We start from the raw sequence: 72,089 nt of genomic DNA on the forward strand, positions 1-72,089 counted from the left end.
TGTCCAAGGTGCATACATCTGTCTCCTTATCCCATGTTTCTCACAATAACTATTAAATTCATCGGATGTGAATTCACCACCTTGGCCAGATCTTAAGAATTTGATCTTCAATCACGTCTCTGTCTCAACCAAAGATTTAAAGTTCTTGAATTTTTCAGAGGCTTCAAATTTCTCCCTTTAAAAAGTAACCCACATCATTCTAGAATAGTCATCAATGATTAGCATGAAATATCTCTCACCCTCAAAATTCTTATTCTAGCAGTACCACATAAATCAGTATGAACAAGATCAACATCATCATTAGATTTATCATGAATTCTCTTAAAAGAAGTTCTGACTTGCTTTCCCATTTGACATTCCTTACATACTGGATTATGAGGCTTCACAATCTTAGGTATATCTCTAACTGCCTTAGTTGAACTGATCTTTACAATGCAATCAAAATTCACATGACACAACCTCTTATGCCATAGCCAACTCTCATCAATATGTGCAATCAAACATGTCTTCTAACCAGAGTTGAAATGAAAGATGTTACCTCTAGTCTGAGTACTAGTTGCAATCTCCAATCCAGATCTATTGATGATTTTGCATTTTCCATCCTTGAACTATAATTGAAATCCCTTATCCACCAACTGACCTACACTTAAAAGATTATGTCTTAAACCTTCAACATAGTAAACATTAACAGTGTTATGCTTACCATCCAATGATATAGTTCCTCTTCCTTTGATCATGCATGCTTTGTCATCTCCAAATCTGACCAGACCACCATCAAATTCTTGCAAAGATAAAAACTCCCTTTTATCTCTAGGCATTTGATGTGAACATCCATTATCTATCACTCATTCATCCTTGTCTTCAACTTTAGTAGCAAGGGCCTTCTCTTCATTATGAATGATAGGTTCTAGAGCAACTTCCTTGATATCTAAGAACACCCATTCCTTTCCATTTCCAGATCCACTAGTTGAATCTTTTGTCAGTTCTTCATCATAATCATCAGTTACACCTTCCTCGTCAACATAGTAGCATGATTTGTTTTTGTTCCTCCTGTACTTATGCTTGTTTTGATATTCATGGTTGGGCTTAAAATATCTTTTATCTTTCTCCTCAAATCTTGAATTCCTCTCAGGACATCTAGATGAAAAATGACCTATCTTATTACATGCAAAACATTTGAAAGGTGATTTTCCTTCATACTTACTTCCTGTTAGACCTTTAGGTACTCTTCTAGCAAATAGGGCTTCAAGTTCTTCAAGCTCTTCATCTTGTTTCCTCATATCCTCCAGTTCCTTTGCATATCATTCTTTCCAATCACTTTTGTTGGTTGATGGTGTAGATGCCTTGAATGCAAAATTTGTCTTTGTAGCTAGTTGAGGACCAAATTCTTCAAGCTCAAAAGAAGATAACTTTCCAACCAAAGTATCCCTATTAAAAAAAGTGTTAGACATTGTTCTCAGCTCATTAATTGTAGTAGCCTTCATCTTGTAAGCAGATGGTAAAGCTCTCAATACTTTAGAAACAATCCCATCTTCTCTCAGAGATCCACCACAACATTGAATTCCCAAAACAATTTCATCGACTCTTTCCATAAAAGTAGTAATTCTTTCATCTTCCTCCATTATCAGGTTTTCATACCTTATCCGGTAACCATCAAGTTTAGCAATTTTAACAGTAGGGTCACCTTCATTCAGAGTCTCCAACTTATCCCATATAGCTTTTGCAAATGATTTGTCTGTTAATCCTATTACTTGTTGTTCTGAAAGGGTGCTCAAAAAGGCTTCTCTAGCTCTACAGTCATTTTCAATGTTCTTATCCAAGTCTTCTAGAGGAGGGTTGCTAGATGCTAGATCATAAGGGGTATAGCCTTTCTTAGTGATCTCCCAAATCTCCTTGCTAAGGCATCTCAGATGAGTCTCCATTCGAAGCTTCCACACTCTGTAATTTGTTCCTTCAATCCTAGGGATGTCCTTCTGGTAAGCAATTGAAGTTGAATGATTACTCGCCATAGGATCTTCCTCAAGCGGTTTATCTTTTGCAGAGAGGACCAAGCTCTGATACCAATTGTTAGGATAATCGGTGAACAACTGAGAGGGGGGGTGAATCAGTTGTTAATAGATTATGAAACTTTAAGCACACAAAACCTTTTACCAGAATGCATAAACCAAATATCAGAATAGAAGATATATCAATTAAGCACAAACATAAATCATAAACCAATTACCATGCATCCACTACACACAACACCAATATTTGTACGTGGAAAACCTAATAAAGGGAAAAACCATGGTGGGAAGCCTATCCATAGTCAAATGATACTTCTGCAATAAGTATGTGATTACAATAAGGGGTCTGCACATGTGGGAAGGCCAATAGCCTAGAGCGCACTGCTCATTACAAAAGGAGCCTCACTGACTACAAAAAAAATCCAGACTACAATCCAGAAATAAGAATGAACTGCAAGAATAGCATCTCCTATGCTTGAGTACAGTTTTGGTTAAGCTCAATGTCGGAGGTCTTAAACCTCTTACACAAACCCAATTCGATCACCTATGATCGACCAAACCTCTGCATATGATTACAACTTTATTCGCACATAGATAATCCCATAACCCACAATCGATGCCATGATCTACAAAGAGATCTTACATCATATTTGTACCAACCCAGGACCTAAACAATTAGGTCGACCACCTAAAAAATAATACAATAAATCTATTACATAAACTCACAAACCAATGATAATCCAAGTCGGCCTAAGACTGAAACAACATTAACCAAACAAATCCAACCGGTAACGCATCAAGAGCATCCACCAACATGTTACATAAACTAGTCCATAAACTAGCAGAATAAGACTAGACCTAAAATAGGTCACCATAAGAAAAATGAAATACCATTAATCAACTGGAACACAAACATGATAACCATCAGCATCCTGAAAACCTTCTAGAAGCTAAACCAACACCACTTATCGAATCCATCAAAAGATCTTCAATAAAGCTCTGTCGGTAAAACCCTTACCGGTAACCAAAAGGCTTACTAGAACATATGATAGCTTCGAGATAACCAAATCCCAAACCAACCGAATGTGACATGCATCTGAATAACATGAATGACCGAACCAAACCAATTCCACCAATCGGAACATACTGGAGACAAATCTTATGATCATCATCAAAGTCCAACCACTCTACTGGAATCCGGTAGACAACCAAAGAAGCTAGTGTTGACATCAATGACAAACATAATCAATTCTTCCAAATTGCCAAATGCAGAACATATTGTTTTATTTCATGAAAATTGATTACATCAAACCGGTAACAACCGGGTTACAAAATATCAGCTCACAGGCCTAGTAGAACATACAAAATAGGTCACAACCAGGACCTTGAATCATGAGATCTATCTTCTATGCATAATATAGCTACTTGATTCTCTCCTTCATTATATTCTAATACACAATTAAAATTATATATATCGATGCAAAGGATCCAGTCGGCCAAAAAGGGATCCAAACCCGAATAACAAGATCTAACGTGAAAAATAAACAAGGTTGGCCTCTGCCAAGGGATTCCTCCTGAAAATCCAAATATTGAAAACGAAGATCTTGGGAAAAGTTTGGCCACACGACAAGGAACATAAGAATCAATGCCCAAGGCTCTGCAAGCTTTGGAAAGGGTTCTGGTAGATCACCAAAATAGGTCCAGGCAATCGGTAACAAGAAACTATCAAGGAAACCGATAGCGATATCTTGCCGAAAAATTATCCAAATGCGATGCGGTTTTGAAGCAAGAAAGATGATCAAGTCTTCAAGTAGAATCCAACTCCACAGGATCTGGTGAGCCAAAACTGGGACACACAAAGGAAAACTAAAACTGCAAACATAAAGCAAAATAAAAAGAAAATGTTTTTGGTTGATGCAAGATTCCTATGAACCGGGGATGCTCTTGCATTAGACATTCGGGGTTATTGAAAAAGTGAGCCTCTCACTTTGTCGGGGTCAAAGGAAAACCAAGGCGGTGTACCTCTTCCTAAGAAATCTAAGATGAATCTTCAACTGGTCTATCCCTCCACTTCACAATATTCTCCTTATACTATCGGCTCCGGGTACTACGCCCAATCCTATTGTGCAAAATGTCTTCAATCTGATTCGGTTCCTTTCGGGACAACTGTTGGCATGATTGGCATAACTAATGCTCATGGAGAATGTCGATGAACCGGTAAAGGACTGTTGGTAATGATATAGTGAAGAGATTGAGATTTATTGGCTTAATGACTTTGATCAGTTATTTGTGTTGTCATTGATGGAAAACTATGCGGCAACTATGTTTTTCATGTTTATTTTGTCATCTAAGTCTTTTTGGTCTACCAGAAATGCCTTACTGGTAATGAAGACAGTGAACTTGGAATTAGGACCTTAACCGATAAATGTGGAAATGTTTTGATTAGTTCTTGCGATTGTTGATGAGTCAAGTGTTGAGGTTTGGAACATGTATTTGTATCATTGTAATGTATCTTTGACCGGAACCACATCATACTTTGATTATCAAAAATCATGTTTATGATTTCTATTGTATTTTCTATAGGGTTTAAGATCCGGTATTCAATTCTTATAACCGGTAATGATTTTGAGTTTAGCAGTGTATTGCTACTGGAAAGTAGACTAGAGGTAATCTTTTTCATTTGAATACTAATGTAAATAGTTGTTTGGTGGCTAAGATTGAAGACAATTGGTTATGGCACAAGAGGTTTTGTCATGTGAACTTTGACAATTTGATAAAGGTTAGCAAATCAAGTATTGTGAGAGGTATGCCCCAGCTTGTGAAATTGGACAATGTGTTGTGTAAGGACTATCAGATGGGTAAGATGACTTCTGTATCTTTCAAGAGTAAAAATTTTTCTTCAGAACATATCCTTGATTTAGTTCACATAGATCTATATGGTCCTATGAGGACTAGAAGCTATTATGGTGATAAGTACTTTATGATTTTTACTGATGATTTTTCAAAGATGATGTGGGTAACTTTTCTGAGAGAAAAGTTTGAGGCTTTCAGTAAATTCAATTCATTTAAAGCTTTAGTTGAAAAGGAAACCAAGAGGAGTTTGAAATGTCTGAGATCTAACCAGGGAGGTGAGTTCACTTCTAATGAGTTTGTGAAGTTTTGTAATGAACAGGGAATTAAGAGGCAAATGTCAGCACCCAGAACTCCACAACAAAATGGAATTGTTGAGATCTAAGGAACATGACAATTGTGGAAGTTGCTAGAACAATGTTGATACAAGGTGTAGTACCTAAGATGTTTTGGAGGGAAGCAGTTAGTAAAGTTGTTTATACTTTAAATTGGGTGCTTGTCAAGAAAGGTAATGATAAAACACCTTATGAACTTTGGAATGGTAAGATTCCTAATGTCAGCTACTTTAAAATTTTTGGGAGTAAATGTTTTATTAAGAGAGATGATGTTACTAGAAAATTTGGTGCTAAGTGTGATGAAGGGATATTTCTTTGATACTCTACCAAGAGTAAAGTATTCAAATGTTATAACAAAAGAACTAAGAAGATAGTTGAAAGTGTAAATGTTAAGGTTGATGAATTCTCTGAGAAATTTGATGAGACCAGCAGATCTGGGCCTGAAAATGATGAAGAAAACCTTGTGTTTATAGAACTGAAAGTGCAGAAGAATGATGAACAAAACAATGTAGAAATAGGTGCTTAGCCAGTAAATGAAGAAAGCGATGAAGAAGATGATGAGCATGAAGCAGAAGGCACATCACCAGAATCGGTAATACCAAGGTATGTCAGATTAAATCATTCAAAAGACCAAATTATAGGAGATAAGAATGTTGGTGTACAAACTAGAAGGAAAATCAAAGAAAACTCTTGTCTGATTTCTACTATTGAGCCTAAAACGGTAAGAGAAGCATTTAAGGATGATGACTAGATTAGTGCTATGAATGAGGAATTGGATCTGATAGAGAAAAACAAGACCCAGACACTTGTTCCCAGAGCAGAAGACAAGAATGTTATAGGTTAAAAATGGGTTTTTAGAAACAAGTTAAATGAAGATGGCAAGGTTGTAAGGAATAAAGCAAGACTTGTATGCAAAGGCTATGCACAAGAAGAAGGAGAAGACTATGGTGAAACCTTTGCACCAGTTGTAAGATTGGAAGGTGTAAGAATGTTACTTGCCTTTGTTGCTTTTAAAGGATTTAAGGTATATCAAATGGACGTTAAATCAACTTTTCTGAATGGTATCCTGGAAGAAGAAGTATATATAGAACAACCAGATGGATTTGCATTGAGTGAAGATGAAAATATGGTTTGCAAGTTACACAAGGCACTATATGGTTTGAGGCAAGCATTGAGAGCATGGTTTGAAAGATTGCATACACATTTGATCAAGATAGGATTCCAGCGTACTAATGAGGATAGTAACATATATTTAAAGACTGATGGAGACAGAATGTTGATAGCTGAAGTTTTTGTTGATGATATAACTTTTGGTGGTGATGATGATTTATGTATGGCTTTTGTTGAGGAAATGAAGAAAGAATTTGAAATGTCTCTTATTGTTGAAATAAAAAATTTCATTGGGTTGTAGGTCCAACAACTAGATGGTGGAATATTTATCTGTCAGACTAAATATGTAAAAGAAGTATTGAAAACCTTTGGCATGGAAGATTGCAAACCAGTTGGTACTCTGATGGTGATAGGTTGTAAGTTGTCTAAACAAGATGATTCACCCTTTGTAGATGAAAAGGAATACATGTCCATGATTGTTAAGTTGCATTATGTTGTTCACAACAGACTCGATATTGCACATGTTGTTGGATCAGTTGCTAGATTTCAGAAAGATCCTAAGGAGACTCACTTGGTAGTGATGAAAAGCATATTCAGATATCTGAAAGGCACAATGGATTATGGATTATGGTATCCTTATAAAGCTGACTTATTTGAAAATGTTTACTGATGCAAATTGGGCAGGCAATGTTGATGATCGGAAAAGCACTACCGGTGGAGCTTTTCTTCTTGGAGGTAGATTGGTTGCTTGGACAAGTAAAAAACAAACTTGTGTATCACAGTCAACTGCTGAAGCAGAATATGTTGCAACATCTATGAATTGTACACAGGCAATTTGGATGAGACATGTGTTGGAAGGTTTCAAGCAAGATATGTTTGAACCGATGATTATTTATTGTGACAATACTAGTGCTATTAATATTTCAAAAAATCTCGTGTTACATGCAAGGAAAAAGCATATAGAACTAAAATATCACTTTTTGAAGGAAAGAGTACAAGAGAAGAAAGTCAAAATGGAATATGTGACAAGCAAAGAGCGGTTAGCAGACATCTTCACTAAACCTTTGCCGAAGACAACCTTTGAGTACCTCAGAGGTAAATTAGGGGTCATACCCCTACATAAGATCAAATAAGATGTAGGAGATGCATCAATCCAGTGGGCTTAATGAATACTTTTCACTGTGGATTGATGAAATGTTGGATACTCCGTAGGGGGAGCAACTTAGATGAGTTTTGCAGAGATGTTGGAGACAACAACAACAAAAATGAAGACCAGAGATGCATTTGTACCTTTGGCATTGTTGTCAGGGGGAGAAGATCTGTAATAGAAAGGGGGAGAAGTAGTATGATCCGAAGGAGAAGAATTAGAGCAGGTGAAGAAGTGCAACCGACAGATGAAGTGCATCAGAAGAAGAGCGAGTGAAGGCAACAAAGAAGTTCATAATTGACAGTTGAATATGTTGGTGTTGCCATCAATGCCAAAGGGGGAGATTGTTGGCATGATTGGCATAACTGATGCTAATGGAGAATGTTGATGAATCGGTAAAGGACTGTTGGTAATGATATAGTGATGAAGAGATTGAGATTATTGGCTTAATGACTTTGATCACTTATTTGTGTTGTCATTGATGACAAACTATGTGGCAACTATGTTTTTCATGTTTATTTTGTCATCTAAGTCTTTTTGGTCTACTAGAAATGCCTTACCGGTAATGAAGACAGTGAACTAGGAATTAGGACCTTAACAGGTAAACATGGAAATGTTTTGATTAGTTTTGGCGATTGGTGATGAGTCAAGTGTTGAGGTTTGGAACATGTATTTGTATCATTGTAATGTATCTTTGACCGGAACCACATCATGCTTTGATTATCGAAAATCATGTTTATGATTTCTGTTGTATTTTCTGTAGGGTTTAAGAAGGGTGTAAGAACCTGTATTCAATTCTTATAACCAGTAATGATTTTGAATTTGGTAGTGTATTACATCATGTTTATAAGTTGGTGATGACGTGGCTGAAACTGCATGGAGTGTTTGAATGATGTTTTGGCGCGATCAAAGAGTGAATTTCTAGGGAATGTGCGAAGTGCTTAGCGGAATAAGCTAAGGGTTTGAAAGTGTATCAGATCAAGGTGCGGTGATCATTCAATGATTGAAACTGATTTGTAATTGATTGTAATGATCCATTTGGATCTGTAATGAGTTGTAAAGATCTATGATGATCTATGTTGTAAATTCATTTGAATTTTGATGTATCTAGGGTTTTGTAACTAACTAAGATGTAAAAGTTACTTAGGTCGGTATAGTTGATGTTTTTGTGTCAGTGAATTGAGAAAAGTGTGTGAAATCGAACTAGTGTGGTGTATCCGCAAGAGTGAAGCTAAATTGGATCTGAACAAGCAAACAGTTAGTGCTATTTCCAGATCATTCATCTGTTGTTCCCTAACAGTTTCAACAGACAAAATCCCTTAATTGGGTAGGTTCTAACATGCCTTAAATTGTAAATCCCTTAATTGGGTAGCTCAGCATCTGAGTCTCAAATCCTCTTGCGAGGTTGCTTCTAACAAGGCAAAGCTCCTAATAGGGCTCATCATAGCATTCCCTTAACCGGGTGACTCCTAACAAGGTCTTCTCCTAACAGGGCATCACTGTAAGCTCCTAACTAGGCTAGGCTCCTAACAGGGCGCATTCCAAAAAGAGTGCACAATTTTTGTGGGTACCAATTCCCACTGTGGTTTTTCCCTATTTGGGTTTTCACGTGAAAAATCTGGTGTTCATGTGGTGAATATTTTTGATGTGTTGATTTGATTTACTTTCATTTTATGCATGTTGATGAACACTTAATGAGCAGTTCTGATAAATCAGTTTATCAGTTGGATATCAGTGATTACCAGTATTGGTAAATAGTTTATTATTGGTTTGTGATTGATTTGGTGAAGTTTTATAAGTTTAAGTTCAAGTTTTGAATTGTTGTTAATACTGATTCACCCCCCCTCTCAGTATTAACTGGATCCTCTCTGATTAACAACAATAGTTTCTCCAAGTCTGCAATACCGTCCTCACTAAATTTTGGTTCATGATACTTATGAAGATCTGCAATGTTAAACACAGGTGAAATACTCAGACAATCTGGTAACTCTACTTCATATGCATTTCCAAAACTGAACTTCCTCAAAATCCTGCAAGGTATAAACTTCTTCATTTGCAACTTGTTATAAGTTCCAACCGGGAATCTCTCTTTTCTCAAATATACAATCAATTCATCGCCAACTTCAAATTCCTTATGTCTTCTCTTCTCATCTGCCTTCTCCTTATACTTGTTGTTCATGTCTTCCAAATGTTGCTTAACCTGAATATGCAATGCTGCCATGTGATCTGCAAAGTCTTCTGCTTCTGAACTTCCCCGGTCTTCACTGCTAATGTCTCTCAATTCTAATATATCTCTGGGATGCACTCCGGTAACAATCTCAAAAGGTGTTCTTTTGGTACTTCTATTCACTAAATTGTTGTAGGCAAACTCTGCTTGTGCAAGGATCAAATCCCAACTTCCGGTTTTATCTCCCACTAAACATCTCAACAAGTTTCCCAAACTCCGATTAACAACTTCTGTTTGTCCATCAGTCTGTGGATGAAAAGTAGAACTAAACTTCAAACTGTCTTCATCTTCTTCCAAAGTGTTCTCTAAAAATAGCTAACAAACTTAGTGTCTCTGTTTGAAACTATGCTCTTAGGTAATCCATGCAACCTTACCACTTCCTTGAAAAATAGGTCTGCTACATGCAATGCATCTGATGTCTTCTTACAAGGTATGAAATGAGCCATCTTCGAGAATCTATCCACTACCACAAATATAAAATCATTCCCTCTTGATGTCTTAGGCAATCCAAGTACAAAATCCATGCTTATATCCTCCCAAGGTCTTACCGGTACTGTCAAAGGTTTATACAATCCCACATTCTGACTACTACCCTTTGCAACTTGACAAACTCTATAACTTTGCACATATCTCTTAACATCCTTATGAATTTGGGGCTAAAAGTACTGCTCACTCACTAGTGCTATTGTTTTGTCAATGCCAAAATGTCCAGCTAAACCTCCACTATGTTTCTCCTTTATTAGATTCTCCCTCATAGAAATCTTAGGTATGCATAACTAAACTCCTCTAAATAACATCCCATCCTGAAAAAAGTAATCCAACCACTTGCTTCTATCTATTGTTGGAATCCAAGAACACTAAGAGGGGGAAGGGGGGGGGGGGGGGTTGGGGTGAATCATTGTTCTTTTAGTAATTAAGAATTTAATTCCTTTAGATACTTTTCCAATTAACAACCGATAATCATATAAACAAGATATAATAAAGAACAAAGCAACCACAAAGATCCACACCATAACACCACAAATTTATACGTGGAAAACCTCAAAGAAGAAAAACCACAGTGGGATTCGTTACCCACAATATCTATCCATTGGCCAACTGAATAAATATTACATAAAAAGGGGGCTTGCACACTACTCATCACAAAGGAGCCTCACTGACTACAGGTAAAATATTGAATTACAAACAAAATTCTGAACTCTGAGTGTGCATCTGATATGCTGGATGAGTTCCGGTTTAAGTACTGACTGTACCAGTTATTACTATCTCATTTCTTACCGGTAACCTTGTTCGCTTCCCAATCCTCTTGACAAATTACCAAGACCGATTATAGATTATTACATTTGCATTCTACCGATCAATATATCACTCACACAATTGCATAAATCCTATCACATCTATATTCCAAAAATGACCTAGCCGGACTGACTTATATACCCTTTACATACATAAACATGAATGCCTTATGTCGGCTTACAATCATATTACAAAAGATAAATACATGTCGACCTAGACAAAAATATAAATATTAATCTTTGTGACCGTTGCTGCTAAAACCTTCGTCAGATCAATCTTCTATGTCGGCCTCCAAATACCGGTTCCTAGTTTGTCGGTTTCCCTTGCTTTCTGGTTTCCTTGAATGCCGGATGTTAAACCTTGAATATCGGAGGATACCAAATAAGTATCGAACCCAAAATGATGTGTGTTGCCATCAATGACAACACCATGATCTCGGATGAGTGTCAATTGCCAACAATCTCCCCCTTTGGCATTGATGGCAACACTCATGTGAAAAATGGATCATTAAAGTTCTGTTTCGGTTCCTGTCCAAAAACTGATCTCCGAAAGCTGCTCCCCCTGAGCTATACATTACTTCTTATGTCCCTTAACATTTTTCACATCCAACCTCTCCCCCTTTGACAACAATGCCAAAGTCAGGGCAAATAAATGAAAGAATGAAATCAAAATTGTGTTTACCAGATCTAGATGTACTTGAATATATCACGGTAAACACTCTTCAAAAATCCCAAGTAAGTGTCCGAGCTGGATTTCAATGTTCTCAAAATTGATACAAACCCATTAAGAATGTATGCATGTAATTCTTCTTCTATTAATGTTTCCAGTGTGGGCTTTCTCATCTATTCTATACATTCCCTTTTGTGAAGCAACAAAGTGTTTAGCCGGGGATTGACCAAACCTCTCAATTCTCTGGCCCGCCAGATTAACCTATCCATATCCTTCTCCAAAGCATAAATCTTCGATTCAAAAAGAAAAAAATGACCATCAACAGAGTTGGTCAATGACTGAGTACCATCAAAATTATTTGCAAGATGCTCCAACCAGACCTTAGCCGCCTTTATTTTAACATCCAGGTCTATTGTTAATTTGGTCGTGTTAGTGCAAGACCGGTATATACTGCTACATTGATGAAGGGCTTCATCAATCCTTATCAATTTTTCTGTCAACTTGGCCTTGTCTGATGTGACCATGTTGTCACAAGTGACCTTCCTAGCTACATTGTACCTCTCCACCAACTGCTGGTTTGATACTTACTGAAGAGTTTGAAACTCCTTGGCAATGTGCTCAGTCAAACCCTTAAGCTTGCCGAAAGGGCTAGCTACCTGCCTGATCTTATATTTTGGGGCAAGCTATTGTACGATTGGAATGGCTTGCTCTATAACATGCTTGTTCTCCGATCCTTCCTTCATAAGCTTTTGTGTTGCAACAAACATTAACTCATAACTGCTCAATTGCTCAATATTCTTCTTCTCAAAATGACTAAAATCTACTTGACCAGATGTGTTAAGTGCCAACAATGAGGGACCAACAACCAGTGATGGTGCCAGTACCCTAACTTCAATCTGTTCTTGTTCTTTCTCCTTTACCTTATGTCCATTTTCTTCCCAATCCTTCTCTTGAGCACCGGTGGCTTCGCCACTTGGTGCAGTTATTTCTTCTGCCACTACATCAATAACTGGATGAGAATTGTCCTCAATATCTGCCGGTTCATTTTCCTCTATATCCTCAGTTAATTTCTTATCCAAAACTGATGGATCTTCACCTAATATGCCTTTTCCCCTAGCATCAACCGGGATGTTTGGAATGTTTGATTGCAATCAAACATGTCTTATTTATCCTATCTTTGAGCATCTTGGGATTTATCACATCCCTCTTCTATCATTTATCATTTGTCATTTATCTTATCTTGCATTTATCTTTTATTCTATCAATCTATTTGATTGTCTGTGGAGGTGGAAACACCAAGATCGGGATTTGATTGAGGCAAGTCCCCAAGCAGCCCTAAACATTTTTCCTTTCTGGCTTGTGTGTAGGTTGCATTAGAGAAGATTTATTTGACTAGAGGCTTCATAGAGTGGACCTATTGTTCGTCTATTTTCTTCCCCTTTTCTCTTATTTCACTTTATTTCCTAGTTGTCTGTATTTTTATATTATCGTACTTCTTTCATTTATCTGTACGACTGTCAGTCCCTTCTCTGTATGGTTCTCTATCTCTATTTGTACAGGACGGTAGCGTGCTCTGCTAGAGTCCTAGTTCCACACATTTGTCCTCATCACAGAGAGCTACCTGAACTGTCTAGAAGGTCTGTTTGTCTTGTATTAGCTTAGTTCTATATCTCGTATCCCCTTGCTCACCCTTAGCACTGGTTTAAGTGAGGTAGTGACCGATAGTTTGTTCTTTGAGATTCATCATCTTAGAGGTAACAAATTCGCACCTCTACATCCACAAGTTGGAAGAACCATAAGATTGAATGATTCACCTTTAGACTACAAAAGGACATTAGAGTAGCCTTGGATGGAAGAATATTGGATACCTATTTAGATGTGGTAACCTTGGTGAATTGCATTAAGGAATAAATATGGAGGAAAGAAGACAAAGACAAAATAAAGAGAAAGAAGATAGAGAATAGTTTCATTTGGACCATTTATTGGTGTAGTGGTTGTTTTCTTTTGGGGGCTGCATAATACTTTAATGTTATCATTTTCATGGACTTAGTTTGGTTTGCATGAATTTTAGATTTAAGATATGATTCTATTCTAGCCTTTAGATATGTTGTAAATTATTAGTGCAATAATATATATAGATATTTTTGTCACTTTGATGCACGAGCATTCAAAAGTGTAAGTGCAATCTTGTATCAACCAAAAAAATGTTTTATTTAATTTTTTTTGTAGTGTTTGGAATAATGTTCTAATAAATAAATATAATGTTTTTGGGGCCTAAATATTTAATAAATATTTGCCCGTCCTTAAGGTGGCATCTTATAGGGGAAGTAGGACACATGTCGGTGGAGGTTACATGTTAGTGGTGGTTGAAAGGAAAAAAGAAAGAAAGAAAGAAATATTCTTGTATAGTCCATGATAATTGGTGGTCTATATACGAGTCTACGCTACACACGAGGCATACATACCTTATCCCCCAATGGGATTTGAACTTGTAACCTCTCTTTCAAGAGCACAAGTTCTCCACCACTAGGCCAACTCAAGTTGTACATTCTTCCAAGAGCATCTTGGAAGAATCTAAAACTTAGGCATCTATTTTGGAAGTTAATGACTTTTGTCTTACATGCCTATTCATGTTAACACATATCACTTGAATGCTTCCCAAATTGGGGCACCCAAGCTTGCATGTCTTTGCATTTCATTGCACGTGCTATTTTTGGGTCTTGAAGGAGTTATACTCTTTATGACAACCACTTGATTGGATAAGAAAGTGGTAGCCTTGTGGAGGTCATGCAAAGCAATTTACTATGTTTAGAGTTTGTCTACTTAGTTGGAGTCGTATGGATTTTTACCATAGTTTTTTTGGAACCTTGTTTTGACCCATGGCAATGCTATGGTGGTATTTTGAGCCCCCATGAGTACATGTATTGAGGGGTTGGGTTGGAGATATTAGTTTTTCAGTTTGCAAGTTGGAGATCTAAGTTAGAGGAGTAAACTAAGGCTCAATAGGTGAAGGAATATTTTTAGAGTTGATGGATGATTTCCTTGTAGTTCACTCTTGCATATGTATTGATTTTATATCAATTTTTTGATTTGTAACCAGATTTGAGATTATTGTATGTTGTCTTTAAAGCTAAATTTCAAAATAACATTGTAATTCATTTTAAGGAAGATTAATTAAAACAAGAAACATGTCTTGTACAATTCATTGTTATGTTGAGTTGTTTATGTTAGGGGAGTACCCTGTACATCAAATTTAAGTCAAGTCATTTGCTGACTTGCATGTACGTGGTTTGAAAAGGAGAGTGCTCCTAGAAGGTTTGAAGTGGAGAAAATGGGCAACTAAAGTGACAATTTTGCTCACTAGGCATAATGTCAAGAGTATCAATCACACACGTGAGAGAGAAAAATGTTTGTGAGATTTGTTGTTGAAGAAGGACGACTATCAATCGCACACATGTGAGAGAGAGAAAAAGGTTTGAGAGATTTGTTGTTGAAGATGGACGGCTATCAATCGCACATGTGTGAGAGAGAAAAAGGTTTGAGAGATTTGTTGTTGAAGATGGACGGTTATGAATTGCACAAATGTGAGAGAGAAAAAGATTTAAGAGATTTGTTATTGAAGATGGACAGCTATCAATCGCACACATGTGAAAGATAAAAGTTTAAGAGATTTATTGTTGAAGATGGACTTCTAGAACAAAAACTTTTGCACACTCTACATATTGTCCATGATTTGGCAAAGATACTTCTACAAATATGCTAATGACAGTGATTCATCCCATGTCCAGCATGCGACCATCAAAAACTGAAAAGGCCCATGCAATAGACGACTAAATCACTAGTCAACATCTCAAGAAATGCGGGAAGGTAAGCAGGGCATTGAAGATATTTTTATGAGGTAGCTTCCGAAAAATGAAGGGTTTGAAATTCCTGGAGGTCTGAAACCTCTCAACCATTCATTTGAAAATGATGACAGGGATCATGAAAGTGTTTTGGATCCAAATGGGTGTCTGTTCTTTTGTCTCTACGGATATGTCCAGTCCTGTTTTTCTCTTCTTTGTTTAGTTAGTTTATAAAAAAGTACATTTCTTTCTGTACATAATGAGATTTTAGGCAGTTCAGATGTGAGTAAAAGTTGTAGCTTTCCAGTTTTGTGAATGTAGAATGATAATTTATCACGCTGAATAGTAGATACATCTATATGGCTATGTTCTCATTCGTTGTTCTTTTGTTGCCATAACAGATGAGCCCTGCCCATTAAGTCAGCATGCAGATGGACAGGAGACAAAATTCCGAGGCCGTATATTTTTTTCACTGTCTTGTCTTGTTTTGAAAAATGAATAGCATAGTTTAAAACCCTTTCCATGTTAGATGGGCAGGCCCAGGGAGTTCTATAAATTGCGCCATTTTGATCTATCAGAAAAAGTTAAGTTGATTTTATAAGCTCAGCGAGGTTAGGGTTCTATTAAGAATAATCCAAATGATTTTTTTTAACAGATTTACACATTTTATATCCCTTGATTTTTTATATTTTTACTTGTTTTGAGGCTATGGTCAAATTCACAGCCAGCAAGCCCTTGACGGCTCTAAGCCCAGAAAAAGTTAAATATAGGCTTTGCTTATCAGAAGAATGGCAAGTTTAGAAATTCACTCAACAATGATGGAGTGGGTTTAAACTTTTACCATGTTAAGGTGGAGCTTTCAGAAACCCAAAACGCCTATTCGTTCCAATCAAAATCTTTTCCTTTTTTAATACCAGACTATTTGCTCCGTTGCTGCCAGTCCCAAACTGAAGAACCAACAAATCATATTACGTGCATCTTAAAACGGGGCAATCACGTTTGGTCTCAAACTGGCCAGAAAGTACTGTTTCATCTTGCTTCTTTTGCTTAGCAGCGATATTGATGATTGAAGAACCTGGGAATATCTAACTGATAACTCTTGCTACCCCCTTCAACCATTTTTTATTTTACCTTTCGAATTTTTATTCTCAGCATCAGATCACTTGGACATGCTTTCTCTAATTACAAAAAGAAAACAACCTGATTAGAAGCGATGCACAAGAGAATTCTTTGTGGGACTCTAAATCTCTATCTCAAAAAGTGTCAATAAGGTTGAGGGAAATTAGTTTTGTCTCGTTTTACTCCAATAGCATCTTTCCTCATTGTTTACCAGAACACGGATTTCATCATCTACTACAAGTGATTTCTTTATAATTATTACATATTAATTTACTGACGCCATTCCAAATTTGCCATCATTCTGTTGGGTAAATATCTTCTACAATTAGTTAAATCAAGGATCGTATTCTTGGACTATATGAAATGGCCAAAAAAAAAAAACATTACCAAACTCAAAAGGATCCCTATCTCCTGACACTCAAAGATGAGATATAGGAACTTGTAGCATATCTGTCATCTCCTTAGTCTTTCAGATTTTTCATGATAATGACTAGAGTTCTAGGATCAAGTAACTGCCATTGTAGTAAGTACTGTAGAGGGAAAATCTCCAATGGTTTATGCTTGTAATGAAATAGAGGTGGGGTGATGAAACAAATCCTATCACTGCTCAGAGCCAGAGGGTTTGAATGATGGAAACTATTTTGGTTTGTCAGCATACACCCCTATCAATTGAGACTAGGCTTTACTGTAATCTACATCTATGGTACAACAAATGGAATTTTCACTAATCTACTTACAATATTTCAAACTGCTATGCTATGGGAAGAAAATCAAAGCTAATAATTGTTGGAAAGTGATGCATGAGCCTCTCACCGCCATGCATAGAGTTCAGTACAAGTTTTGCCAATCAGATTTCTCATGTGCAAGACCATGCAGATTAACTTCATGTTCATTGCTATGCAGTAATTAGATAAGATTTAGTTTGCATTTATTTATATTTAGAACTGTAAGTTAATTGAGCTGTTTGAATAATGCCCAGCGAATGCATGGAATGTAATCAACCTAAATATAGAAGTGAACTATTTGTTCCAAGAGGCTGCAACCTCTATAAAAGACTGCCCTTTGTACCGGTTGAAATAGAGCTTGGAAAATGTAGTTAGTTTCTCAATTCTGAACGAATAAAAGTTTCTTGTGTGTGTAAAACAGTGCTCTTTGTTTTCCTCTGTTTTGTGTAGCATTCTGTCTTTCTAGTTTTATTCCCTGTTTTTAAAATTCACAATAATTAGGAATAAATATTTCCTTGATATAAATTATAAAACCCCAAAAAAATCTAATCTAGATTAGACTTAACAAAATAAAAAATCAAGTCTAATAACTAGGAATAGATATTTCCTTAAAATAAAACAAATAGAAATCTAATCTAGATTAGACTTCACAAAATAAAAATTTCTCCTTGCCACCAAGAAGCATAGATACTCCACCAAGAATAAGTGCAACAAGAACCTATTCCAGTCCAAGCAAATAGATCCTTCACAGATGAGCAGACGACAAGAAGAAAGAATGCACAATCCAAAAGATGAAGAAGCACTCCACAGGCCAAGAAAGAAGCCCAACTACAAGATTCCACTCAAAGGACACAGGTGAGCTGAAAAGGGAATATAAGGCAAAAGCACAGAACTGTGAGAGATTCTGGGCCAACCCAGTACCATAAGGGTGTAAAATCATGTTTTCTGTGTTTATCAATATATAGAAGACGAGGGTTAGGATGTGAAAGATTCTGGGTCCAACGATCATTATATGAAAACCTATGGTTAAGCTGTGGGTTTTTCAAAATACCTGATGGTTCTGCAATGGAGTAAACCCCAAGCTCGAAATGATCTGAAATGGAACAGAATGAGGATCAAGCTTGTTTAAAGCATGATGGGATGTTGCACCTGCACTTTTTGGTTGATTTTGACCCACTAGGGTCAGCAAGTAGGATAATATCATAATAATCATTGGGAGGTCTTCTGGTATTACAGGGACTAGGATTGAGATGGAAATTTGCAATTTGGAATATAAACCAATTCCCAGCACAAAGGAATATATATTTTACTATAAATTATATAGGCTTTTGAAGTTTAAAGCTAGATTTTAAAATTTCAAGGTGAATTGCTGAGATTTTAGAAGCCCTTTATTATTTTATATGAAATTTCAGGCCACAGTGCAAATTTTATCACTGTTTAAAACCTCTTTTTTTTTTTTTTTAAATTTCTAAAGAGGCTTTAGAGTGGAAGCAATTTCAGCCTTTATATGAAATTTCAGGCCACAATGCAAATTTTATCATTATTTAAAACCTCTTTTTTTTTTTCACTAAAGAGGCTTTAGAGAGGAAGCAATTTCAATAAATTGCAGCTAAGCTGAGAGAGAATGGGACCTGTACACGTGTTTTTAAAACTTTGTCCCATCTATCTTATAAGGCCTTCCTAGGAGCTAATAAAATCCCAATTACTTTTGTAATATGGCTTTAAAAAGTTGAGATAGAATGAGTTTAGATTTTCTGAGAATCTGGAGATGGCAGGCATTTAACAAATCTAAATAACTCCATATATCAAAACTTTCTGATAAATTATAGATAACACTTCAAACACTCTAGGGCAATGTCTGGTTATAAAGATTGAAGCAAATGGTTGAAAATAAAACAAATTTAGGTTGAGTTTAGAGTAAGAACTTATCTGGAAGTTGTTAAAAAGAGAGTTAGTCGAGTTCCTAGTTTCTGCAAATGCTTATACGCTGTAGTTTTATAGCATCTGAACTCAAATGTTTAAAGCTCCACGCTTATCACCATTTAAGATAATATGTATATCAGAAATAAATAATAATTAGTTTCACAACTGATTCCACTAAAATAGTCTGTTAAGTATCTGAAAGTAAATTCGAGAAAAGCTTTCTAGCTTGGATCTCACAGTTCTGAAGTATGTTAGGGTGTGAATTATTGTAACTCTCTTATAATCTTTTTAAGCAGAACAGTTTCCATCCTACTAACATGACATAATGCTTATTGGAACATAGAGGTCTGTTGGGTAAAAACTAGGGAAATGTATTAAGTTATTTTTTAGATGTCCAATTTTTTTATTCCATGCCAAGGTGGTTCAAGCATAGTTTTCACTAAAAATAAAAGAATGACAATTGTATTTTGACTGTAGGACAACATAGATTACAAACTCATGGTTGAAAGTTATTGCATATTTCTATAATTTTTCGTTCAAAGATAACATTCAGGTTAAGCACGCTTCAAAAGATTAAGGAATGACCACAAACATACACTTTAAAAGGAGTAAAATACACATCTTTAACCTAAATCTCCAACATACATTTTAGATGGCTCCATCAATTCTTAATCTTTGTATGTTATGGAGACTCTTCATCCAAGCTTTTCAAGGCTTAGTCCACAAGGTCTGAATATCAATTTTTGAGAGATGTTCATTATCTAATCGCTTCCAAGTAGTTATAGATTTAACACCTTCCCAGCCTCCATTGCTGTCTTTCTCTAGAGATGCAACAACGACTCTGCTTCTCCTTGCCCATCCTGCTTTCCCATAAGCATGGTATCCAAATCCACCAGAATAACACAGTTCAATTCCCTTTATCTTCCCACAGAAATCATTCAAATGATCATGACCTGTAAATGCAGCCTTAACATCCCCTGCTTCCACCATTGTTTTCATAAATCCAGAATTATATGAAGCACAGCCTACACCCTCTTGTTTTATGCCTGTGATGTTAGAACTGTCCAGTTCGTTTACTTCTGGAAGAGGTATGTGAAAATATGCCAGCCCTGGAGCAGGTTCAGATTGTGTCGGTGGGATACTTGTATAGTTTTCCTGCATTTATGCACTTGAAACATCATTAATACCCATTATTTTATGTCACACTAGTAGTTTCTTAGACAAAATTCCAATAATTTATTGCAATGGGTAAATGCATTAATGTTAGTTGCTTAATTTCTCTTTCACAACATCTAACTAGGCATTGCAATGGAAAAGAAAACAGTTCCCAATAAGCAGCCAAAAATGTTGGCATTTTAACTTCAATTGTTGAATTGACTTCCATCCTTCAAATTTTATTAAATTTTATTGTAATGCAAAAATGCATTATGTTTATTCCTTATTTTCTTTTCATAACATCTAATTAGGTATTGCAATAGAAAAGAAAACAGATCCCGACAATCAGCCCAAAATGCTGCCATTTGGCCTTTAATTGTTGACCTGACTTTCATTCTTTACAATTTAGTAAAAGACATCCCTAGTGATAATTTACAATCATTTGACCACACAACTTGAAGGCCATGCTGTGTGAGCGTAACCTGAACTTTATATGATGTTTTGAACTCTGATTCTATACATGTTTTTTTGAAATTACAGTATGTAGCATTTGATTAATCATATATATTTGCAACTGGTTTTATTTTTCTAGCTTCTTCATCAGGAGCAGGAATTCTTCAGCCTAGGGAGTACTTCTTGATTAACGCCAAGGATTGCTCACAAAGCACTACTAATTTGGGCAATTCCTACTGGTATTGATTTCACAATTCTTACTTCTCACAATAAATACTTCTATCAGTTATATGCTATAGGGTAAAACTTGGTTTGTATTAATTAAAATTTTAGTACTCTTGCACTTATATGTTGCTTCCTACTTTTTTTTTTCCACATAGTTGTCATGTTTTATTTGGTGCTCTCATAACTTGTTATGTTAAACCCGAACCTAAATCCCATTCATTTATTTTTATCACTAATAGGAATTCACAAAATTTTCAATTTCAATTTTGAAAGGTTTGCTACTAGAATTCAGGGAATGGCCATTGCAATTTGCTTATCATTATTGAATCTAAAAATCTGTTTATTATTCTCCCATTACAGGTTGGCGTGAAAAATTGGACTTGAGGAGAAACTCCAGGTGGTCTCCTCCCTCATGGAATTATTGGATTACTAATTATGATTAGGCAGCATGAGGCAATCCCGTCAAGGCAGGGATTGATTGTCCATTCCATAATGAAAAAGGCGACTTCGTATTATGGCATACAAAGTCACCTTCTTCATTATGGTTTAGACAACCAGTTGTTTTCTTGAGCAATGGCAAACTGGGTATATTCCACATATACACACAATACAAGGTGGTGCTGTTTCTGCATTGTTTTATGGGTCCTAACTGGTGGTTTATTGTGGCTGGTGCAATTTTAACTAATCAGGAGGTGATTACTAAATTGCTGTGAATTCCTCGTGTTGAAGGGTTTAAATTCGTCCCAAATAGTTGGAGTTGGACTGAATGTAATCAACTCCGTCTACCAGTTACGAGTGCTAATTCACAGGCAATTCCTTAATCCAAAGAGGCCCCATATCTGAGCATACGAGTTAAAGCTTGGCTGACTGGGTTCAATGGAAACATTAAGAGCCCCGGTTTCAACACACTAAATACCTAAGTCAGCAGTATGTATATATGATGCGGCTAAACCTATTCCAAGTATTCTTATTTGCTCTGAAAGAAGTGATTAGTCAGAAAATTAAGAGGGCCTAGTTTACGCATAGATGAAATTGAAGAATACTAAACCTCACTTTGTGGCTAGCCTTGAACATTAGCTGGTCCACAATGTTAATGCCAGGGAAAAGGAAATGCCCGGGATAAACTTTTTAAAGCCAGTATTCAGTAACACCACAAGTCTCAAATTCAAATTTTATAATAATGATTAGAAGCAACTGATACACCAAACTCCAAAATGCAGTAAATACAGACATTCTGGAGAAGATTACCTGTAATTTGGCTGAGGTTTCTTTGAACCAGGACTGTTGAGAGGGTTTGATCCAACCATAGCCAGCTATACTGGGATCGGTTGAGTAGTCTCCACTGTCCAGAAAATAAAGGTTGAGAACGCTTTTGCCCTCCAGAGATGAAGCTGCCGCTCCCATTACTTCCAAATTATAATTTCCAAAACCATCAATTTTTTTATGGGCATCAGGGTTGAGCTTGGAGAGAGTATAATCCATGGATACAATATGCTCCATCACTCCTTCCCGATTTAAAGTAGCTGATTCCTGGTCATGATTGCCCAAAACAGCTGCCCATGGAAGTTTGGCTGCTACTGCTGCTTCAAAAGCTGCCTTGATAGAAGCCGAAGCATTTGATGTATCCCGCCCATAGATATTATCCCCTACCCATCACATCACCAATACAAATTATAGCATCTTCCCCAAAATGGTGAAAAAAAACAAGTGGGTTGCAAGTTCATCTAAATACCTGTAAAGACTATAAGATCTGGCTTCTCTGCTTGAATCATTCGATTGACAAAGGCAGTGGTGTTGAGGTCAGAACAGGAGGGGTACTGAGAGGGCAACACATTTAAACACTTGGTGCTTTTGCCATTTGCATAATGCATGTCTGCTACCTGCAAGTGTAAACATTTCACATTTAATTCAATCTAAAAACTATTTGAACACACAAGGCAGGGGATAGGATGAAAATGATTTTGCCTGTAAAATTTTGAACTCCCCATTGCTTTTAAACCGGAGAGGCAATGGTGTTGCTTGTGACACCACCCAACCAATAAGGCAAATGAAAAAAATATTTCTCTGCATACATATAGCAGCCATTAATCATAAGCTCCCCGACCCACTCGTGATCATCTGTATGTGGTGAGGAATGGAACAGAGGCATTTATATGTACACAGGCGTACGCAAACTGTCAAAATGGAGAATAAAATGGCATGGCGATGGATTTGACAGGATATGACGGGTTTAATACGTTAGAGATTTGATTTGAATATTTAAACCACTGTACACGCGATTAATTAACATCTTTACTGGTAATCTTTGGGTATCGCCAATCATGATTATGTAGTGCTGGAACAAATGTAGCGAAATCTTCTGAGAGAACAAGAAAATGGGCAATGTCTTCTTGATGAGAAAGTGAAAGCGGCTTTGGTATGTCCGAAAATATAGGATTCCAATGTGAAAGGAAAAACTAAAATACAGACTTTCACACGGCAAGATCCACCGAAGTATTTTGGCCCGAGCAATTCGGTTGTTTTTGTATGTATCGATTAGGGAGTAAAATAATAATTTATTTATTTTTGTATGTATCGATTAGGATATTTTTTTCTTAAAATATTACTAGCATACTTAGAGATATCATATTTGTTCATTATTCTATTTCAAAAATTACTAGCATTTGCATATATAGAAGTTCAAGAGATATACCAATAGAAATTAAAAAATAAAATTTAAATGTATTTTAATAACATTAGATGAAGTATTATTACAAACATAAGAATAACATATATTTATATTAAATGAATTATTATACTACAATCTCAACTAAATAGGATAAATGGTTTTTTTAAGGTCCAAATTGAATAGAATCATGAAATATTGTGAACAAGTATATGTTTATTACTGACAAAATGAAATGAACAACTTTCAATATAAAATCTACTCTTATGCTTCAATTCCTTGTTACAATTCCAAAAGAATTTTTGAGCATATGCACCCATATACAGAGGGAAAATGTACATAAAGGGATGTAACATTATTTGATAAACACACCCAAATTTGTTTGGAGTGAACAAAGAAATGCATAAATTTAACCTTTCCGGACAGATTTTGAATCTAAGATTTATAATGATTTGAGTTGAAGTATAGGTCTACATGGCTTAGAGGAGAAAGGAGAATGCAAATTTGAAGACATACGTTGAAAGTAGATTTAATTGTGTCTAAAAGGACATTTGCCTTATCATTAGATATTATGTTACAAGAAGTGAGAAATGTGAAATGCAATGACAAATGATAATATAACGTGAAAAGAAATTTGAAAAGATCACATACAAATATATGACACAATTAATTATGTTAATTTTATTTACTATTAATATTGTAGAAATTATATTAAAAATATTTAAATTATTTCTAAAAGTATTAATAAATTAAAATATTTAAATTATTTCTAAAAGTATTAATTAACTTTATATTCAATAATAAATTATAATCAATTTAAATTAATACTAATTTTTATAAAAAATCAAAATATAAAAAATATTTTATTTAAAAATTTAAAAGAAATCTTTATAAAAATTATGTTTATTTTTTATTTATTAAATAATTAATATTTTAATATTTTTTAATAATATATTATTATTTAAAAAAATTATTTTATATTATTAACTAAGTCCAAAACAATTTTAAATATATCATTCATGTGAAAAGCAATTTAATCTTGACATCTTCTTTTGCCCACTTCACATTGCATGCATTACAAACTAAGAAGCAGTCTTGGAAGTCGGAAAGGGAAAAGGAGAAAATTTTACTCATATAAGGGAAGCATACTAGTAGCCATTATAGCTAACTTTGTGCAACCACAAATTTTAAATGGTACATCGAATTTTGATGATTTTTTTGGTCTCCACATGCGACTTAACTACTTATAGCTATTATTTTGACTTCTAGATGGTAATGATGCACTTTGTGTGATTCGTTATGCATGCAAGGGTCAAAAAGTACAAATTTAAAAGTGTTGCTTGATACTTGCTTAAAGATGCCTCAATAATCAAATGTCCCAATAATCATGTGCTATGGGTATCAATAGAGGTGCACAAATGGGCCAATTATGGTCCAAAAATGCTAAAAAATGAGCAACTATTGGTACACGTGATATTTATTAATGGGCTTTTAGTTATTTGTTTTTTGGTTTTTCTAAAGTTACTAATTGGGTGGTTGGGTGTGCAAGGAGTGAACGGTTATTGGAACATGAATAGTAACTTGTGTTCTTCCCCTAGGTACTTATGAAGACCAAGAAATTTTGTTTGTAAACTCATTTGCAACGGATTGAAACAATGCAATTGACTTAGAAATGATAGTTGTCAATGATAAACAAACTTCACTCACTACTCATAGATAGCAATTCAAAAATTGTTTAATGACAACTTGTTTCCAACATTGGCAAGAGGAAGAAGCATGAGACAATTTTTCGATAAATTGTGGACTTGCAAGTTCACTTAAGAAGCCTATTGGCTAATTAAATTATTGTATTGTAATTAATATTAAATTATTATTATATTATGATATTGTAATTTCTATTAAATTATTATTAAGATATTATTATATTATTATACTTTTATATTTCTATTAAATTATTGACTAAAGCAAAAAATCTATTAAAGCTAAATAAATAAAATCTATTATTTTTATATACATTAAGTGTTAGATGAAATTAAATGCTTCTACTTTTACTAACATATGTTTTTGCATCTATTATGCGAGTATATATGCCTTCGACAAAATGTAAAAATAAAGTTTAATATTTAATCATTTTATAATTTTTTTTTTCTAGATTTGTTATTTGTTTTAGTTCATAGAAGTAATCTAGATCATCTATGTGCTTAATTTTAATTCAAAAAGATTTATTTAAAATGTGAAAAAAAAATCATGATCAAACAATGTAAAAAGAAATAATTTTGCATTATTTGCTTGTGACATTATTTTAGAAACATACAATTTTTCTTATTCTAGACTTCGGTTCATCATTATTGAAATTACTTGGTTGAGATCCAATACTTAAGTTTTCTATTTTTTTATAAATATTAGTCGTATCTTATTTTATTATTTGAGTAGCTCCTTTTGCATAGTTCTCTAGTGTCCCTTCTCTTTTGGTCTTAACCTTATAGGTAGTTCTTTTTTTAATATTTTTTTACCTTTTTCCCCTTCCCTCTCTTCTAAGCCCTAGAATCTTTTCCTTTGCTTCTATTTAATCTCACCAGTCTGCAACTATCCTCTCATTTATGTTCTCTAACTATTTATTCCATCCTAATGATGAATCATATTGTAGGATTTGAAATGTTGATGATTTAAAGTATCACACAATTTAAACCAAAAGTATAAAATTGACATTATGAATTGTGGAAATTACATTACTCTAATAATTGATTATTTAAGGCTAAAACTAAAGAGAATTTGATCCTCACAATTTAACATATTTCTTAAAGTTTTTTTTATAAACTCCGCTAATTCGTTATCAAACCTAGAGCTTATACCTAAAAGTGGATAAGTTTCAAACTTCAAATTTCAAACAAAACATCTTCACAAATGGCAAGTTCAATTCTACACTAATTCAAGTATGCATGTCTACATTCATAAGAGTGAACAAAAGAAATATACAATCAAATTTATTAATCAACAACAATCATTTAAAAAAGCATGTCATCTTAATAAATAAAAGTTCCTAACATTTATATAATATCATTAAATTAGGGGATGACCCCACAACACAACGATTAGCTGTGAGCCTCCTACATGGGAGGTCTTGGGTTCAAGTCCGCTTGAGGTCCATGTGTCCCACACACAGACAATGAAGAGATAAGGTGATGCCTGAGCATGAAAGATAGGACGACACAAGGAGGTATAAGGGTGTTATTGCCGAGCAAATATGATTTGATGTAGACTAAGTAAAGTGTGTTGGCACAAGGGATGCAAGAGAGTGGCATAATCATTGTTTTGAGCATGTAAGATGCAACCTATTTATTACTACTTCACTCCCCCTATAACTCAAACAATGTCATCATTTAGGATGTAATAGAAGAAGTGATATGCGTCAAAGTGGCAATTGGGTTTTTATTGGTCTACCACTTTTTGGATGCTAGGTGTTGTTGAGTACTTTGATCATGTGTGAGGACACAAATAAGATTCATGCCTTCCTCCTTTGATAGTGTCAAGCGAAAGAAAAGAGAGGTAAATGACAATGGTGGTTTGAATGTTGGGGTTTAGAGGCCAAAGGAGCATGCAATTGATGACGAAGTGATAGGGTATTTCATTGACTATCTAGAAAGAGGCATTGTTAACTTCTCAAACTTTAGTTATGGGTGACACATATAAGGAGGTTGGTGAAGGAGGTGGGTGTGTCTCATCCTATTGGTGTAGTATCGTAAATTGTATCCCAATAGAATTTCATCCTCAACTAGGCCTCACTTCTACAGTTCGACCTTTCGTGCCTTAACCTTGTTTTTTTTTTCTCACACAAATTTATAATGCGCACTTTCAACACCTTTTTGGGACCATGTCCAAATTTTAGCCTTGATTGGTAGGACTAGGATGCCTTGGGTACCATGGTACTCCCAAAAAGGGCCCCAATTTGGACCCTACAATGGTCATATTTTGGAGGTGGGAAAAATTTCTATGTTGGCTTGCTTTGAAATTTTAAACACGTTTGGTGCAGTTAGGTATAAAAGAAAGCCTTACCTCCTCATTTTGACATCTCTCAATTTTGGAAACTCAATCATTATTAAGAAAATTCAAGTGAGCAAGCAATCAAGCATCATCAAGGCAGTGAAGGAGAGGTCAAGTTTAGATTTCAAGCATCCATGATTAAGACATTCTACATGACATCATTGACCTTTGCTTAAAGACTTCAAAGCAAGATTTATCAAGGTGTCAAGTTCTAATTCAAGCATTTCAATTACTATCTAGCCTTGCCCTCAAAAGGTAACCTTTCCAATTTAGTCAATTCCATTACAAATTCAATTTTAATTTCAATTCAAGGGTTAATTCCAAAATTAGGGTTTGACTTAGGCAAACCCCTATCAACAACACCATTTTTCCTTCTTTATGTGTGTAGGCGATAGATCTAGAAGCTATACAAAAAGAATCTGATAGGGGATACGATGCCATTCAAATATGACTTTTGCAGGAGCAAAAAGTGGGCAATTGGTTCGCCTTGGGCATCTTAGTCGCACGAATTTCTGATGAACTTCTGGAGAAGATTTTGAGTGACTTTTGGATTCTGAAAGTTTCCTATTTGTTCACATATGATAGCTGGAGGACCGGGTCACCCCAAGCATCATGGTCTTGTAATTTTGGGCCAAATTTTTTGACATAGGTGTCTCTTTGTTCTTCTTCTCAAATCTAGCTTTGTGTTTGCATTTCTGCATCTATGTTATTTTATGTCAATTTTCTATCATTTGCCCTAGATCTAGCATTGGAATTCAATAATATACATTCAACCTCAATTTCCAAAAAAAGGGGTGGTGAATCTGATCTGCATTCAATCCATTTTATACTTGAGGAGGAGATTGCACCACTCAAATTATTTCACCTCTTAATGTAATTTTTTTATACAAAATAGAGAGTTCCTTATTTATATAGCTAAAATTGTGAAACCCTATTTTCCACCATTACATTTTGGTGAACTTGAAATAGTTTTACTTCTGATTTTCATTTTCAGATCTGTTTTGTATGCATTTAATCAATTCACATTTATGATTATACATATTTAGAGGTTCAAAGCACAAAAACCCTAGATATTTTTGTTAAGAATTGACTTGTGGGTTGCATAATTTATTGTTTGTTTTCTTAGATCTGATTTACATTGCATATTAGTTTTCAGATTTAGAAACATCTATTTGCTTAATTCATGGGCTAATCAATCATTTTATAAAGAAATTACAAATTTTAATTTGTCCATCCAAATTTTCCTTCTTTGTGCATGAGTTTTACTATCCTTTCACATTTGTCTGAGATCTCAGTGAGAAGAAGTTATAGACTTATGGCTTCCCAAAGTTTAAATACTAAGGGGTGTGAGTCTATGTTGAATAATATATTCCATTTGAGCTTGGGTGAATCCTCAATCCCTACACAAGACATACCTAACATTATGGAGAACAATTACCATCGTGCTTGTCATGATGAGGATTGTTAGATAGTTCAAATAACATGAAGACAACTGAGAGGGGGAGGGGGGAGGGGCGAGGGGAGGGTGAAGCAGTTATCATAGATTGCCGAAACAATTAGCAATTTAAACTTTAATACCGAAACCAAAAACATTAATACTCGAATGCTTAAACCAAATATTGGAATAACAGTTAAACCAATTAAGCATAAACAATAATCACAAAATAAGAGCCATCTACATGACACCAAGATTTATACATGGAAATCCCAGTAAAGGGAAAAACCACGATGGGAAGCCTACCCACAGTCAGATAATACTTTTGCAGTAAGTATGTGAATTAGAATTGAGGGGCCCGCACTTGCAGAAAGGCCAACAACCTAGAGCACATTTCTCATTACAAAAGGAGCCTCACTGACTACATATAAATCTAGACTACAATCCAGAGAAGTGTTGAACTGCAAAAGATAGCATCTCCTATGCCTGAGTACAATTCTAGTTAAGCTCAATACCGGAGGACTAAGTCCTTTTGCACAAACTCAATTTGATCTCCAATGATCGACCAAATCCTCTGCCTGAATGATATTACATTATTCACACATTACATTCCTTGACCATGACCTCTACCATAACCATGATGATCTACAATGAGATCTTACATCTATATATACAAACCCTCGACCATAAACAATTAGGTCGGCCACCAGATAATAAACAAATTACATAATTACAAACCATGTCGGCCTTACACAAGATGAATAATATCCAACACACAAGATGTCCCATAAATACATCGAGAGGTCCAATCCACACGTTACATTAAAGCCGGTCCATAACCTAGATCAACCAGGAACTAGTATAGGTCCACACGCTACAACAATGATCTCCATCTGCCAAGTCTCGAACATGATCACCAACAACATCCTCGAACTCCACCAGAAGCTACACCAACACCACTTATGCAATTTATCAAAGATCTTTATCAAAAGCTCTACCGGTGAAACCCTCGTCGGAACCGGAAACCAAGCTTCTAAGCAAGCAGGATAGCATCCGATCACCAGACCAAAACCAACTGACCAAATATGAGCATGAGTATCATGAACAAGCCAATTCCATCACCAAACTATATCGAAGCCTATCAGATCATGCCACATCCAAATCAACCAAAAACCACTCAAGCTATCGAGACTACAAGGGTGCCGGTAGAGCAACCAAACAACTAGTGTTGGCATCAATGATAAAACATCAATGCCACACATAATCAATTCCACCAAATGGACAACAATCTCCCCCTTTGACATTGATGGCAACACTTGTTCATAAAAAATGTTTAACCCAAGTACACCTGCAATTGATCTATGAAGTAGCCAATTCAATCTATGAAGAACCTCAGGGCTTGGACAACATGACAAGGATATGAATCCTTCTACTCTTCAAGCTCTGCAAAACCTAGGCGGGTATACCTTTGATGCTTAAAATTCAGACTCATTACCCACATATGACAACATCAATAAAGCAGATAGATCTCATAAACGGTTCAAAAACAAGGAGGGTACTGTAGATAGGCTAAATCTACATTGACAACTCAACAATGTTTGAATCATGAGATGAGGGACACTACCATAGAACATAAAACAAAAGATATTCTGATTTTGGATTTTTAAATGATGTTCTGACAACCCTTCAATGTTACAAAAGACCAGTGCCTTATCTAGGCCACAGAGTCATGCATAAAACTGGAAGAGAAATCTCAGATGCAAGTTCCTTTCAACATTAAATTTTCATGTATCAATGCCTTACATTAATACAATTTTCTGCTCTATCATAAAATCATGCTTACACATCCAATATATATATTCAACGTCATTAATGTTGGGTTTTAGGATTTAAATTCTTCCTTGAAGAATACCCAAAAGACAAACATTACACTCTTAGAGAAGGCTAAAAGAGACAAATCCAAATTATCCTTGACGATATGAAATTGTATGAATCTGAATACATTTTGGAGACAATTTCATGGAAAATCACACATGCCTTGCATATGTGTGAACCTGCAAACTGAAACAAGACCTATAGCAAAGACAATACTGAAAACCCTGAAGAACACACTATCAATTGCAAAAATAAAAAGATGTCATCACTGGAACCTGCAATTTTGGATTCCTCCCTTGGAGAAAATCTCTCAAAAACTAGAACCCCTACAATTGAGAAGAATTGGGAATAAGAAGGAGAGGGAAAAATATCAGAATCCATCAGAACATGCCAAGTGTCTCCTTTGTCCGTAACTGCAAAAATATCTTCTTAATTCCCGTGGAAACTTCTCTCAAAATATCCCATATCTGTTGAAACTAACTCCATAACTGTATTCCTCATCTTGAGAGCTTTCCGACAATATATAATACTTCATATTTTGGCCAAAAATAGACCTCTGGGCGAATTAATCACTCGTGGCTTTGTCATTTAAAATTTTGAATTCTTTATATAGTTGAAACTATATATTTAATTTGAATTTAACTTTGATTTTTGGCTCTCCTTTTGCCCTGATGTTCTGCCACGTGGTAATCTCTGATTGGTCGTTGGGATCTACTGGGCACCACCTCGGATGACACCTCATCACCGCCACGTGCATGCTTTGTCACTGCCACTTGGCCGCCACGTGTACACCACCTCATCACCACCTATGTGCTAGCTGTCTGCCACCTGTGCGCCACTGGACAGGACCTGCGAGTTGGACTGCCATGTCACACTGCCACTTGTCTTTTGCTATTTCACGACGGGTAAGTTCTGAGCAACTTCAGGTCACAAAATCATGCGCATCGTTGGATCATTTCGAACATGCAAGGTCTTTAACTCCTTTCGCTGAGCCTGGGTTTTTCACCATTTCGCTGCCCTTAACTGGTTTGCATCTCTCCTTCGCGAAGTCGCGACAGCCGTTGATCCTCTCTGAACTTGCTCACCGGTTAAGCCGTCAGTTTCCTGCAAAAATCGTCTGCCTTGGGATCCATGCCTACGTGGGGTCCTCTTTGGTCATCGCTCAGCCTTCTCGGTCACCTTGGGATCCATGCCCACGTGCGTGGGGTCTGCCTTGGGTGCCTATAGCACCTTGCATCAAAAGCCCTTAATGCTTTGACACTATAGTTATGTGGAGCTTTTAATATAAATATAAAAAAAGTTCATTTCTCGGCCAATGTGGGATAAATGACTTTGCCTGTAACTGCATTTTTTGAAGCTTTCCTCCTGGGTTTTAATGGTGTTTTCTTCTGAGACTTGAATGCACCTTCCTCACGTGGTAGCCTGGATCTTTGGCATTTACCTTGCAGAATGCACTTTGCTTGCATTTGTTTAAATTTGAAAGTTCCTTTACCAGTCACGTGGGAGGAGAGAATGACAATTTGCATTTGCTGAAAGTTTAAAATGGTAACCATTAATCACCACTCCAGCAAGCTTTCAAACACCACGTAGGGAGGAGATGGGTTTGATTTGGTACAAATTTCAAAACTGCCTTTACCACCAATGCCACACAAAGGATTTGGCATTGAACTTGTTTGCATTTGGTCTGCTCCTGCCAGCTGCCATTTCAATGCCAGAATGGGGGTTTATCTCTTAGCATTACACCATGGTGAAGGAAGGGGTGTTGATTTCATTTTAATGGAAGTTTCTATAGCCTTAAACTATGCCACACTGCCTTCACATTTGCCATTCTCATTTGCTCTATGTCTTAAACACTTTGAAGGTTTCCATACTCCTTCTCCTCCACCATCCACGCAGTGACTTAAACTCTATTAATTGCATTTTTTAAAGCTTAAAAAAAAACCACATTGGACAAGAGAGGAAGCACTAGCTGCTGGCGTTTTCATTTGAAAATTTAATGCTTTGCCATCCAGACAACCACGCAGGGTAGAGGTAATGGATTTGCATTAAACATGCTAATTTATAATTTGCTTGAAAACTTCCAATGCTGTTTTTAATATCCATTTATTTGCTATACTTTTCTTTTTATCTGCTGAAGGTTTTCTGTTGTTTCAATTTGTATTTGCTAACAGCAGCAAGCTATATTCTAAATTCATTCTTTCTATGTAGCTCCAAGATTATAATCACTAGGGGACATTGCTGGCATTGCACTTGCCAAAGGATTAGCATGAAATCCTTCTTTGAATGTGTTATCCTCTACAACAGAATTGGCATCAAATACTAAGGTGGACTGGCAATTCTTTTCAACAAGCCAAGTGTATGGTTTAGTAGACTTCGAATCGTTTTGGTAAGATGGACATTCACAATACTGATAAACCGTTCCTCCGAATAATCTCCATTATTACCAAATTCAACCTTTCTCAGGAAGAAATACCCAACATCATCAGATCCAAACCTCTCCACTGGATCCTTTGGCTCAAGCACACTACCCATGGATTTTCCAACTTTTAAACAATAATGGCCCATACAATAACCTCTCAGTTATATGCCCACATAATGAAACGAAATCATCCCTTAATAAACCAATTTGCCAATAAAATTAATGCACGAGCATGAGCTAGGTCGGGCCCCAAAGTGGGTCCGACTAATTTTTTTTTTTGTTTTCACACAACTGACCTCTGGAATACCTTAGGAACCTTAAACTTATCTCTGGAATCGATCGACACCATTTCCGGATCATTAAATTGAATTTTGCAACTTTCAGGCACTTACGCCACATTTTCACATTTAATCGCGAAGACGTAATTTTCAAAGTGGTCAAAACACCTTTCTGGACCTCGCCATCTGACAGGTGTGTACTCTGATATACAAGGATGAACTCTACCAAACGATTTTTCAAGACGAGTCCCAAGTGAAGAGATATTAATTTTCAAAAATGCCCAACTGACTTTGTCGACACTACGGACCTGAAGAAGTCAATGTTCTGGCAACACATGATGCCTTTCTCAAAAATACCAAACGACCTCCGTAGACCCTCAAATTTGAAACACAGGTACCTTGAAGTACATATCAAATATTTGAATTCTCAGTTCGACCAAAAGTTTGACTAGGTGCAAATGGTGTGCTCATGAAAACGGCTACATTAACTGATATAACACTGAAAGTACGGATCACTGAAAACGATGACTCAATGAACCCTTTTGAAAACCGATCAAATGGATTGGTAGGATCCTGAAACTGAAAAAATAGCTTGTCATCTATACCAATAATAACCCGGAGAAAACGTTCTGACATGACACTCACTGAGGCAACTTTTACACTTGTGAAAAACAGGGCTCCGACTAGCAGCTGAAACAGGGACTTGCCAAAACATACAAATTGCAAACAGTTTGAGCTTGGAAAACTGAGCAAATGGATTCATAAGAACTTGAAATTTTGCAAGCTAATTCACATTTATGCATACAATTCAATCCATTTTGAAATTCTTCATGACGATCAACGAGGCAAAACATGTAATCACTCAAATTAGGCTACTCAATAAAATCTGCATTTGTGCCTAAAATGCACTTTCAGCTCATGCCTCGAAATGGGTACCTGGTAAACTTATCCAAACTGAATTTTGAAAGTTCCACATCACTGAATAGGCCAAATGAAAGGTGTAGGACATGTTTCTCAAGCCTTACCCTTTGAAAAACAACCGACTCCATTTTGCCCTCTCTCTAACTAGGCCATTCAAACTGACTCATTTGGAAATGCAAAGCAAAAATTTGTATTGGGCCTCAAAACTTGACTCAATTTTAATGAGTCCCAACAACACTAGATGTGAAAAACATCTAAGTACCAAGAAATGCCAAACAAGTCTCCCCCAATGGAAGACAACCAACAAACTCTCACATACAACTTTGAATGTCAATATCTCTCCTCTTTATTTTTCTTATTCATATCCCTCCCCTTTTGAATTTTTCTTTTTCTTTCTTTGTCTTTTTCACATTAATATCACTCCCCCTTCGACATTAATGCTAGAAATATGACAAAGATATCAAAGCAAGAACGTAAACCACTGAATCACAAAGCTGACTACTCCCCCTGAGCAGTAGCATCCCACATCAATGCCGAAATGAATGGTATCTCTGATAATGCATGCTGAACTAATACCAAACCACATCAATCAAGTCTCTACCGGAGGGGCAAAAACTCCCAATTCGTCTCTCAGGTACTCAAATGATTCCTTGGGCAAAGGTTTAGTGAAAATATCTGCAATATGCTCTTTAGTGCTCACATAAACCAATCTAACTTCATTTGCTTCCACCTTTTCCTTCAAAAAGTTATACTTTTTATATATGTGCTTTGTTTTAGAATGAAATACCAGATTCTTTGATATATCAATAGCAGTAGAGTTATCACAGTGAATAACTACCGGTGCATCACAATCCACCTTTATATTCTTCAACATTTGCTTCATCCATAAAACTTATGTATAGTTAGTAGCAACAACAACATACTCAACTTCAGCAGTAGATAAAGAAGTACATGACTATTTCTTGCTGATCCATGAAACCAAGTTCTTTCCAAGAAAGAAAGCTCCACCAGAAGTGCTTTTCCGGTCATCAACCTCACCAGGCCAATCAACATCTGTATATGCACATAAAGTAAAGTTATCATCCTTAGGGTACCACAAGCCATATTCTAATGTGCCTTGCAAGTATCTAAAAATCCTTTTCACCACAATCTCATGATTTTCTCTAGGATTACTCTAAAATCTTGAAACAATACAAACACCATTCATAATGTGAGGCCTAGTTCGAGTCAAATAAAGCAGACCTCCAATCATAGATTTGTATCTTGTAGGATTTACCGGTGCATAAACATCTTTGCTTGTCAATTTCTCACTTGTAACCATAGGAGTACTTACCAATTTAGAATCTCCCATACCAAATTTCTTCAGCAATTCCTTAGCATATTTAGTTTGACAAATGAAAATACCTTTGTTAGTCTGAGTAATATGCAAACCTAAGAAAAATTTCATCTCACCAATCATAGACATCTCAAATTCTTTCTCTACATTCTTAGAAAATTCTATGTATAACTTATCTTCACCTCCAAAAATAATGTCATCAAAAAATACTTCAATAATCAGTATATCATCATCAATGATCTTATAATATAAAATTACTGTCAGCACTGCCCTTAGTAAAACCAAGCTTCAAAAGATATTTATCCAACCTTGCATACCAAGCTCTAGGTGCTTGTTTCAATCCATATAAAGCTTTCCTTAACCTAGAAACCATGTTTGTATTATCTGATAGTGAAAAACCATTAGGTTGCTCAATATAAACTTCCTCATCAAGATCCCCATTAAAAAATGCACATTTAACATCCATCTGATAAACCTTGTAGTTTGAATAAGCAACATATGCAAGAAAATAATCTTACAACTTCAATCCTAGCTACAAGTGCAAAAGTCTCTCCATAACCAATTCCTTCCTTTTGAGAATATCCTTTACAAACCAATCTAGCCTTATTCCTTATAACTTGACCATCCTCATTCAATGTATTCCTAAAAACCCATTTAGTTCCAATAACATTTTTATTTTTAGGCTGGGGAATCAAGGTCCATGTGTTATTTTTCTCAATCTGATCTAATTGTTCTTCCATAGCTTTCAACAATTATTCATCTTTACATGTCTCAATTACTGATACCGGTTCAGCTTGTGAAATTAAACATACCTCATTAGTTGCCATTTTTCTTCTTGTCATCACCCCATTGCTCTTATCCCCAATGATTTGATCTTCTGAATGATTCAATCTCACATACCTAGGAGTCTTCTGACTTTCTGTTCCTCTTCCTTGTTTTTCAGTTACTGTAGAATTATTTGATACTGCCGAAGTAACTGGTTCAACACTCTGTTCTGGTAAAGGTGCTACCGGTTCAGATATAATCATTTGCACTGCCGGTTCCTTCTCATAAACTCTTATTTGACTTCTATTCAACTCATCTACTTTGACATTAACACTCTCCACAATTCTCTGCAATCTCTTGTTATAACATCTATATGCTTTTCTTTCATTAGAATAACCAAGAAATATGCCTTCATTACATCTAGGATCAAATTTCCCAATGATATTATCTCTCTTGATATAACATTTACTACAAAAAATTCTGAAATACTTAACTGTAGGTGTATTGCCAAACCATAATTCATAAGGTGTCTTACCGGTTTCTCCTTTGATATGTACTCTGTTTAATGTATAAACTGTTGTGCTCACTGTTTCTCTCTAGTATATATGAGGTAGACTAGCTTTCATCATCATTGTTCTAGCAACATCCAAGATAGTTCTATTCTTCCTTTCCACAACTCCATTCTGTTGAGGTGTTCAGGGAACAAAAAATTGTCTGCTTATACCTTGCTTCTCACAAAAGTTATTAAACTCACCGGATGTGAATTATCCACCATGATTTGACCTCAAACATTTAATCTTCAATCCTGTCCCAATTTCCACTTTAGCCTTAAAGATTTTAAACTTTTCAAATGCTTCAGATTTTTCTTTTAGAAAAGTAACCCACATCATTCTAGAATAATTATCAATGATCAACATGAAATATCTATCACCTTGAAAACTTTTAACTCTAGCAGGGCCACACAAATCAATATGAATAAAATCAAAAACATCATTTGATTTATCTTGTATACTCCTAAAAGAGGTTCTGACCTATTTACCCATTTGACATTCTTTACATACCAGATTATAGGGCTTCATGATCTTCGGTATATCCCTAACTTCCTTAGTTGAACTGATCTTCACAATGTAATCAAAATTCACATGACACAACCTTTTGTGCCATAGCCAACTCTCATCAATCTGTGTAATCAAACATGTCTTCTCACCGAAGTTCAAATAAAATATATTATCTGTATGCGGGAAAAGTGGGTGAATAAAACTAAATATGTGAAAATATTTCAAATAACTAGTCCACACACACACACAGGACTTCTTGGTGCAAGCTATGGAGTAACACAGTATTACTCAGCTTCCCAAGGAGGGTCCCATGGTTCTCTATCTCACAATGTCCCTCAAACCAATGTTTTGCTCTCAGATCACTGAGCAAAATGGTTTAGGGATGGCAAATATGAGAACGAGAGATGCTCTGATAGATTTTTAGTATGAGATGTGTTATGAGTTATGTATGATTCTAGAATGCTATAAACTAAATGATAAGATGACAAGATTAGTATGAATACTATCCTAGCATACTATATTTAGTCTATGATTGAACTAAGATGATAAAGAAATTATTCTAGCATGCATATTTAGTCTAATTCCTGATCTAAAAGAGGCTAAATGATGAGCATATATAAAATGAGAAAGCTTGAAAGAATTTGAGCATAAGTGTAATGCTTCAAATTTGAAAGATGATTGTTAAGAATGGAGGACTGAGAGCTCTATTTATAGCACAAACAGGGCAATGGATGGTCAAGATTGAATGGTTTAATCAAGGGCCAGGTTTGAAAGTTGGGGATCCATGTGCACAATTGGCACCAATGAAATGGTGACAAGTGTCAACATAAGATTGGGTTGAGAGATGAGGTTGGAGGCATTAAAGGCCTGAGAAGACCTCATGGTTATCTAAAGGCTAAGGGTCAAGTCTAAGTTAGGATTACCCAATGGATTAAGAGTTAATCCAAGGATAAACCTTTGTGCAAATGATTAAGAGATAATCATGGTCAAAGCATTAATGGTCTGATGAGACCCTTGGGTTGGATAGAGGTTGAGTCAAAACAAATGTTTTAACCATGTGGGAGGGTTTGAATTAACCATTAATGGTTATTGGAGACTTTAGGGATTAAGTGGTTGAAGGTTGGAAGCCTTCAATGGTTTTCAAAGACTTGAAGGGTTTTGGTGGTTGAAGGTTGAAAACCTTTAATGGTTATCAAAGACTTTAAGCCATTTGAGAAGTGACTTCCCTTTGCTTAGGGATGTGACAAAGTTTAGAGGAGGGGTTAGGTTAATTAGAAGCGATTAGATGATTCTAGAAGGGATTAGAAAGGGGTTTGGGATTTTGCAAGTGGATGGAGGGATAATAGGATTTAATTGAATTAAATAATTTCATTCAATTTGGTTGAAATTTGGGGAAATTAAATAAATTAGATTTATTCAATTTAGGATAACTATTTAATTAAATTTAAATTTAATTAAAAATGGATAGGGGGATTTAATTGAATAAAATGATTTATTCATTAAATGGTATAGTGAATTTATTTAAATAAATTGAGTAATTTACTTAATTAAATAGAGGAATGTGGATAATTTAATTAAATTGGATTTAATTAAATAGAGAAATGAATATAAAATATTCATTTAGGAATATGGTCATTTTTATACGTCTACATTTTGCCCCTCTTTGAAGTGACGTGTGTGCACATGTTATTTCAAAGAAAATGATGTGTTTTTGTGATTTTATGATCAAATGCAATTTTTGTGTCGCTCTTTTGATTTGCAAGTCGTGCCCCAGATTCGATGTGTGATGTCCCCTCGGGAGATGAATCAATTTTGAAATTTTTTGATTTAATTTGATGAAGTTCGTATGATGTGTATGATTTGGTGCATGTAAAAAGTGTGCAGATTGATTCATCTCCTGATAAGTTACAACTGTTTTGGTATAGGGGAGACCGCGACCATATTACAGGTCCCTACAGCTAACGCTAATTTCATTTTCCTCCTATAAAAGGGGAAAAGGGCTTGATTTAGGTTCATTTGTGCTTTGTTAAGTTTGAAGAAAGAGAATTGGCTCTGGAGAGAAAATGCCTATTCCCTATCACAGACACCGTTTCGAGCGCGTTCGGAGGTACCGGAGACCTGTAGCGCGTGGACCACCAGTAAGTCAACATTTTTGACCCCTTTTTGATTTTTTGTTTTGTCGTTTTTAGGCATTTTTCGAATTTCAAAGTTTGGGTTTTTCGTTTTAGCATGTCTAGGGTCCACAGTAGCGCATACGAAGTGTGAAGTAGCGCATCAAGTTTAAATTTAGGGGTTGCGTCCGAAAACTGTAGGTTAGCGCATAAAATTTTTAGGTTAGCGCGTGCATGGATAATAGTGCATGTAAGGTATTGGGTAGCGTGTCGCGTCAATAGGTTAGTGCATAGGTTTGACCTAGCGCATAGGGGCCACCGAGGTTCGCATAAGGAAGGGGGTTTAGGGCGTAGGACTAACCTAGCGCATAGGGCTAAAAGGGTAGCGCTTAGGAAGGGTAGATTAGCGCGTAAGCAGAGCCTAGCGCATGGGGTGGGTTCGGTAGCGCATTGGGTGAAAAGTTTAGCGCGTAGATAGAGTCTAGCGCATAGAACAGGTAGATTAGCGCGTAGGAGAGACAACCTAGCGCATGGGGGTGATTTAGCGCATTGAAGATCTGTTTTAGCGCATCTGAAAATTTTTGCAGTTTTGCCCGAGTTGAAAATTTGTTCTGCCTGTCGTGTTTTGATGAATTTAACCAATATGAGTGTTTGTATAACTTGTTTGGATTTGCGAGTTTTCAAGTTATATATAGATATCAATCTGTTGTTTTGATAAAAAATGATGTAGTTGCGTGTTCTATTTCAAGTTCAATGTATGTGAAAGCCTGAGTTGTATTACAAGCCGATATGAGTTGGAAACTTGAGTTGTGTTACAAGCTGATATGGGTGGGAAACTTGAGTTGTTTTACAAGTTTATGTGATTTTGGTACTTGAGTTGTGTTACAAGTTTTGATATGGTTTTTGAGAACTTGAGTTGTGTTACAAGTTGATATAAAATGATAGGTTTTTGAACGTGATGTAGATGAGCAAATTGTTTCATGTTGTTGATGTAAGTTTGATTTTGATATCTTTGTGTTGATGTGGAAACTGATATGGGATTTGTTTTGTTTTTTGACAGGAGCGATTGGGTGTTGTACAGTCGAGGTAGAGATTCCTGAGACCGTGGATGTTGATACCGAGATTGTCACAAGCAGACTTGGATATTATAGAGAGATGTGGATTGACCTCTCTTTTGGATATGCGTCGGTTCACTGTGAACCGGGGGCTTTTGATAGCATTGGCAGAGAGGTGGCATAGCGACACGAACACCTTTCATTTTGCCACTAGAGAGATGACAGTGACACCGGAGGATTGCTACCGGATTTTGCGGATTCCTGTTGTAGGGGCACTACTTCCTTATGAGCAGTCAGAGGAGGGTGGCACAGAGGCACTGCACCGGATTTTCCAGGATGACACAGTTTGTGGCTACGAGATCCCCTGGCAGGAGTTTTTGGATTTGGGTTATGCACCGCTGCCATCTGTACTGGCAGGATTCATTGGGGGATTCTTTTGTCCTGATCGTAGGTCAAAGGGATTCTCGGTGGGATGGGGATTGGTTTTGGAGGAGATGGTTACACAGGGCAGGAGGTTTGCATGGGGGTCAGCGATGCTGGCTCACTTATACAAGAGTTTACACTAGGTAGTATACCTCGGTTATGGTAGCTTGTCAGCGGGAGTGACCCTATTATAGGTATGGTGCTAGGAGCACATTCCAGCAGCGAGGCCACTAGCAGACAGAGACAGGCCCGTAGGTGCAGCATATGCCTACGGATACAGAGGCCTAGTTGTCCAGCGTAAGCTGGGCAAACTAGAGCATTAGAGGAGGATTTTTGATGATATAGATACGGTCATGTGGAGGCCATATACACGTTGCGAGGTATGGGCGGAGGATGGGCTGGAGATGCCCTTTGTATTTATGACACGGTATATGATTGGGAGGACCCCGTTCGTCATTGAGCGGTTTGTGGTGACCCGAGTTTTGCGATAGTTCGGGCGCTAGTAGGGGGTTCCACAGGGAGCATGTTTGTATGCACGGAGGCAGCAGGATGTGGTCGATTGGGGGCTGACTATTGATAGTGCGGTGGCGATTGAGGAGTTTACGGGGTTGGCCGGGCAGATCTGGGACTATGCCCCAGAGATTCAGGATGCAGGTATGACAGATGAGTTCGCTTGTTTGTTTGCTGCGCGGGCAGTGGCTAGGATCTCAGATCTAGAGGAGATGAGGCCAACATTTGACTCAGATGGGGAGGAGGGAGACGTGGGAGATGATGGAGATGATGGGGAGGATGGAGGAGGGAGAGGAGCCAGAGGGAGGCGGGGAGGTAGAGGTGTGGAGAGAGCGGTACGACAGGGGAGGATTGAGAGGGGGAGAGGAGGATTGGCTATCGGAGCCGGGAGAGAGGGGAGAGTGACGAAGGTGCTGGCTGCAGTGGGGGGTGAGGAGGAGATGAGTAGACCAGCACAGAGGAGGAGGGTAGATATACTCCCACCTCCAGTACCGAGGACAGGGCGAGTGGGAGGGGTTCCTCCAGCACAGGTACCGTTGCGGGTTCGAGTGCCAGGTCATGTGGAGGATGCACAGATCTGGACCTTGCAGATTACCGTGCAGCAGCTGCAGGCGCAGATTTTGACCTATCAGCGGCAGATTTCTTAGTTGACCACTGAGAGAGATATTGAGATAGAGTGGCGAGGACGAGCGGAGGAGGCGTTGGCGAGTGTGTAGAGAGCAGCGATGGGTGGTCCATTGAGCGAAACCCTTAGAGAGCTAACATGGAGAGTGCAGGAGGTAGAGTATTATAGGCGGCATTACGAGGCTGCAGTACCCAGAGATCGGCGAGTGGAGAGCTTTGCACAGTCGAGATCAAGTCGATCTCAAACCACTGGGACACGATCTGAGAGCCGAGGTGTGATGGGGCCGATCCCTCCTGGAGATCCAGGGGCGAGTGTATCTGGAGCGAGACAGGACCCTCCTGGAGATCCAGGGGCGAGTGCATCTGGAACGAGACCATCTCCGTTAGGAGATAGTCATACTTGAGAGATAGGGTCTCTGTTGTATTTTTGAACAGTTTGTTATTTGTTGTACTGGACACAGTGTTTGGACAGATTTTGTACATTTTGATCAGTTTTGAGATATATATATATATATATATATATATACGACACCATTTTTGATCATGTGATGTGTTGATATGGATGCATTTATTTTATGTGATGATGTAATGCTTAAATATATGATGTAAGATGTATGATGTAGGGGGTATGCCTTTTATATGCTGTATCTTGAAAATGAGATGTATGTTTTATTTATGTTGCTAAATGTATCGTGATATGTAAATGATGTTTAAAGGATATGGAATGATGTGTATGCAACTAATTGTAAAATGATGTGCAACTAATTGTAAAATGATATGCAACTAATTGTTTTTGGAGCATCCCTCATTCTGTATTTGCCATCCGATATAACCATATTTTTGCTTTCGTTGTAAATATCATCACTAAGCATTGATTTGTTTAGGATATGTTGAAAATTTATACAAGCATAATGGTATAATTTAACCATAATGACCTGAGAAAAATTTACATGATATTTGATTTTGCAAGATAGCACAAGCGTCAAGGTATAATTGAACCAGGATGACCTGAGTGCGTATTGCGTAAACAGACAAGATTTGATCATTTGTATGCGTGAAGTGGAATCAAGCCTTCAGTGATATTGGACGTATCACGTCTCGAGGCGTGTATTCACACAGTACAAGTGATCGCCTCCCAGACAGAAGACTAAGAAAATATTGGAAGTTCCCCATGATCTCTAGCTGTGAAGCATTTAGTGAGACAAGGAAGAGAATCTAATAATGCACAAAGTTCAAAATGCAAAACTAGTTAAGATTTTATGCTATAGTGCAACATTCAGTACTTCAGAAAATCATCCATCCTTGATATTTGTGTGAATTGTCTTTGTTTTGGTTTTTGCGATGAAGCGTAGTGTTGTTTGTTGGATGTCATGCTGTTGAGTTTTGCATCTAGTCTTGATGTCTTGAATGTTTTTAAGATTGATATGATTTACATACCCGTAGCGGAGTGTGCCTCTTGATGTGAATATATATAGTGATTCCAAGCCATGGTGTTTTAGTGGTAGGAGGATATTTATAGATAAATCAGGATAGTGACTACGCTAAGTATGTACTGAATGGATATTTGCTAAGTGTCGGGCGATGGCCGATAGTGTTTTATATGGACAACAAGGTATGGAAATAGATAGAGGAGCCGTTCTTTCACAAGGTCGCCTGTTTACCAGGTTTTCACCCTTGGTTTTTATTGTACTTTGCTTTTTTTGCTTTTTCTTGATTTTTTTGATTTTTTTTGTTTGTTTGTTTTGGGCTTTAACCGTGCACTAGGCTACTTTAAGTATAGTACCTTTTCAGGGGGATGTTGTTAGTTGGTCCCTCGAGCACATCTCCTTCAGAATTTGTTAGCTAATAAGCACCTGATCCATAAACGGATATGATAACATAGGGACCCAACCAGTTAGGTTCAAATTTCCCTTTCTTTTCTCGATCTTGCTGATTTCTTGGATTTTCTTTAAGGACTAGGTCACCAACCTTGAAGTTGTGGGGAATGACCTTGTGATTGTAGCTCCTGCACATGCGTTGCTGATATGCTTTGAGATGAGTATAAGCATGTTGCCGTCTTTCATCTAATAACTCAAGTTCTTGTAGACGATTAACTCGATACTCTTCATCTGGGATTAAGCCTTTCAAAGAGACTCTCAGAGATGGGATCTCTACCTCCAGGGGTAAAATAGCCTCTGATCCATATACCAATGAGTATGGTGTTTCTCTTGTAGGTGTGCAGATGCTGGTCCTGTATGCCCAAAGTGCTGGATTGAGTTGTACATGCCAATCTTTGCCTGCATCATTCACTATTTTCTTGAGGATTTTCAGTATTGTCTTGTTAGATGCTTCTGCTTGACCATTTCCCTGTGGGTAATATGGTGTAGAGAACCTATGTTGGATTTTGAATTTTTCACATAGTTCTTGGACATTTTGATTTTTGAAGGGCCGTCCATTATCTGTGATGATTGAACTTGGAATACCATATCGGCAGGTCAGATAATTTAGGATAAAAGAGGCAATTTGTTTCCCGGTCACCGTGGTCATGGGAACTGCTTCTATCCATTTGGTAAAGTATTTTGTTGCTGTTATAATGAACTTGTGTCCATTTGAAGATGAAGGATGAATTTTGCCAACTAGGTCTAGTCCCCACTGACAAAAGGGCCATGATGTTGTAAAGGGCTGCAGTTCTTGTGCTAGTGCATGTATTAGATTTCCATGGATTTGGCATTTAGGACATTTCTTGGAAAAGTGATATGAATCTTTCTCCATTGTAGGCCAGTAGCATCCCATCCTTAGAAGCTTTTTAGTAAGAGTAGTGCCACTTGAATGTGTGCCACAAATACCTTCATGAAGCTCGTGTAAAGCCAAATTGGAATCATTACGATCAAGACAATGAAGAAGAGTACCATCGAGACCTCGACGATATAAAGTATCAGTGGTAAGGGTATAACGGGCAGCTTGTCGGATAAAGTTACGTTTTTGGTTACGGGATTGATCAATGGGTAAGATATTATGCTTGAGGTAGTCGTATATTGGTCCATATAACGGAGAATCTGAACCAGTCAAGGCATAGATAACATGGGATTCAGAGTGGTCATAGGCGGGGGAGAACAGTTGCTCTACCAGGAACTCATAACGACTCTGTTGCTCAGGAATTTGTAGTAGCGAAGCGATTGTAGCCATTGCATTGGCTTCTTTGTTGTTCAACCTTGGTATTTGCTCGAAAGTGATGTGCACAAAATACTATTTGAAGTCATCCACCATTCATCTGTAGGGTAGTAGCTTGTCGTCCTTTGTCTGATAGTTGTTATTGATTTGATTAATGACCAGTTGTGAGTCTCCATAGACTTTTAACTCTGTGATTTTCCATTCTACGACCATTTTGATGCCTATGACCAGTGCTTCATATTTAGCCACATTATTTGTGCATGGAAACATAAGTCTGTATGATTTTGGCATGGTGTGTCCTTCAGGAGTGATGAACAGAATGCCGACCCCTGAACCATGTTGAGTGTAGGATCCATCAAAGTATAGGGTCCATTGTTTAGTAGAAAGAGCAAGAACGTCCTTGTCTGGAAATTCGATCTCCATGGTTTGTTTGCCTGGTAGCGGTGTTTCGGCCAACTGATCTGCAATTGCTTATCCTTTGATGGCTCGTCTTTCTGTGTATTGGATGTCGAATTCACTGAGAATCATGACCCATTTAGCCAATCGGCCTGTAAGAGCTGCCTTGCTGAGTAGATATTTGAGAGGATCAATTTTCGCAACTAGCTTGATGGTGTGTGCTAGCATGTAATGTCAGAACTTCTGAGATGCAAAGACCACTGTTAGACAAGCCTTTTCAATAAATGTATAGTTGAGCTCATAGCCATTCAATGTTCTACTGATGTAGTATATGGCGCGTTCCGTTCCTTGTTGATCTTCTTGTGCCAATAATGCCCCTAGTGAAATATCTGTTGTTGAGATATATAGAATAAGTGGCTTTCCGGCGACTGGTGGTACTAGAACTGGTGGATTCATTAGGTACTATTTGATTTGATAAAAAGATTCTGCACACTTAGCCTCCCATTTGAATGGTACATTTTTGTGTAGCAAATGGTTAAATGGTAGACTTTTATCTGCTAGCTGAGCGATGAATCACCGGATTGATTGAAGTCGTCCCTATAGAGATCTGAGTTGACTGATATTCTATGGTGGTGGCATTTCCATAATGGCTTGTACCTTTGCTGGATCAACTTCAATACCCTTAGCTGAGACTATGTATCCTAGTAACTTGCCTGATGTAACCCCGAAGACACACTTCTTAGGGTTAAGCCTGACTTGGAATTTCTCCAATCGATTAAATTTTTTTGTTAGGATGCCAAGATGTTCTGCTCTGGTGAAGGATTTAGCTAGTAAGTCATCCACATAGTCTTCCATAAATGTGTGCATCATGTCATGGAATATTGTGGTAATTGCTCTTTGATAAGTGGCCCCTGCATTCTTTAAGCCGAAAGGCATAACATTCCAACAGTACGTTCCCCAAGGACATGTGAATGCTGTTTTATCTTGATCTTCAGGAGCTATCTTGATTTGGTTATAGCCTGAGAAACCATCCATTAGTGAGAGCATTGCATGGCCTGCTGTGAGATCTACAATTATGTCGATACTTGGCAGAGGAAAGTCATCTTTTGGACAAGCTTTGTTGATGTCTCTGAAGTCAGTGCATATTCTGATACTACCATTTGGTTTCGTTACTAGAACGATATTGGATATCCACTCTGCATAGTCAATGGGTCGGATGAATCCGACGTCTAATAATTTCTTTAGTTTAGTTTTGACCATGAGTGCCACCTGTGGATTCATCTTTCGTAGCTTTTGCTTGACTGGCTTAACTCCTGTAGAGATGGATAGATGATGCATAATTAAGTGTGGATCTACTCCGGGCATATCAGCATATGACCAAGCAAAGTTGATTTGCTATTTTTTAAAGAAGATGATGAATGCTGATCTTTCTTCCTCTGTTAGAGATTCTGCAAGATGTATATTTCTGGCTACTTCTGTGGTACCAATGTTGATTGATTGAGTGGGCTCAATCAATATGGGCGATCGCTCATGAAAGTGCTCAGGAAGAGTGTCAAGTCTCCCATCGTTAGGTGCCTTAAAAAGGTTTTCACCCTCCGATGCGTCCTTTATTTTTACTTTTTTATGATCTAGAGCCACCATTGACTGGTTTTCAGCATTAGATTCGTTATTTGGTTCATTTTTGCGACTGAGAGACTTGGCACTCCTTGATTGACATATATCATTATTTTGTTCACTAGTAGAGCTTGTTTCCGGATTTATGGTATATAGGTAATGGACAATAGATGCATCATCTGAGAAAATTGGTATATCATTTGGTTCAGGTTTGTCCCAGTCGATGAGGTCAGGAAAGACAAGGGGTAAGGAATCGTTGGGTGGATCAAGTTCGGCTATCGTAAGTGTTAGGATAGAGTTTTCATCGTGCTGGGTTTTGGGTTTAAAGAAATTTAGGATTTCGTCGAGGTCCTCGATGGTATCATCTTCCACATAGACTTGTTCATAATGTTTCTGTTCACTTTTCTGAGCGTTATAGATATTTTGCGGTCCAAATTCAAGAGGTCTATCTTCTGTGTTATGTTCTTCCTGAGAAAGGGATATAGAATCAGTATCATCCAGGATATCAGTAGTAGCATTGGAGCAGGTACCCCATTCATATTCATTGGAATCTGTCTCATAGGCATCATCCCAGATTCTATCTGTGCTGTAAACAGGTGTGTTGTATGGTGAAAACAAATCTTTGATGATGGATACCATTTTGATGGTTTTTGTAGGTTCTGTATCAGATCCATCTTCTACTTGCTCGATTTGTTCATAGACTGTGCTTCCTCGGGGAGGAATAACAGTATTTGGAGATGACCTGATTTGTTCTTGAGATATTGGTGTTTGAATATGAGCTACTGCTGCAGATAGGGCCTTCTTATGACTTAGAAGTTTTTCCTGATGTAACTTCTGATCTTGACGTTCCCGTGCCTTGTGGATTGTTTCTGCTGATTCAAAAAGTGCTTCCTGCCAGGATTCTTCTTTGTACGGTGTCTTTACTTTCCATTGAGGTTTGATAGCTAGGTGAGGCGGTCGCTTCAATAGGAACGTGAGTTTAGAACCCAATCCTGCTTTGTTTCTGCTAGGTTGTGAAGGAAGATCTATAGGTTCAGTGACTCCTTTGCGTTTGCCAATAGATCCTTTACCGCCATATCCCATTTGCTTCATGATTAAGTAGCCTTTTCCATACATGTGTGTTGGTAGAACAATGTCCAGAGCAGCTGCTCTATGATTTTCTTCTTCATCTTTGTATAACCAGCTAAGAATATCTTTGTCTTCTAATTCATGTGCTAGAGTACCCAATTGGATGAAGGTACCATCAAATTTAGTGATGGGCTGAGTAGCCAGTTGTGTTGATGTAGTAGGCAAACCATGTGATCTAGGTGAGGTCGGCAATTTTGCCAAACATAAAGGCTCCAAAGTGTATTCTCCTATACCTTGGTCTTTGATTTGCATTTTCTGCTTGAAGTCTCCCCATAAGGAGGTGGATTTTGCTGTGTGCGGATCTGACGTTGAAGATTGCTGCTCTTCTCTATTATGAGGAACCAAACTTTCCTAGGCTGCCCCCATTGTATTGCAATGTTGAAATGGATTGTGATCAGGAGATATGGAGATTTCTTGTCCATCATAGGGAAACTTGACACACTAGTGATATGTAGAAGGTACTGCTTGCATTTCATGTATCCAGGGTCGTCCTAACAAAATATTGTAGGTTAGATCAATATCTAAGACTTGACAAATAGTATCCTTTTGTACTGGGCCTACTTGAATAGGTAATATCACTGTGCCTTTAGAGGACCTCTCTTCATCATCATATGCTTTTATTGTAATTTTCTTGCAAGGGTCAAGAGATTCTGCTGAGAAGCCTAATGCACGGATAAGCTTTAAAGTACATATATTAAGACCGACTCCTCCATCTATTAGGACTCTTTTGACTCGGTGTTTGCAAACAATGACTTCAATATGGAGAGGGGTATTATGCAGATGACTCAATGAGGTATCGTCATGCTCTGAGAATGTGAGGTTATGAGGTCCTGTCATATGGGCAACCATGGCTTGAAATTTTTCTGTATCCAGATTTTGAGGTACATTTGTTTCCAATAATGCTTTCCCCAATATGTCTTTGTGCTTGGGTGATAGTTTCAATAATTCTAGGATAGATATCTGAGCTGGAGTCTTGCGTAGTTGGCTAACCAAGTCATATTGGATTTTTGGTGTGGTAGTTGTAGGTGCAGTATGTCCTTTCAAGATATATTCTTGAGTTCGGGTCGTTACATTGACAGATTCATGATCACGTTGATCTCGGATGGTGATGACATTTACTTGATGATCTTCAGCTGATATATGGTTGATGGTGTTGTTGTAGATGTGATTAATACGAGCTCCGCGTGCATCATCTGAAGTAGATGCTCCATCTTTGTTGTAATTTGGGAGAGGATTTTTAAAGGCTCCGTGATCACCATTTGTTTTGAGACCATTGACCGTTAAGTCACCTCGATCAATCATGTCTTGTATTATATGTTTCAATCTCATGCATTCGTTTGTTCTATGACCCTTGTTGCGATGGAAATCACAATAGTGTGAATCATTCCACCAAGGTGGTTTGATTGGGGGTTCATAATTGTTGAGTGGCGGTAAAGAAAGAATCTTGTTTGCCAAAAGTTCTCTGAATGCGGATTCTAGTGATTGTCCCAGTGGTGTGAAGATACGCTTTTGGAAATTGTTCGTGTTGTTAGGTCCTGGATTCATGTTTTTGTCTTGATTATCGTTGGTGTTGTTTGTGTTGAATTGTCCTTGATCAGTGTTTTGCGCATATGTGTTAGCACTGGGAGTAGCATTTTTAGGATTTTTCATGTTCTGAGGATTTCCAGATAATGCAAGCACTGGTTGTTTCGAGTGCAAAATCGAGATTTGTCAAAGTTGGCGTTGTTTTGGTTATTGTAGTTTGATGAGTTTGTTCCTTCCTTGTAGAATTTGAGTGTTCCCTTTTTGACACATGCTTCCTCTACTTGAATGCCATTTTCAATCAATTTAGCGAAAGATGGTATGCATTGAAGTTTTAGTCTATAACTCATTTCACCATTCAAGTTACCAATGAAGATTTCCATTTTCTCTTTTTTAGGAATATCTCGAGGATATCTGGAGACCATGCGTCGCCAACGTTGAAGGAACGCCATGAATGTTTCATTGTTCTTTTGTTTGGTGTTGCAAACATCTAGCATGGTTATGGCATGTTGGATGTTGTAGGAATAGTGGGTTATGAATTTGTTAACCAATTCATCAAATGATCTAACAAGTGGTCAAATTTTGGATAACCATTCCATAGATTGCCCACCCAAGCTTCTGGGGAATAACCTCATCAAATAGGTGTCATCATGAGCGAATTCAAGGCTTGGTGTGCAAAATTCCCGTACATGATCTCTGGGATCACTTTTCCCATCATATTTATCAAATTTGGGAACGTCCGAGTTTGGAGGAAAAGGCACCATGTTCAAGCTTCTATCAAATGGATAAGGACAGATTTCGTTTAAAGAGTACTGCACTGTTGTCCCTTGTTGCATATCCTGTATTTGCCTTTGCAACATTTGCATTTTTTGAGTAAGAGCAATCAAAGGTGCATTGTCTCTCTGAGGAAAAAGTTCTTTCCTTGTATCGGTTCTTAGTTGAAAAGGCGTGGTAAATGGTATATGTTGCTCTGGTGTTTCTAGCTCAGGTATACACATTTCTGGTATGCGTTGTTCTGGAATGTGTTGTTCAAAGTTATGTTGTTCAGGTATGCGAGTTTCTTCTTCTCTGTTTTGTTCTTGATATGCATATTGCTGAGATCCGGTTTGAAAAATGTTTGGGTCAAAATCTTCAGGAAGTTTAACGCCCTTGCTTGTGAGCATCAACAGATATTTTTCCTTGTCATTTTCCATGAGCTTTTTGACAAGTTTTTGGAAGGAGGGATTTACTTGACATTCTCGAAGAAGGGCTTCAGTAATTTCAGGTTCTTCTACGAGTGGAACTTCAAAAGGATTTGATAATCTTCGATTCATACTGGACTCAGCGGGTGTCTCGCTTCGTTTGTTACTTTGAGAGCGAGTAATAGGCATTTTAGTAGAAGCTTTCAGTGATGAAAGGTACAAAAGCCTCCTCGATGTGTTGCTCGGGCGTTGGTGGTTCTGGTCGAGATGTGTTATATGTGATGCACTCGTCGGGCAAGAATGCTGGATTGATTTTTCTGCCACGGTTTGTGGTTTGATTAAAATCAGACTTTTGACAGTATGCTCTTGTCTTCAAGGGTTTTTTGTCAAATTCGCTAGATTTGTTTTGGATATAACGTTTGACGTGATGAAGGAATACCCAATGAGATTTGAAGAGTTGACGATTGATGTATAAAAACTTATTTCGCTTGATGAATTTGGAAAAACTAGGTTGTTGTTTCTTTAACGTGATGTTACGATAGAGGTTCTTTCTTCTCAGAATAAGGGGATTAGTCATGCAAGAGTGATCAATGATTTCCTTTGATTGGTTTGGATTCAGTTGATTCTTGTTTTGAAAATTTCAAATCTTACTTTATCAGAGTGAAGGCTGCCCCTTCACGATAAAGTGTGTCAAATGATATGGATAAAAGCTTCCCGATCTGGAAACTAGATTTGACGATTTGAAAATTTTAAACAAGTGTTTTGAGATAGAAATCTGTAAGATGGTAAAGGATTTTGATGACACTGATGATGAAATTTTTTCGGATTATGATAGGAGAGACATCCTCTATTGTGCGATTTGTTTAGGATTCGGACAACTTTGTTTAACACAAATTTAGCTTGAGAAAAGTTTTTAATAGTTTGTTTTTGTCACTCTGGTTTGATAAAAGATGATTTTTGATAAAAAATTCTTCTAAAATGTTTTTGAAATTTTCAAATTTTTTTAGTTTTGGACTCTTTGTTTTTCGGCCTTGGATCACGTGCTAAAACAGAGTTTACATGCACTACTGAATTTACCTGATGCGCTAAAGGAATGAGCACACGCGCTAATCTGCCCCTAGATACGCGCTGAAGTTTGGATTTTGGAAATTTTTTGTTTAATTGGTGAAAAATCTATGCGCTATACTGGGCTTTACATGCGCTAACTGTTGGAGTATATGCGCTAAAATATGGTTCTGACGCACTAAGCTGTTTCTTCCACGCACTAAAGTTAGGACTGTTGAAATTTGTTGTTGAATTTTTTTGAAAAAATTACGCGGTACACTGGGCTTGTGAAGCGCTAACTATTGAAGTATATGCGCTAAAATATGGTTTCTACGTGCTAAGAGGTTGCTGCCACGTGCTAGACTGTATTGTGGATGCGCTAAAGGATTATTACAGTTTTTGCCTGAAGATAAAACGCTACTGTTTTAATTTCATGCGCTAATGTGAGGTTTGGATGCGCTAACAAAAGTCTTCCACGTGCTAAGATGTTGTTCTTATGCGCTAGACTGCCCTGATTTTTCTTTGGGTGATTTTTTTTGAGGTCTTTGATTTTTGCTGAGAATTTTTCAAGTGCGATGGATGATTTTCTGAAGTAATAAATGCAAGCACGACACAAAAAGTACAACCATTTTGCCTAATCTAACAAAAAGTGTATGTTCTGTGAGGATGTGTTCAAATCCCCAATGTTTTAACAGGTTTGGATACAAGTAATACACTTTTAGAAAGACTCTTTATTCAAAGGTCATAAATAACATCATAGCCCACTAGTCTCGATACTCCGTTAGCTCAAACAGCCATGTCACCCCCTAGGGGGCGCCCATTTTTTTGCCTTTTGCCAGAAGTTAACTCAAAGTGAATTGCTTCACAGTTGAGTAGTTATCTTGGGAGATATATGGTGAGTAATCTTGGGGGCGGATTCTTCCCCACCCTTGCACTATGATGTTACAAATGTTTGGTTACTGACTCGGTTCAAAGTTTCTAATTTTATGGTTCTTAATCAGGCTTCCTGTTCGGCCGTCAGTGATAAACTCCCTCAAGAGGCTTCCCAACTTTTAGAACAAAGACTTTACGTATCTCAAGGATACTGGGGGAAGGCTAATCACTGCGCGCAACCGTTGAAAAGGACTTCGTCACTTTCCACATTTGATTATAGTGGGTTGGAATTCTTGGCGTCAAAGCTGTTCCCCACTTAGGTCGTTCCCTTCACACCAGCCATAAACGGCTTTAAGAGTTGATTGCAACTCCTCGGGAAGACAGACCTGCTAAAGGATTTATTGCTTGAATGAAATAAAGCTGTAAGAATGGTCTGGATTTTTGATCACCCAGTTAAGGGGAGAGCATATTCCTACAACTTTCGAGACAAAGCAATCAATTTTATTTTAGTCTTTCAAATCAATGATTTTGCTAAAATTTATGTGGAGATGTTGCTCCACAAAACATGATGTTCATTTTTATCCTGTCAAAGCAATGATTTGCTGATCTATGAAAGAAATTTTGTCAACAAAGCAAAATTTTTGATGTGTTGGTCAAAAAAAGAAATCGATTACAAAGGAAAAGTGTCTGCTCCACCTGCAAGAAATTATCAGAGTCCTGCAAGTAAACCAAAAAAAAAAGAAAATTGTTAGCGAATATGGGGGACTTCCACAAGTCTAATATTCCAGTTCGGTTACAATAAAAAAAAAAAATTGTTTTTGTTTTTCTCTGATTGTGATGCTCTACAGAACAAATTGTATACGCTACAGTATAGGATCTATGCGCTAAAATTTATACTAAACACGCTACTCTGTTCTCTGGATGCGCTACTGTGGGTTTTGGAAGTGCTATTCTGTGTTTTTTCGACGCTGCAGGTAATTTCAAATATGAGGTGCTAATGTATGAGTTGGACGCGCTATTATATGGATTAGAAGCGCTGGAATTGGGATCTTATGCGCTATTCTGGTTGTTGAATGTGCTGCTTTGTGTTTCGCCCGCGTCAAGACCTACAGGAAAATGTTAGAGGGAGTCATGCGCTGCAAAAATGTTTCCACACGCTAGTTTTCTGACCACACGCGCTAAACAGGGAGTTGGATGCGCTACTCTGTTGATTGGATGCACTAAACAGTGAACTGAAAGTGCTACTTCAATTTTCCCATGTGCCTCCAAAAATGGTTAGTTTCAAAAATCGATTTGTTATTTGGGGTCGGGCCCCACAGTGGGCGCCAGAAATGTATGCGGGAAAAGTGGGCGAATAAAACTAAATATGTGAAAATATTTCAAATAACTAGTCCACACACATACAGGACTTCTTGGTGCAAGCTATGGAGTAACGCAGTATTACTCAGCTTCCCAAGGAGGGTCCCATGGTTCTCTATCTCACAATGTCCCTCAAATCAATGTTTTGCTCTCAGATCACTGAGCAAAATGGTTTAGGGATGGCAAATATGAGAACGAGAGATGCTCTGATAGATTTTTAGTATGAGATGTGTTATGAGTTATGTATGATTCTAGAATGCTATAAAATAAATGATAAGATGACAAGATTAGTATGAATACTATCCTAGCATACTATATTTAGTCTATGATTGAACTAAGATGATAAATAAATTATTCTAGCATGCATATTTAGTCTAATTCCTGATCTAAAAGAGGCTAAATGATGAGCATATATAAAATGAGAAAGCTTGAAAGAATTTGAGCATAAGTGTAATGCTTCAAATTTGAAAGATGATTGTTAAGAATGGAGGAATGAGAGCTCTATTTATAGCACAAATAGGGCAATGGATGGTCAAGATTGAATGGTTTAATCAAGGGCCAGCTTTGAAAGTTGGGGATCCATGTGCACAATTGGCGCCAATGAAATGGTGACAAGTGTCAACATAGGATTGAGTTGAGAGAAGAGGTTGGAGGCATTAAAGGCCTGAGAAGACCTCATGGTTATCTAAAGGCTAAGGGTCAAGTCTAAGTTAGGATTACCCAATGGATTAAGAGTTAATCCAAGGATAAACCTTTGTGCAAATGATTAAGAGATAATCATGGTCAAAGCATTAATGGTCTGATGAGACCCTTGGGTTGGATAGAGGTTGAGTCAAAACAAATGTTTTAACCATGTGGGAGGGTTTGAATTAACCATTAATGGTTATTGGAGACTTTAGGGATTAAGTGGTTGAAGGTTGGAAGCCTTCAATGGTTTTCAAAGACTTGAAGGGTTTTGGTGGTTGAAGGTTGAAAACCTTTAATGGTTATCAAAGACTTTAAGCCATTTGAGAAGTGACTTCCCTTTGCTTAGGGATGTGACAAAGTTTAGAGGAGGGGTTAGGTTAATTAGAAGCAATTAGATGATTCTAGAAGGGATTAGAAAGGGGTTTGGGATTTTGCAAGTGGATGGAGGGATAATAGGATTTAATTGAATTAAATAATTTCATTCAATTTGGTTGAAATTTGGGGAAATTAAATAAATTAGATTTATTCAATTTAGGATAACTATTTAATTAAATTTAAATTTAATTAAAAATGGATAGGGGGATTTAATTGAATAAAATGATTTATTCATTAAATGGTATAGTGAATTTATTTAAATAAATTGAGTAATTTACTTAATTAAATAGAGGAATGTGGATAATTTAATTAAATTGGATTTAATTAAATAGAGAAATGAACATAAAATATTCATTTAGGAATATGGTCATTTTTATACGTCTACATTACCTTTTGTCTATGTACCGGTTGCAATCTCCAATCTAGATCTATTAATGATTTTGCATTTTCTATCCTTGAACTGTAATTGAAATCCCTTATCTACCAATTGTCCTACGCTCAAGAGATTATGCCTTAAACCTTCAACATAATAAAAATTGTCAGTATTGTTCTTACCATCCAATGATATAGTTTCTTTTCCTTTGATCATACATGCTTTATCATCTCCAAATCTAACTAGACCACCATCAAATTCTTGCAAAGATAGAAACTTCATTTTATCTCTAGTCATATGATGTGAACAACCACTGTCAATTACCCATTCATCCTGGTCTTCAATTTTAGCAGCAAGTGCCTTCTCTTTAGGTACATTTTCTTCCAGTGCCGGATCATCTTCTTTGATAGCCGGAACACCCATTTCTTCCCATTGTTGGAACCACTAGCAGAGTCTTGTGCCGGTTCATCGTCAAAATCAGTAATGCCTTCTTCATCTGCTATGTAGCATGTTCTGTCTCTATTTTTCTTGTACTTATACTTGTTCTGATATCCAGGGTTAGGCTTAAATGATCTTCTAACTCTTTCTTCAAATATTGAAATATTTTTCAGGACATCTAGATGCAAAATGACCAATCTTATTACATGCAAAACATTTAAAAGGTGCTTTTCCTTCATACTTACTTCCTACCGTTCTTTTAGATACTCTTCTAGAAAATAGTGCTTAAAGTTGCTCAAACTCATCATCTTCTCTCTTCATATCATCTAATTCCTTTGCATACAAACCTTTCCAGTCTTGCTTACCGGTTGTAGATGTAGATGCATGAAAAGCAAGTTCAGACTTCACAGCTCCAAAAGGTCCAAATTCTTCAAGCTCAAAAGTAGATAGTTTCCCAACCAAAGTATCTTTGTTGATAGATGTATTAGCTATTGTTCTCAACTTATTGATAGCAGTAGCCTTCATTTTGTAATCTAGTGGTAGGGATCTCATAACTTTAGAAACAATTTCATCTTCGCTCAGAGTTCCACCACAACATTGAATTCCTATAACAATCTCATTTACCCTTTCCATGAATGCAGTAATCCTTTCATCTTCTTCCATCTTTAGGTTTTCATATCTCACCCGGTAACCATCAAGTTTAGCAATCTTCACTATAGGGTCACCTTCATTAAGAGTCTCCAACTTATCCCATATAGCCTTTCTAGATGATTTGTCAGTTAATCCCATTATTTGTTGATCAGAAAGTGCACACAAGAGGGCTTCTCTTGCTCTACAATCATTCTCAAGCTCCTTGTCCACATTTTCCGGAGGAGGATTGCCAAATCCTGGATTATAAGGTGTGACACCATTCTGTGTGATCTCCCAAATATCCTTGCCAAGACATCTCAGACGAGTCTCCATCTGAATCTTCCATACTGTGTAATTTGTTCCATCAAGCCTCAAAATATCCCTTTGAAAGATAGCTCCTAGAAAGAACTATATGAACTTGAATTGTTAGTTGCCATAGGATCTTTCTCAAGTAGTTAAGCTTTTTGCAGAGAGGACCAAAGCTCTGATACCAATTGTTAGACAGTTCAAATAACCAGAAGACAACAGAGAAGGGGGGGGGGGTGTGAATCAGTTGTCACAAATTACCAGAACAATTAGCAATTTAAACTTTAATACTGAAACCAAAAACATTAATACCAAAATGCTTAAACCAAATACCAGAATAATAGTTAAACCAATTAAACATAAATGATAATCATAGAATAAGAGCCATCCACGACACTAAGATTTATACATGGAAAACCCGGTAAAGGGAAAAACCACGGTGGCAAGCCTACCCACAGTCAGATAATACTTTTGCAGTAAGTATGCGAATTACAATTGAGGGGTCTGCACTTGCAATAAGGCCAATAACCTAGAGCGCACTACTCATCACAAAAGGAGCCTCACTGACTACATATAAATCCAAACTAAAATCCAGAGAAGTGTTGAACTGCAAAAGATAGCATCTCCTATGCCTGAGTACAGTTCCGGTTAAGCTCAATACTGGAGGACGAAGTCCTCTTACACAATACCAATTTGATCTCCAATGATCAACCAAATCCTCTGCCTGAATGATATTACATTATTCACACATTACATTCCTTGACCATGACCTCTACCATAACCATGATTATCTAGAATGAGATCTTACATCTATATATACAAACCCTTGATCATAAACAATTAGGTTGACCACCAGATAATAAATAACTTACATAATTACAAATCATGTCGGCCTTACACAAGACAAATAATATCCAACACATAAGACATCCCGAAAATACATCGAGAGGTCCAATCCACATGTTACATTAAAGCTGATCCATAACGTAGATCAACTGGGACCTAGTATAGGTCCACACACTACAACAATGATCTCCATCCGCCAAGTCTCAAACATGATCACCAACATCTTAGAACTCCACCAGAAGCTGCACCAACACCACTTATGTAATTTATCAAAGATCTTCATCAAAAGCTCTGCTGGTGAAACCCTCATCGGATCCAGAAACCAAGCTTCTAAGAAAACATGATAGCATCCGATCACCACACCAAAACCAATTGACCAAATATGAGCACGAGTATCATGAACAAGCCAATTCCATCACCAAACTATATCGGAGCCTACCGAATCATGTCGTATCCAAATCAACCAGAAACCACTCAACCTACCGAGACCAGAAGAGTGTCGGTAAAGAATCCAAACAAATAGTGTTGGCATCAATGCAACACATAATAAATTTCACCAAATGGCCAACAGAGGATGAATTATTAAATATAGTTAATATTGACCAACTGGGAAATATTGACCATGAGTTGGATAATTTTCAACAATGGATGGGTCAAGAACACTCGAATAGTGTGGCAAATCCCCTTGATTGAAGGCTTGAGGAGAATGGTCCAAAGTGATGAAATTGATGTGGAAGTGTTGTGTGGCATTGCTCATATTGTTGATACTAATATTATGTCAATAAAAATTGTGCTAAAGCTCTTGGTTACTCTATCTTGCAAATCAAGTTGAGCATTGAATTCCTATACCTACATCTTTGCCTAATTTTCCTACATATACATCTTCTATCTTGGCTACATCTACACAAAATTCTAATCCTACACATGCTAGTCATGGAGGAAATCCTATTAATCAATACTCCTACATACCTCCTTTTGTTAGCCTTCCATTTATTTCCCAAGCATCTCCTTTACCTACATATCATAAAGTTCCACCTCCTTATTCTCAACCTCCGCCTACCTATCACAATATTACACCTCCATTTCAATCCAACATGTCAAACAACAACTCATCCACTGAAGTCACTATTAGGGCCTCTGACCTTGCTTCCTCAACTAGGCCAGATGCTCTTCTTGTGAAACCAATCTAAGTTCAATGTCCCCACATATGATGTAGGTATCCCACTATTTGATTATGTGGTTCATGTAGTTGTTCCTCATAATGTGGAAACTCCCCAATTGGAGTTATATAATGGAAAATATGACCCCTTGACTCATGTGAAAACATTTCAAATTTTGTGTACATATATATAAATATGCTATTCTGTGACTATTCACTGCGATTATCAACATATTTTGAAAACAAATCATACAAAGATCATATACATAACAAAGATAAATGAATAAGAACTGTAGTCACATAAATCTGTCCACTTAATTAAATGAATATTTAATATTTATTTGATTATTTAACCATCAGAAATCAGTTATTAAAATTAATATTTAATTAATTCATCCTCAACCTCTTCTCCTATTAATTAAATAAATTATTTAATTTATTTAAATTAATTCACTAAGCCACACTCTAAATCAATTAAATGAATAAAATACAATTAGTTAATTTAACCCCCTTTCCTCTTTTAAATAAATAATAAAACATTCATTTAAATCCCTAAACTACCCCCCCACTTGCATTCTCCTACAAATGCAAGTTGCACCTATTTTGTTGAAATAAAGTAATTTTATTTTAATTAAAATCCTATTTTCTCTCACCCACCAAACCCACTTGCATCCTAAACCCATTCTAGATTCTTCTAAACCATTCCTAATTAGCCTAATCACCCTCCTAATTATTGTCACATTCCTAAGCAACTTGAAGTCACTTCTCAAAGCCTCCAAAGTCTTTGGAAAGCATTAAATGATTTATGTCTCCAACAAGCTAACCCCTAAAGTCTTCCAAACCATTAATGGTTCTTACATGACCATTTATGGCTCTTACATAACCATTAATGGTTAAACTCAACCCACCCACATGGTTAGAGACTTTCCTTCTAACTCAACCTCCATTTAACTCATGGGTCTCTTCAAGCATTCATTGCTTTGACCATGGTTATCCCCACTAACTCTTGCACATGAGTATGTCAATTGGATAAAGGCATTATTTATTGGATAAAGGCTTTATTCATTCAACTCAAGCCTAACCTTACCTCCCAAGCTAACCTTCATGTCATCTCAAACATTTAATGATTCTTCCCTTTCCTCTCAAGACATCTCATGGTGACATTTTTCATCCTGGGATTGGGTTGAAAGCCCTCATATGGATCATAAACCCATTAATTCCGACCCTTGTTGAGATTATTCAATCTCAACCATCCATTGCCCTGTTTTTGCTATAAATAGATCCCATTTCCTTCATATCCAGATCCATAAATCTTGTATGCATCTAATCTATAGTAAAATTGAGAGAGTATTTAGGAGCAAAATCATATCTAGTTTGTTATTTTGGCTAAAATCAATATAGATTAATTAGGTATTTTTCTCATATCTAGTTTGTTTGCATTTGCATAGTCTTTTTTCTTCATTATTCATAAATCTTGAATCTCCATAAGACATCCATAGTAGTGCAAAAGCTAAGGGCTACACTCATGTGGAACTTGGAGAGGAGAGGAACAAGGGAGAAACAACTATGAGCATGTTTGAGAGCATTTGGGAGGGTTTAGTGTCTTTTCTCCGTGCTTTCTATAATATGTTTGATATCTCTCTTGATATGCATGCTTAGGATTGTAGTTTCATTTGTATTTCGTTTAATACTACTAACACTAACGTATGACTTGTGTTGTGTTCCTAGCATCCTTTTTGTAGTGCATCATTTGGTGAACCCAACGTGAATCGAACACGCAACCTTCTGATTTAAAACTACTAACCTTTTTTTGAAAATTGCCAAATTGCCACACAGGTTGCGCTTTAGCGCTATTGAACACATTTTAGCGCTTTCGACAACTGAGGAGTTAGTGCTTTTGTGAGAGTTCTGGCGCTTCCGTCAGAGAAGTAGCGCCTTTGTCTGCGTTATAGCACCATTTAAACAACAATAACACTTTTGTCACTATTTTAGCGCATTTGTGCTCTTTGTTTGACAAAGATCAGTTTGTTTGACAATTTTAATTAGAGTGTCCGTTCATATAGTAGTGTCGTTGTTGTTATTCTAGTGCATTTGTCAATCTTTCAGCGTGTCTGTGTGTACATAGAGTTGAAAAAAAATATCATGTAACCGAAAAATCAAAATTTTAGGCTTGTAGAAGCCCACCAAAAACTTTCTTTTTCACTAATTGTTTTGTTTTTTGTGCAGGTTTTTGCTAACTTCTTGTTTTGTAGGATTCGAGGAGTTAGGGAGTTTTTTTTCTTTCTTTCTTTCTAAGCTTTGCTTTTAAAAGTTGGATTAAAAAGAACTCACTTTATTTTTTGGTTTAAAATCAACTTCATTTTTTCATTTGGACTAAAATAAACAAAATTTTCAATTTGGGGCTTAAAATAAATTTCATTGTGCAAACATTAAAAAGAACCACATAACAAACAAACAAAATTTGCTTTATTTTGCAAGTTAGGAACAAATTTTTTCATTTTGGTGCTTAAAACAAACAAAACAAATTTCATTTCTTGCAAAGTTAAAACTTCACATTCAATTTTTTTTTATTTTGCAAGTTAAAAAGAACAAACAACTTGTCCCTTTTTGTTACAAACTCACTTTTACTTTGAACAACGTGCTTTCAATTTGGTTGACCAGGGTTTTTCAATTTTCTAGTTAGCAAACAAATTGCCTTGAAGTTAAAAAGAACACCATGGTTGTTGGAGCAAAATCTCCAAATAGCATATAAATCACATTGCAATAAACCAGTTAAAAAGAACAAGCGTTTTCAGTGTTTGGCATACTTGTGCAAAAATTTGTAGAGTGGTCCCACTTCTAACACACACTATCCTCTCCCTTGACTCTCGTGGTCCTAGGTACAAGAGAAAAGTTTTAGTAACACTCAAAATTTTTATTTTTAAGAGAGACCTTCCAAGAGACACATCACTCTTGGGAATGACCTTGCACGGTAAATCCTTCGAGCCGCTATAGAAATCAGGTGAGAGCAAAAGTTGTAGCCTTGGGTGTAGTTGTTCCTATAGTGTAACTTGCCGAAAGGACATATGGCCCCCACCACAAGTTACAAGGCTCTTGAGTGAGTCACTACAGAATGAACATATGTCCAAATACATCAAACATTACTAAACACCTTTTATTATAGAAGCCTACCCATTCTATTGATTGAGGATATTTGTGAAAAGTTCAGTGCACGAGCATAGATGGTTTTGCTCCCAAGATACTCACCATACATATTTTCTTTGAGTAGAAACAAGGCTTTTTGAAAGGCTACTTGTAGCTTGATAAAAGTGGTGACTCCCCCATCATAGGGATCATCTATCTATCATGCTCGTGCAAGACTTAGTATATCACATCCATACCTGCCACGATGAGATTCATAAGGTATGTAGTACTAAAGTCGAAGAAATATCAAGATGTGGGCTGAAAATATCGCAACTAGCCTTTGACCTTAGGGATAAAGTGTGTTTGAGTTGAATTCGTCTTGTGTCAGACCAGTAACAATTTGAGCCAACTTCAGGCTTTGGGAAACATAAAATACATTTGTAAAAAGGGGTCAACAAAGTTCATGATTGGGTTGATTTAGACCCACACCTATTTTTGCCTTTTGTTGAAAAGGGGCAGGGTTATTGTGCTTGCTGTGTTTTCTTGTCAAAGAAATTCAAAAAAAATTTTAAACCAAGTATTCATCCAACATTGGTAAACAAAACAACATCAACAAGTATCAAGTTTGTATGACTATCACTCACATCTTGAGAAAAAACAGTCATCAAAAGACGACATTGAAAAAAAGACAATTGAGTTCAAAAGCTCTTATCAAAAGAAGGAAGTTTTTCTATATCAATAGATAATTTTTTCTTTCACATAGAGCCTTCTTGCGCCATATGCACTTGTATGTTGAAGGCAAATCCAATTAATTTTTATAAGGAGCCTTTAAAAATAGAGCTTTTACTCAATATAGAGCCTTGGATTATCATAAAACAAAGGAGGCAAGATCAACCCTGCTTTCGTTCCAAAAATCTGTATCACCTACAATGCAACTCGAGGGGAACCACCAATCCCTAAGAGAGAGGAAGAAGTAGAAACCCCCTTCACGACAAAAAGTTTTTATTGAGGTCCATATTCTATACACTTTCACCTTCACACAACACAAATCCATTCAACTCTCAAAACACAAAAGGGTCTTGTCCGAAGTTCTTTTAAAATATTGCTTAAATCAAACCAACAAATCACTTTTAGAGTGTCTCTACATATAGGATCAATCATCCTAAGAGGCATTTCTACACAGGATAAAACTAGTTTATGAGTTCATCCTCTCATTTCTAGGTAGATTGGTTTGTAACACATCTCAAACCTTTCTATACCTTATCACATCAAAGTTGTTGAAAACACAAGAGCAGTTCATAAAGAACTTTGGTAACATCCAACCTTCACTGTTAGAGATCCATATTCTAAACATTTCACAAACACTTATCTTCCATCAAACATTTCATCACGACCTCATAATCGCTTTCACCAATCTCAAACTTTCAACAACATGGCTCAAACAAGATTAATGAGAAACCGACAATCAGAGATTGAAGACGAGGAAGAAAACCTCAATGATTTCCATGAGGCCTTTGGAGGAGGCACAAATGATGAAGATCCTAGCACTCCAACTCCCAAAGATATAGAAAGAGCAGAACGCAATCCCAAGTTCAATAGACTCTTTGACAAAATCCTTAAAAACAAAGTAGATGCTCATTTTCTGAGACTTGCTCAAGAGGGTACCAAAGTACCCTTTGACTTTGATACCACATAGATATGAAAGACATCTAAACAAAATAGCCGTAACGATGGTGGAAGAGGTAGGGATTACTTCCACTATGACCTTAATCATCAAGGGAATCCCCTGCCTCCTCCTCCTTCAGAAATAGACTTGTTGAGACAACAAGTAGAAAATCTCGCTCAACAACTCAATAGTGGTGTGAAGGCTACTCGATTTTCACTTAATGATATTTGTCCCTATGCTTTTGATAGGAACATGCACATGCCACCTTTTCCGCAAGGGTTCGAAACACCTAATTTTGAAAAGTATAGGGGCAAAGGAGACCCTAGAGATCATGTAAGAGAATTTCACTTAGCTTGTTTAGAGGTCGTCTATGAGGACACCTATCTAATGCACCTCTTTCCTCAAATTTTGGGAGGCACAACCACACAATGGCTTTCCCGATTACTAGGTGGCATTAGAACATTTGAGGAACTAGTTCAAAAATTCATCGCTCATTATGCACATAACATAGAATGAGATGTTACCATGGCAGATTTATGCAACATCAAACAAAAACTAGGGGAGTTGTTCTCAACTTTCTTGCAACGGTGGATACAACTGTCTAGCAGACGTTCTCTTCATTTGCCTGAACAAGAACTAGTGGAAATATTCATTTCCAACTTGAATGACGAGATGGAATTCCATTTAGACATGAAGGGCACAAAGTCCTTTGAAGAGATGATCACTCAAGGATTAAAATGTGAATGAGCCCTTATCAAAAAGGGACTTATCAAAATCTACAATGAACCCAAAGATGACCCTCATCCACGTTATAATAGTGATATACCCAATTTATTGAACAAGAACAAGAATGTTGTCAACGATGGGATAGTGGATACACATACAGTAAAAATCGCACAACTCGTGGTCAGGTTTGCAGGACAAAATCCCCCTCCTAAAAACAACACCATCACTCATCCACAAAATCAAGGTCGCAATGCACCACAAGGGGAACCAAGACAACGACAACAAAACTACAAACAAAAACACACATACACACCCTTAGGGGAACCCATCAAAACAATATTGCATCAATTGGTCTATTCCAATCTTGTGACCCTACTAAAAATATCTAACTATGAACCTCAGGTCAAACTTCCATGGTGGAGAGATAATGAACATTGTGAATTCCACTAGGGAAAAGGGCATAAGACGAGCAATTGCCATCGACTGAAAGATCTTGTTCAAGATCTTATTGATAGAGGAGAAATTGAAATAGAAGGAAATGACCCTAAAAAATCTAATGACGATCATCTAATGTTCAAGAATCCACTTCCATCGCATGATCAAAGGGGTCCTTCCACCTCAGGGCGAAACACAGATACTACAACTAATTATACACAAGCTACCTATAATTATATTGTGAATCACCTCTATGACACTGATGAACAAGCTTCAACCCTTGCCATCAAAGATCCAAATCCTGCATGCAATGTTGTTATGCATTGTAGAAAAATTACCATTCGAGCAACACCACAAGGAACGACACCCCTGCCCAAGCAATATAATTTTGTGGAACAATTGGATAAAACACCCACACTCATTTCCATATTAGAGCTTTTGCGCTTATCCCCCTCACACAAAACAATCTTGGATCAAGCTCTCCAAGAAGCATCAGTCCCTGCCAACCTCAACACAGATCAATTTCAAGCCATGGTTGGTAGCCTCAGGTCATCACCATGCCTCACTTTTTCAGAAAGTGACAACGCTTCATTCCAACAACCACATAATGCATTCCTTCACATTGAAGGATTTATAAACCAACACAGAATCAAGTGAGTTTTGATTGACAATGGACCTGACTTGAATATATGCACCTTGCAGTTGGTCATAGCATTGGGGTATGCGGTAGAATTAGTGGATGCCAATAAAAAGATAAACATTAAGGCCTATGACAATGCAGAGCGTTCTTCCAAAGGAGCTGCTGTATTACCTATCAGAGTGGGGCTAGTGGTGAAACATATAGTCTGCCAAGTTCTAGATCTTCCTTTGCCATATAATCTTTTGTTAGGAAGACCTTGGATACATGCCATGCAAGCGGTTCCATCTACCTATCATCAGTGTATCAAGTTTCCCCATAACGGTGTAGAAATCACAATCCTTGGCGATGCAAATCCATTTGTATATTGTAACAATATTAACCATCAGCCAGAGATTACCGTACCTAACAACAAAGAAGCTATCCCTTCCACATCATATGTTAATCCAATCTCTCTTTCCAGTTCGATCAACCCTATACCAAAGCAAGATAAATTGAAAATAAAAATGACTGAGGAAGGTCCCGGGGAATATAAACTTAGCCAACTCTTTTGTGTTGGGCAATTACCCACCTCCCCTAGAATTCATGGAAAGCCTCAAAAGTTGCTTCAATTACCACTGGCCAAGCAAGCATGCACTTTGGCGCAGTTCATCCCTTGTAAAAGTCAAGAAGAGGAAAGTAGAGATGAGGACCTCACAGAATGGATCTACAAAGACCCTATCAACACAAAAATCCCAAAGGCTAAGCTTCCCATTGATAAATATGGCAAAGGCCTCACTATCATGCAAAGAATAGGCTAAGACAGCCAGAGTGCTTTGGGACATTGCAAACAAGGACGACACGAGCCCTTACAACCTGAGTTGAAACCAAAAGATAAAACTGGAGTAGGTTTTCAAAAGGAATATCTTCCTAAGCTCAGATTCAAAGGTAAACCCATCAAACCCATGTATCAAATAGTTACTCCAAGGAGGCTATCCTTGATTATCTCTGCTGCACCAACAAAACCCACTGCACCAATAAAACCGATAATCCCATTAGTAGCTTCAGTAGCACCAACTGTACCACCAACACTGATACTCCTAACAACAGCATCAACCACATCGATAATCTTGCCAGCAACCCCAACAATCTGACCTCCAAAAGAGCACAAACCTGTAACCAACAAAACCCACTGCACCAACAAAATTGATAACCCCATCAGTAGCATCAGCAACACCAAATGCACCACCAACATCGATACTTCCAGCAGCAGCATCAACAACACCGATAATCCTACCAGCAATCCCACCTCCAAAAGTGCATAAACCGATGACCAATACACTCTTCAATACAAAAGACATCCCAACATGGTACAATAATCGGATGCTAGAGAGTAATTCAGAGACAGACTCACATGAATGGGAATTTGATTCAGTGAATCTAAATACTTTAGACAAGGAAGACACATCACCTCCACCGCCTCGTAAAGATATCCCAGTTTATGGAGAGGCATGGATTAAAACCTTTTGGGTTCTTGAGAAAGAAGCAACTTCCACAGGTCCTACGTCAAATGCTACACCAGAATCTGACAAGGAGAGTACTATCGACAAACTTCACTCCTCTATATTAATCCTCACTATTGCCTCCTCTGAACTCAACCTAATCGATGAGGTCATGCCTATCATCCACCCTGAACTCATCGACTGGAACCGGCTAAATCCCCCATGTCTTGATCACTTCCAAAACAATGAGGCGCTCATCGACTTTTTAGAAATACATACCAAGCGGGGATCATAAGGCTAGATTTTCCATCAAACTTAATAGCACATCGTACTTTGGGGCAGATGCCAAACCTTTCAGCTGCAAAAACATTACAATAAACATGGATCTTCTAGTGAAAACCACACAGTGGCACTTGTTGATCCCAAAAAAGTAAAAATAAAGAGCATATCCAAAGGTCAAAACCTCTTTGAGGCGCCTACGGATGAAAGGTTTGACATCCTCTCCTGTACTACAAATCATGAGAGATCGACGATCCTAATCGAAGAAACAAAAGAATTCAATGTGGAGACCCCTGAGACTCCTCACCAAATACATTTGGCATCTCTATTAACTCCAGAGGAACAACCAAAGTTTGTGGAATTCTTCCAGAAGTGTCAAATCAACTTCGCATGGTCTTATGGAGACATGCCTGACTTAGATCCTGATTTGGTCATGCATCACCTAACCGTGGTAGAAGGAGCTAAACCTGTAAAACAAAAGATCAGAAAGATGCACCCACATATTGCTGTTATTGTCAAGGCATAACTCAAAAAGCTCTTAGATGTTGGTTTCATCCAACCAATCAATTATGCAGATTGGATCTCCAACATTGTACCTATTGGAAAGCCTAATGGGGGCATCCATATCTGTACAGACTTCAGAGATTTGAACAAGGCATGCCCTAAAGATGACTTCCCCTTACCAAAAATTGACATCATTTTTGATCTAACAATGAATCATGCAATGCTTTCTCTTATGGATGGATTTTTAGGGTACAACCAGATCAAGATTGCTCCAGATGATCAACATAAAACTACTTTCACATGCCCATGGGGAACCTACTGTTGGAATGTGATGCCATTTGGTCTGAAGAATGCAAGGGAAACCTATCAATGAGCTATGACTACCATCTTTCATGATATGATGCACACCATAATGGAAGATTATGTCGATGATTTACTAGCTAAATCATTAACAAGAGAAGGTCATCTGGCAATACTAGGTCAAATCTTTAACAGATTAGAGCAATATCATGTCTGCCTTAATCCAAAGAAATGTGTCTTTGGAGTAACCTCTGGAAGCTCTTAGGATACATTGTCTCAAGCAAAGGCATTGAAGTAGATCCAAAGAAAGTCAAAACAATCATGGACATGCCACCTCCCAATAACATCAGTCAGTTAAGGACACTACAAGGGCGGCTACAATCAATTCAAAGATTCATTGCACAATTGGCTGATAAGTGTCATCCCTTCACGCATCTATTACACGAGAATATCCGCTTTCAATGGGATACAAAGTGCCAAAAAGAATTCCAATTGCTTAAAGACTACCTAATGAATACACCGTTGCTGATTCCACTAGATCCAAGCAGACCTCTATTGCTATATATTTCAGCTACAAATATGGCATTAGGAGTACTGCTGGCACAACACAATGCAAAAGGAAAAGAATGTGTTTTATACTATATCTCTCGCACATTGGTAGGCTATGAACTCAATTACACACCTATTGAGTGAGCTTGCCTAGCAGTTATCTTAGCAACCACCAAATTGAGGCACTATATGTTAAGGTACGAGGTACAACTCATTGCCAAAATCGATCCACTCAAATACCTACTCAACAAGGCATCATTGATAGGTCTCTTGGCCAAATGGGTTATGATCTTGAGTGAGTTTTCTATAGAGTATGTCGACCACAAGGTTATTAAGGGGCAAGCTATTGTAGATCAGTTGGCCGATGCACCCCTTGCAGGTGACCATCCTCTTGTTTCCAATTTTCTAGATGAAGAGATCTTCATGATCAGAACTACACAACCTTGGAAGCTCTATTTTGATGGATCATACACTAGACATGGCTCGGGGGCAAGTATACTTTTTATCACACCTCAAGGTGACAACATCCCAAAATCATACAGGCTCACTTTCCTATGGACCAATAATATAGCAGAATATGAGGCCTTGATCACAAGGCTCAGATTGGCTATACAGTGGCATCTAAAAGAGCTACAGGTATATGGAGATTCTCAGCTAGTCATTCGACAAGTCACCGATGAGTATCAAACTAAGAATGGTAAGCTCATGCCATATAAAAGGATGGTGGATAGTTACAAAGAATCAATTACAACTATCACATTTGAGCAAGTACCTAGAGATCCAAATCAAGCTGCTGACGCAATAGCTACAATTGCATCTCTCCTGGATCTTTCGCAAAATTCGACATGCTACGAGTTCTTGGTAGAACAACTTTGGATCCCCGCGTATGATATCCCTAAAACTGAAATGATATGTCGCATAGTCAGTTCTGAATCCCCATGGTATGGTGAGTTCTTCACTTACCTCTGTGATCACACACTTCCTCCCAACTAATCCAATAACCAACAAAAAACCTTCATCTGCCAAACCGCTAGATAGACCATCATTGCCAAAACCCTATACACGCAAAGTCTTGATGGTACTCTCCTTCGATGTCTAGAACAACATGAGATAACAACGGCCTTGGAAGAGGTACATGAAGGAATTTGTTGGGCTCACTCAAGCCATCCTTCGCTAGCAAAGAAGATCATGCACACTGGATACTATTGGCCATCGATGGAAAAAGACTCCTATTTTGTCAAAAAATGCAAGAAGTGCCAAGTTCACGAAGACCTGATACATGCACTAGCATAGGAATTGCAACCAATCACAACACCATGGCCCTTTTGTCAATGGTTACTTGACCTTGTGGGTAAAATTCATCCATCTTCATTCAATGGCCATAATTTTATCATTACCGCCATCGAATACTTCACAAAGTGGATCGAATCTGTTCCACTTACCCAAGTCACCGACAAGCAAATCGCCTCATTCATTCTTAATAACATTGATGAGTTGAGACATTAACATATTTTTATCCTTAGAAATTTTAATTTTTTCTCATATTTTGATTTACATTATAGTAATGATGTATCAAAATTTGACTATATGTATTTTAGATGTAAGCCTGAACCTATTAAAACATGTTTTGCCTTTGCCAGTTTGTTCCTGCAGCCATGTTATTCATTCCTATTGCCATGCGGATTGTCTTAGGAAATATCATTTGTGAAATTAATAGATGTTTTGATTAATTAAAATAGATGTGTATGTTCTTTCTTTTGAATTGCAAGAATAAATTGATGCTACTGAGAAGGCTCTCCTGTCACGTTAGTTGCAGAAAGAGATATTCAAGGAGGTGACTGAAATATCAAATCAATAGAAATGTTGATTAGCGTAAGGAACGACAGAGGAAAAGTAATTGCGCAATGCTTACTGATGTCTTAATCAAGTGGAAATTAGTGTTGTAAATACCGCAACGATATGTTATGACTGTGGTTCGGTTTAGATCCACATTATCAGTGACTTAACTCTGGCTGTTTCCTTTCTTAATTAGTTATCCGCCTCTTCTTATCAACGTGATTTGTGTAGTAGGAAGTAATCATTTTCTTTTAAATAAAGGTCTTTATTTCTTTTTGTAGGTTATATAGAAAAGGGAAGAAGCAGAGCAGAGGATTTTAGAAATAAAGTTACAAGTGTTTTGAGTTTCTTTTGATTCTGAATCATGTAATGACTTCCGAAGAACAATGAATAAAGATATGTTATTCTGAGCACTTAGAGTTGTTTTTGGGAAGCCTAGAAGCACTCATCCAAGGGGGCCCACTTGGTGAGTGTTCCCGTGCCTTTGTTAAAATTAGTTTTCTTCTTTAGCTGCAGTAGATGTTCTTGCATTGACTATTCCTATAGCCATTGGAAATAGATCCATTGACCATTCCTGTAGCCAAACCAAAACAGAGTAATTCCTGTTTGGCAGCTTTGAACTTAGCCAGTATTGCTTGAATGAATTTATGTTAATGCAAAAGTTTTCCTATAGCCTTTCAATAGTTTCAATTCTTGCTTACGTTTTTCGCATAGATGTTAGTTGTTGTAGTAATGCAGGGTTGCTATTGCAGGAATTTAGTGCATTATTTCAAGTATTACATCCCTGGGTTGACAATCAAATGAACACTAGCTATGGAAATAGTGACTTCACAAAGTGAATGTCCAAACTTTGGGTTGAGACTTCAACTAGAGTT

At 37.2% G+C, this 72,089-nt stretch overlaps 1 protein-coding gene and 1 long non-coding RNA gene across 2 annotated transcripts; one reads left to right on the forward strand and one right to left on the reverse strand.

Annotated features, from left to right (window-relative positions):
• Positions 1–15,293: 15,293 nt before the first annotated feature.
• On the forward strand, positions 15,294–17,746 carry LOC131069903 (uncharacterized). Its single transcript, XR_009112254.2, has 2 exons — positions 15,294–15,507; positions 15,884–17,746. It is a non-coding gene; the product is annotated as an uncharacterized LOC131069903 (long non-coding RNA).
• A 2,002-nt stretch (positions 17,747–19,748) lies between these two features.
• Positions 19,749–23,566, reverse strand: LOC131069902 (probable inactive purple acid phosphatase 29). Its single transcript, XM_058005450.2, has 4 exons — positions 23,048–23,566; positions 22,815–22,962; positions 22,331–22,728; positions 19,749–20,404 (listed from the first exon to the last, which is right to left on the reverse strand). Exons 1-4 carry the CDS (start codon positions 23,165–23,167, stop codon positions 19,958–19,960), a joined length of 1,113 nt encoding a protein of 370 aa, XP_057861433.1. The 5' UTR covers positions 23,168–23,566; the 3' UTR covers positions 19,749–19,957.
• Positions 23,567–72,089: the final 48,523 nt, after the last annotated feature.

This window comes from Cryptomeria japonica, chromosome 7, assembly GCF_030272615.1.
Source record: "Cryptomeria japonica chromosome 7, Sugi_1.0, whole genome shotgun sequence".
In the NCBI taxonomy this organism is placed as follows: Eukaryota; Viridiplantae; Streptophyta; class Pinopsida; order Cupressales; family Cupressaceae; genus Cryptomeria; species Cryptomeria japonica.

What these genes read in the sequence shown, in the direction of transcription:
- LOC131069902 (XM_058005450.2), bottom strand. Translation starts at nt 23,167, where the DNA reads ATGGCTGCTATATGTATGCAGAGAAATATTTTTTTCATTTGCCTTATT. An exon ending in GGGAGTTCAAAATTTTACAG is followed by an intron (nt 22,963 to 23,047) that starts GCAAAATCATTT and finishes TTACACTTGCAG; the next exon opens with GTAGCAGACATGCATTATGC. An exon ending in AGATCTTATAGTCTTTACAG is followed by an intron (nt 22,729 to 22,814) that starts GTATTTAGATGA and finishes TGTGATGGGTAG; the next exon opens with GGGATAATATCTATGGGCGG.